General features: G+C 41.9%; 1 protein-coding gene across 2 annotated transcripts; it reads right to left on the bottom strand.

The window, feature by feature from the left end:
• Positions 1 to 15,038: 15,038 nt before the first annotated feature.
• CACUL1 (CDK2 associated cullin domain 1) lies at positions 15,039 to 67,736 on the bottom strand. Of its 2 annotated transcripts, XM_061364222.1 has the most exons (9): positions 67,272 to 67,717; positions 60,811 to 60,937; positions 56,309 to 56,411; positions 45,700 to 45,795; positions 39,118 to 39,220; positions 25,321 to 25,410; positions 22,331 to 22,469; positions 18,592 to 18,635; positions 15,039 to 18,031 (listed from the first exon to the last, which is right to left on the bottom strand). In XM_061364222.1, exons 1-9 carry the CDS (start codon positions 67,564 to 67,566, stop codon positions 17,991 to 17,993), a joined length of 1,038 nt encoding a protein of 345 aa, XP_061220206.1. In that variant the 5' UTR covers positions 67,567 to 67,717; the 3' UTR covers positions 15,039 to 17,990. The 2 variants fall into 2 exon arrangements, with proteins under 2 accessions (XP_061220206.1, XP_061220207.1); XM_061364223.1 differs by lacking the exon at positions 45,700 to 45,795 and having other exon boundaries at positions 67,272 to 67,736.
• Positions 67,737 to 72,089: the final 4,353 nt, after the last annotated feature.

Below are 72,089 nucleotides of genomic sequence, written 5' to 3'. Positions count from 1 at the left end.
GACACTGAATCAATCACCTCAGAGCACTTCCAGTGATAAATTAAGCCTCATGGCTTGTGTGCAAGACAGTGAAAATACTGTTTTCCACTTCAATAGATGCACAAAGAGGTGTGAAAGAACATGCCGTGCACATGCAGCAGATATATCTAAGGGCTCCCGTCTTGAATGAATGGCCCAAACAGCTCCCGGCCAGGAGGAAATGTGTTATGCCAACAGTTGCTGCAGTCAAATTGCTGGAAAACTGGAGGAGTTTAGGAATATTTACTTGGGTGGATTGTATCCCTGAACAGTGCAACATGCCAGACTGTAAACAGCCTTCTTTCAATCAGTAACTGTAGTCGTTTATGAACTTATAACTACACAAAGGTGTGATTTGCAGCAATTTACAAGGCAAATAGAAAGGGACATGACAAGCTCAGGAGTCTCCAGTTGAGTGCCTTACCTGGGACTCCACGTGTCTGTCTTTGCAGAGAAACACTTGCTAACAATAAAAACAAAGCCCACAGATTCTCTTGAATCATGTCCTGGACAGCAGGCACTTAAGCATGACTTTAAATGGTTTTACCTTGGCTGCAGCAACAAGCCCAAGCGCATGGATGGAGGTGGAGACCTGGAGGAAAGGAGTAAGTACAAAGGAGATGCATACAGCTCAAAATATAAGTAGGGGAGAGACAATGGAAACGACCCATCACAGATAGCCTAAAAGCAGAATTCCCTCCATCAAAAGGCATCCTTAATCTCTTAAAGCATTAAGGGATTCAGCAGTCCTTGCAAATGTCTAAGCATTTAAAGTTTCATTGCAACCAAGATCTTTCAATGAAGCTTTGCCAGAGAATAAAGGTTTCAGGAAACGAAACCACTGCAATTAAGTGACTGATATCACAGACTCCCACCTCCCGGAGCTTTGGACACTGTCTCTTCAGCTTTCCTTTGGGATTCAAAACAGTAAAAACAAATACATGTCTGTGAGGCCGAAGGCTTCAGAACCCAACAGATCATCTCTCCTGGCTCTGATTACTAAACCCAGAGCTATATTTGGAAGACTCTAGTCATTTCTTTAAAACTCTTGGATGAATAACAGCACCCCAGACACACATATTTGAATCTTCTTTCCTGTGGCTATTTTGTAAAGAGCTTTCCTTTCTCTCCTCTTGCAGGCTACCCAAGTCTCACAGTGAGCCATTCTCTACAGCTCAGTAACTCGCACGCAACAGAAAGCTGGCAGTGGGAAGGTCATTTGGAAATTAAATTCTAAGACAGACACTGCACATTTACAAACCTCCAGCCTTGGAAGGGCAGAACTGAGCTGTTTACTCAGGAGGAAGCACGTCTGGCTAATGTTGAGCTTGCGTTTAATTGGCACTGATGAACAATAAAGTTGCAAACTCCTTTCACTGGTGCATGAATGTGCAGAAAACAATCTGCCACAGAACATTATATAGGAAATATTGTCCTTCAGCACCATGCAGCCTTCTGCCATGTGAATCACAGCCCATTTAACAGTGACATTGATGCTGGGCTTCTCAGAGGAAGGAAAGGCAGCTCTGGCCATTACACACCAGCCAACATCATTAGGGTCAATTACCCTATTAGCACTGAAACAGGCCTTATATGTGAGCTTCAATGCGCCTCAAGTACCGCTTTCAACTAGAGATCAAAAATGGGCAAGTGAAAATATTCAGATACTTACAAGCAGCACTCAGCACCTGGCAGAATTGGGTCCCTAATTAGGATTTAATAAGCTGGTAATTGTAATGGCAATGGTCTCATTAGCCTGATGCCTCATTACTGTGAGCACAGATCAAGTTGAGAAAGCCAGTCAACCTTGCAAGCCTTTCCAAACAAGGAGACTAGAGCTGATTAAAGCAAGCACTTGCTTTTGTGGCGGTTCCTAATGAAAAGGGAATTCATAGCCAATGGGAAACCAACAGTAATTTGTGTCACTCTTTTTACGAACATCTTTAGTAAGAGGCATGGGACCAGGAAGTTTGTTAATACTAAATAAATAGCAAAAATAGAAGAGAAGAATTCACACTCAGCAGTACAAAATTAGGAACACTGGACTGGAACAATGTTTGCTCCAAAGACAGTTCATGGAAATTACTAATGACCGCTCGTTGTCAGATCTCTAATGCAGACCAACACGTTTCTGAATCATGGCCTTTGGTTACCCGCTCTGTTTATTTAAGCTGTCACTTCAGGTATACACTGGGGGACTGCTCAATAGCAGGTGAAATCATGCTGGATTTTCACTGCAGTGTTCAATTTGCCTTTGATCAAGCAAACATCTGTCCGGTGATTCTCATCTGCCCCTGTTTGCACAAGATCATAGCTAGAGGTCCAAGATGTAGCTGTGCATTTAGTAATAACAGAATTGCAATGTGTTTTTATGAATCTGATCTCTTTCCATTTCAGGAATTTCAAGAAATTGGAATGTCGATGCCATTTCATGGCGGGCAATTCCCTAGGTGCTAATGGATTAAGTATTTCTACAAGCAAATCCAGAAGGCAAGGCCTATAAACTCCAGTGCTCATCTTCTTTCAGTCAAGAACATTAAGGTTACAGAGACTAGGAGTTTGCACAAAGTCATTTGAAATCATCTTTTCACCATAAGGAGCAGAGGGCTGGCAAAATTAATCCAAAAGAATCGACTCATAAAGGATCAATATTGAAATAGCTTCAGCAAAATCAAATCCCTAACAAAAAGGACATCTCTGGGTATCCAGCTAGACTGCTCTAAAGTTACCAAGGCACAGACTGGTATGAAAAGTCTTGTACAGAAGGGAACTCAAACTGTTCAAGCTGGTTTGCTACAATGGATTAACCGTGTCTTTGTATGTGTGGTGAAAAGATCTCTGCAGAACAAACCTTTATATTGATTGTCTTTCTGTCAGAAAAGGCAATGACCTACCACAGAGAACAAACTTACCCTCATGAATCACTTCATGCTGGCACAGGATGTATTTACACCAAGGCCTTGGAGCAGCAGTCATCAATTACACACCACATGGACCGTCACCGAATCACTCAGCAGCTGTTAGGGGACTATTAAGAAGAGCAGTGATGCTCCTGGCCCCCCAGAATGGAGAAATCCCTCACGAGCCTGAAAATGGGATTCTTCGGCAGTTAAAGGGGTTATATTTATTAAGCTGACCTTAGCACTAGTGCTCCCAAGGGCCATTCTCCTCCATAGCTGTTGGGATCTACCCGATTCTGCAGGCAGGGTTTGCTGGGCTGTTTGTTTGTTGAGTTCCCTGAACCAGCCCAGCCTTGGGATCAAGCACAAGACAGAAATAAAAGCACCACCAATATCATCGCACTGAACGTCAGTCGTGTGCTTGCAGAGTGAATAAAAAGCACCACTTAGAGATGCTAATCCACATAGAGAGACCCTTAAAGATGGTCCAGGACCAGTACCAGAGACTAAACGGTAATTTCATACAGGGAGTTAATACAGAAGAGGAACAAAGAGCTGTGACGTGAAGAAGCCCTGCTGCCTGCTATTGCTTTCATACAGCAGGCAACCAGACATCCATCCATGAGAGGATTCAATGAGAAAGGCTTTGTGAAAGGCTCAGTCAGCCTTCAGGGAGTTTGCTTCATCCAAAGGTGCTGCAGCAACGCTGTGAGTTCAGGCTGATGAAAGAATTCCCACCATTAAGTCCCCATGGTGAGCTGCCCCATGCCTGTGCTGCCAGACCAGCTACAAGAGCAGTTCCCAACCACTGCAGGAAGGACACTGGGGTACCCATGCAGGTTTGTTCTTGAACCGCTTGCACTTTGTCTTGGGAAACCACTCGTTGTCTGGGATAGTCTCAGGAAAACACTCGTTGTCTGGGGTAACTGTGCTGGTCCAGGCTTTGGTGACCAGCTTCTGCTGGTGCCCGCATCTCAGAACATGGACATTCTGATCCTGCTTCAGCAGAAAAGAGCCCATCAGGGCAGGTAGGGGTGTATTGGGGTTGCTTCTTCCGCAGCAGCGCACTCCCAGGCCACCTTTGACAGTGAGACTCCGCTCCCAGCTCCTCATGGTAGAGAAATGCAAAGGTTACCCCATGTCTTTGTGGGGTGCAAAACTGTGGCTTTGTCTCCTTCAGCTTCCCCCCCCCAGCCAGGGCTATGGGGACTGCCACCTCCTCAGGCTGCCTCCGCTCCAGAGTGCTCAGATGAGGCACACGGACCAGGGAGGCTGCCAAGCCACCAGCAGCTGAACATCAAGGGATGGACACCTCGAGCAGAAACCCTTTCACTGTGTGCTGGAGGTCACTGCAAAGACCTGCCACGTTCCTCATACCAGGTGGGAAAGGAGCAGCTTTGTACACAGGGTTTTCCTCTGGTGACAGAACAAGGGCTGCACTGGTCTGGGCCATGAACTGGCAGGGAGTGGGCAATGTGCCCATCAGCCTCTCTGATACCCCTGTGCACACATAGAGTTTTACTAGTGGAAATGACACCAAATCCTCTTAATTTCCTGCACTGCACAGAGCAAGGAAGGGGCAGCTTGTATGGCTTTATACCTCCTCCTGCTCCCAGGTGAATGGTTTATATTGCATTGGTATGAAGCCCCCAGGCAGCAGTCAAATCAACTGGGCAGCACAGGAACAGCAAGAGGAACATCAGGGTTGGGACAGGATGTGTTCACCAGACAGCAGTTACCACATCCACATCCCTCCATGAGGCCAAAACACAGAGAAACATCATCTGAGAAAGGCAATGGCAGCAAATGAACCTGCTGTATGGGACATGGCCAACAGCATTACGTAGCTGTTCTTCTGAAGGAAACAGATACCAAAGATACTCATTACCAAAAGACACCGAGCAGCAGCAGCCACAGCTCTGTCTGCTGCAGTAATCAGAACCTGCTTCATCAAAGCCCTGCTGTGCACTGGGGAATGCACAGCCCAAACCAGATAATGTGATGGCCAGCAAGGCAGAGAGCATGCCAAAGTCTAACACAGGCTACCTCAAGCTTGTAAATTAGTTAATGAAGTAAGAAGAGCCTGCACTTGCAGCACCATCTATGGGGAAACAGCCAGTGGGGCTGGTAGGGAGGGAGACAGTCTGTGAACTATCCAAAACTGACAGGGAAAGCATCATGCCCTTTTCATGGGTGAGGAATGGAGGCTTCACATGAGTAGAAGTCACATATTAAAAGTTAAGTACCTCAATACATGGAAAAGCCTCTACAGTATCAGACAGAAGAGGGCTAAAGTGTATCTGACACTGGCTGCACTGATTTCAGCAGCATTTCTATACTCAGATGGTTTTCTTAGCAGCTCAAGTGAATACCAAAGGGACTGGATATGGCCGAGGTGCAGCAAGAAGTGAAACACAACTTTATAACACCACTGGCATCCCCCCTTACATACTGCAGGTTCTCTCTAAAACTCCCATCTCCACAGCCAGGGCAGATTCAGCAGCTGGGACATGCAGAGCTCTCACATCCCCAGGCTCCCCCAGCGGCCAAAGAGATGGAGAAGAGGCAGCAGAGAAAGAGCAAGCCGAAAGACTGGTATCACGATTAACAAGGATGGCACAGAAAAGCCACCCTGCAAATGAAACTGGGGGTAGCAAAGAGCTGCGCTAGGATTTACAGCCTTTGTGGGTTCAGGTATCAGACACAGCCCAGACTCTCACCCAGGAAACACAGTCCATGCAGATGTCCATGCACAGCAGCAGGGTCTGAGCCCACAGCCCCAGATCCATGCACTCCTCCTACCCTTTGAGCGCTGCTTGGCTTCACAGCAGGCAGGCAATCACAGCAAAACCAGGACTTCCCTACTAACAATACTGTGGAAGGATTTGGGGAACTGTTGTGCCAGGGCCTGTCAGACCAGAAATCTGTGTGAGGAAAAGCAGAGACGGTTTGGGGTTTTTTAACACAAATAATTCTGTCCTAAACATAAGCGCTGAATGCTTTTTTAAATTGCTCTTAAATTGCATTACTGTAATGTTGCCATTAATTTGGATGTTAGTGGATAATTGTACTTGGTGGAGTTTGATGAATTACACCAAGCAAAATCTGATTTTAAGCAAAGGAAAAGATCTTGAGACTGGAACAAAATGTCTCTTTATGCTTAAGCCATAAAGCCATTTATCAGAAGTCATCGGTGGTATTACCACCATTACATTGGTGGTATATACATTTCCTGACACAGAAGGTAACCACCAGCTTTTGACCTTGATGTGGTCACTGGGACTACGAGCAATCACTGTTGGTTAACTGCCAGTCAGTTTGCCCCCGAGAACAGCCAGCCAGCTGGAGCACAGCCCAGAGGAGCAGGCAGACATCCCGCAGAGCTGGAGCTGTGATTTGCAGAGGGAATCCAATGTCCTTTTGAGGGCCAGGGCATGATGGCAATTGAATTTATAACTGCATCTATTCAGGCTGAGAGAGATGGGCTGGGTCAGCCTGGGGAAGGCTCTGGGGAGACATTACAACAGTCTTCTAATACCTAAAGGGGGCCTACAGGAAACCTGGAGAGGGGCTTGGGACAAGGGCCTGTAGGGACAGGCCAAGGGGAATGGCTTGAACCTGCCAGAGGGGAGACTGAGCTGAGCTCTTAGGCAGAAGCTCTTCCCTGTGAGGGTGCTGAGGCGCTGGCACAGGGTGCCCAGAGAAGCTGTGGCTGCCCCATCCCTGGCAGTGTTCAAGGCCAGGTTGGACACAGGGGCTTGGAGCAAGCTGCTCTAGTGGAAGGGGTCCCTGCCTGTGGCAGGGGTTGGAACTGGGTGAGCTTTAAGGTCCCTTCCAACCCAAACCAGGCTGGGGTTCTACAATCCATTCTAGGTATCTTTGTACTTGAAGAGATCACTCAGGGGAAGACACCGATGATGATTATGTTCAAGAACACAGTCTTGTAACACCAACCAGAGTAACAACTGTGTTAAGGTCACTCTATGAAGCTTTTCCAAACAGCATTGGCCTCTTTCTCCAGGATCCATATACAAACATTAATATGGAACCAAATTTGACAGGAAGAGAGACAAGCAGGGTCAAAAATCTCCTTTCTGGCTGCCTGCTATTCAAACACTATAAGAAATGTAAGCAGCATTTCCCATTTTCCTCCATTCTCCCTCTCCGAAGCACAATGCACACTCAGTACATGTAGCAGGTCTGCACCCTGCTTCTGCTCACTAGAAAGAGAGCAGCAGTTTCCCATGCTGCACACCATTGGGGTTTTTGTTCTAAGAGCAGACAACAGCTGGGGCAGGTTAGAAGGCAGCACCCTATTGAAGTTAATGAGTGTGCCAGGAGGCCTTTCTCTCCCCAGCAATCCTTACACACACTCAGGTCGGGCATCACATGCCTGTCAGATCAGATGATCCTTCAACAACATCTTGTGCAATATGATGCTTCTCAAACCCACAGGTTTCCCTCTGCTTACCCAGAGGCCAGGCAGCTGTTACCTGGTGGAGATGTCTATCTATCCATTCACTTAAGCGGTCTAATAAGGTTGGCCTCTTCTGCCCAAAGCAATTGAGCATTTACCCCATTTGCTCCTCAGCAGCACTGTGTTTGCTGTCAGGGAATAAGCCCAAAACACACCTTGCAATCAGACATGCTTCTATTGCCACATAGTGCATTTTCTTCACCCTTTTCAGTACTGCCATCCCTCAAGAGCTGTAAGCAGAGCCATTTCTTCTGGGCAAACCTTCTGCCCCCCCATCACCAATGCCCGAACACCCTGCAAGCAAATGGGGCCTATTTCCTTTACCATTTCTTGGTAAAGGGAATGGCCTGCCATGAACTTTCCAAGGTCAAAGACCCCAGTAGACTCTGCTATATTGCCCAATTTCTTGTCTAACCAGTTTCTGTGTGCCTGGATCCTCCTTGCAAGGCACAGTTTAACACGACATCCCCATTTGGTTCATGCATAATATAAGGAACAGCTGAGAGACATTTCCTGCCTTGTGCAAGAGTGGATACAGCCACGTGCCTGAGCACTTTGCTGCACAAACACCTCTGGTCAAAACCACAGCTTTGGTATTCTGCAGGGAAATCCCTGCCAAGTTCAGCAGGTGCAGAACTCCAACCTGCCTCTAACATCAGCATCCTTCACTACGCATTGCGGACATCATTTCGTTTCACTGTTTTCCTTACAGCTGCTGCTTCATTTTGTGATGGGAGTTCTGTTTGCAGCTCTGTGATTCAAAGAAAATTACAGTATATTTACTAAATATGGTGTAATTCTGTAGAATTAAATAAAATACAGACAAGAAACAGACAAGAAAAATGTTGCTCTGTGATGAAACAAGCCACTGACATACCGGGGTAACAGCCAGCACTGCCTGATGGCCATATTCAGCCCATCTTCAAGGATACAGGCATCCCCAAGGAACCTTTTCTGTCAGTTATCTGCCTGATTACTGAAAGGTGGGCGTTTTTCATGACTCCAACTTCCAGGAATTTCCCATCAAGAAGGAATAAGCCTTTTTGACAGCTCTGGCTTAAAGTGAAAGGCAGAAGTGACAGGTTTGGAGCGCTTGAGAATAGGAGCAGAGAGAACACAGCCACAAATGGCATCAGGTTCATAGATATGGCAGTAGTCTACAAAAAAGAGTGACAGCAGAAGAAAACCCTGCATTGTAGGAAGCCAGAGACCAGCAGAACCTGACTGACAACACAGCAACACCGAGAGAATAACAGGCTAGAATTGCTGGTAGGAAATTTAAGCATATTTAAATTAATTCCCCCGTTCCTGACAAAGCAATTATGTTGACAGGGGATGTACTGAAGATTTCCATCTGTTTTGAAACATCAAGCTGCCAATATTTTCATCTTCTCTGCAATACAGCCATTAAGGGGAACTGAAGTGCAACATTACTAAATGATTGCCAGTATGTCATCCACATCAGAGAGAGGGAGTTAATGCCGCTGTGAAATCTGCAGCCTCACCCAGCTGCAGGAGAACATTGCCTATGATAAATGGACTACTCCCAAGCAGCACACAAGGACAGCAGCTCAGAAGGAAAAGGGTATAGATGGCCTTAACACAGTGTAAATGCTCTTTAGAGCACATTTGGACAGGCAGAAGCACAGACTGATGAGTGGTTAAAATAGGCAAGATGACTAAAGCAAGGGGAATTGAGGTCATGCTATTTCTCTCTACACAGGGACAAAGAAACCACCTACCTGCGTTGTCATCTTTCCTTAACTGAGTAGTCTTGTCCTGTCCCATCATTTCTCCTCACAGCATCTGCTTTTACAGATGCATAGAGTAGCCCAAGGACCATGCCCTAGGGCTAGGAAGGAAGATGGGGATGTAAAGGCATTCAGCATCTCCAAGTCAGAAGATGCTGCATAGCCAAGATAGAGACAATACTTGACAACCACATAGAAAAGTACAGATTTCAGACACAATTCATTGTGGCAATACATTGGAGAAGTTAAAGGTGTTGAAGTTGCACCTATGGAGGCACACAGAAGTTCTGCACCATCTTAGCATGCGATCAAAGACAAGCTTCTTCCAAGTGGAGAAGTGCTCCCTCCTTTCTGTTCATGAGTTGTCACGTTCAACATGACCTGGGAGCTCTTCATGATTCTGAAGGTTCTCAGAGATTTGCCTCTAGGGCTGAGCGGAGCCAGGTGTTCTGTGACATTTATCTAGTCAAGAGCAGGATTATTTCTTCTGTGTGGATATCACTCCTTTGCTTTAAATCCAGTTTATTACCCTTAATTGGGCTGATAAAAAAGTCACAGTAGCTCAATTAAAAGCAGCCAGATGTGTTGGGGGTTTTCTGTGCATATAAGAGCCACGTATGTATAGATGCATACATATGTAGCCTGTAGAAGAAATCAAGAGAATGATGCAACAATGGCCAAGACATTTGTTTGTATTCAACACAAGAGGAATTCACCAGGCTAAAGTAAGCTTGTACTCAGTCACTCTGCAGAAGCAGATCAACAGAAAGCTACGTTAGCTCCACTGGGAGCTAACTTCATATGCATTATTTTTCAGGATGCTTTTAAAAATCCATAAAGCTCTTGAAATACTTTAAACCCAGCCAACGACTGGCTGCAAAACAGCAAAAATCAGTTGAAGAATGGAGGTTTGTTTTCCCTTGGGAATTGCTAAATAGGAACACAAGCACCATTTAGGTGGCACAAGTAGCAACATCCTCCCCAGACCGGCACACACCTCCAGCCTGGGCATGATGGACAGCAGCTCTCCCACCATAAGCACCTACACACACACACTGGGGAATCCTGCTCTATTTTCACCATGTAGCTTTATGCTTTATGGCATATGGAAAAGTGCCTTCTCCAAGACCACTGCACAGTCATTGCTGCTCTGGCAGGAGGCTTGTGGTTTGCCCAGTGGGATTCAGCTTTCTACCCCAAAGGAGAGCTGTCCTTCCTGCTCACTTGTGCAGAGCAAATACAGAGCAAAGCACAATCTTTTGTTTCCCTGTGTATTAGGCAAACCATCTACCAACCCCAAAGGTAAGCCGTGAGCCACATGCAGACTCATTACATCTTTAATTAAAAGCTTCGCTGCAATGCTCACACCACATGCATGAGGAACTTGGGTACCACTGAGCAGGGGACCTTGGAGCACCCACATCAATGCCACCACAGGGCTGGGAAACTGAAAGCCACAGTTTTGATTCCTTACAAAAGAGCTCAGTGATGCTCATGCTTCAGGAGGGGCACGGTGGCTTCAGTAAATACACCTCAGAGGGGATTCCTGAAATCTGAAGATGACTGACTGTGGTTTAACACAACAACATAAGTGTGATGACAGGCAACTTCACTGAGGCATTAAAGCACCCTGTAGATGAAAGAGACCGTTCTGCAGCAACAGTTGCGGGTGTTAAACCTCAGCCAGAGCAGCTGAATTGCTCCTGGATGCTCTCCTCATTCTTGTTTGCACAGTTTGCATCTTCAGATGCAAGTAGATGGGTAGCTGCATTGGCAAGCAGACAAGAGGACTTGACAACTTCCAAGCTTGCTTTTTTGTCCTGTATCAGCAAATCATGGATGATAACCAGTCCATCTGAGTTGAGAGAATGTGCAGCAAAGAAGTTGCAGAAGCTCTTTCCTAAATAAAATCCTGTAAGTCTTTCTTGTTTCCTTTTACCCAATGAAATCACCTTGATGATTCCCAATTCCTCAGCAGGACCACAGCATGACATCACAAATTCCCATTTGAGCTCGTCATCTGTGATTGTCAGCATTTGGACACTTGAGTCCGCCCAGCAACACCCATGTGCTAAATGGTGAGCTATAAAATATGAGTGATGAGGGCCTGTTTCAGCATTTATAGCATTGATACATGGCTTCAAATGACAAGAAATGCAGCTGAGTTACAGTAGGGCAGATCTTTCATCAAGCACATGGTGAGATCCTTTGATACAGATTTCCATGGGGTGTTCAGTGAGCTCGCTCATCGAAAGCTCTTCACAAAGCTACCATGAGGTAACAGAGAAGCTTTTCCACATGTATAAATTATCACTGGAAAGCTACAGAGCAGGAACTGACAGCGCTCACAGCAGAGAGAGGTCACCAGCAGAAGACCCAAGTGCTGGGGTTACACGGGTTGCCGTGTTGAGAAGAAGCTGAGAACAATGAAAAACAGGGCTCATGTGCCATCATCCAAGGAGAGAATGAGGGGGATTGACTACAAAGAGCTACAGGACTGCATTTCACTGAGCGATGGGGTGAGAGATCCAGATTACAAATGTTTACATTGACTGACAAAATGATGCATTGGGAAAACACAACCCTAGTTTTGCTTTCACAAGGAGGAGTTACTATTACTCACAAATGACATCTTGGGATTGTAACACAACTCTTAAGAAGTGCTAGTTTGATATACCACGGTTATTAAGAAAAGGCAAATTCAACACTGGGAATTATTAGCAAAGAAAGAACATTATTAAGCCAAAACATAAATGAGGTGAAGGATTTTGTGTGCAGTTTTTCAATTCATGACATCCCTGGAGGGAAATTTAAAACAGAAGTATACACAGAGAATTGCATTTTACTCTGTTGGGTCTCTCTCTCTCCCATGGATCTGTACTCAGTAACTACAGCATTCTCTGAAGTAGAAGATTGGAACCATAACCAGCAAATGTATTATCTCTTGAGCACACATTCTGAAGTTGTAACTGAGGGAACAAACAGGCTAATGAGATTATTTTGATTTCAGGCAGATGTTCACCAGGTATGATGCATCTCTGTAATTTAAGGAAAATGGTTCTATAGCTCAGAAGAAATTCTGCCTGCGATTCATTGCAACAGACTAAAACATCAAAACTGCTCCTTGCACAACTCAGGCTATCCAAGCAACCGGGAACAGCAGGTGCCTGCTCAGTCAGGACTCCATACCGAAGTCATTAAGAACAGAACAGGCCTGTTTTCCTTCTGCTCTCGCACAGATAGAACAGGTCCTGTCTGGCAAGTTCTGCTTCCATCTCCTTTGATGAGTGGTTCAAGTACCAGCAGGCCATGGCTGGTAACAGAGACCCAAAAATGGAAGTCTTCAAGTATATCCACCTAGTGCTGTGCGATGCCTGATGAAGAAACCTTTTGCTTCATGTTGCCCATACAGGCAATTTAAGTTAGGCACCTTAACAAACAGGCAATTTCAAGACTTGACATGTTTCAAATGTGAGTCGTGTGTCACTGTTCAGCCATTCCTGCCATAGAAACAGATTACTGTGAAGACAAGACATGAATTTGCAGTCCACCAGCTAACCAACCCTACAGAATTGGCAGTGACTTTTGGGGCATACACACAGCAATTCACTTCAGCATGAACTCAACCAGATGGACCACCTCAGCTCTTTGGCTGTCTTGATACCTCTGCACATCTTGTACTTCAAACAGGGGCTCTTATCCAGACAATGCAACTCATCCAAAGGGTACCATCTACCAACCATCTTAAGATACTCGTTTATGAACTGTTCTCTGTACGAAGTCATTCAATTTGCCAATAGATGGCAAATGGCACTAACAAATAAATTACCTGCTGCCCTCTAATAGAAACCAGTGATGACCCAAGTCATCTCAGAAACCGTAGCAGTTTTTCTTAAGGAATGATTAGTTGAAAAACAATACTAAAGACACAGTAAGTGTTATTACTAAATCCATTCTCTTGTCATCTTTATGGGAGTCAACTTTCCTGTTCTATGCTAATCAGATCAGTTTGCAGAAGCTCAGAAAGAGGAACTTTAACCAAGTGTACCTGGAGCATCCCAGGGACAGAGAGAAACAGCCAGGAGGGACTTCTGAGCACTCATTGCCTGTGAAATTTTGAATCCCCTTAAACCAGTCATTCAGGTTAGGTCAAGATACATGGGCTTAATCCTTCCATTCCCTCTGGCAAAGTGCAAAGCACTTTGTCAAGGAGCTTTCAACTGAGGCCAAATCAGCAAGTTTGTCTTGTTCTGCTAACGCAGTAATGCTGATGATCTGCCAAAAGGTAAGGCTTCCTCTCACATGTGATCCTGCTTCCCATTCAAAGCCAATGTATTTTACTGCTGATAAAGATGAAATTTAGACTCTTCAACATTATTTTCCTAACAGGCATATGGGTATAAAACATCTTTTTGGGCCAGAATCACATCAATTTATGCTACAGAAAGTAACACCCTCTGAGACAAAATAACTTCCTCTGACCTGTTAATTACTATAATGCACCTGCAAGAGTAAGTCCACTCCTGACTCATGCCTTCAGTGATTACCAATACCTGAAGTTTGTAAGCTCACTGAAAATAGCATTGGTTACCATAGATTAAATCCAGAATTAAAGTCTCACCATGCTACAAGCATAGTGCACTTGCGACTGACTGACTTGCGCCACATTGTGCCCTGGAGACCAGCAGGCAAAAATCACACATAGATAACCCTTCTCCGTGGAGGAAAGATCCTTCTCCTCTAACAGCCATAGAAAGCTCCAGATTGAAAGACTGTACCTGCAGATTCTCCTCCATCTTATGTAGAAATAGGATGAACAGGACTGAGACCTACAATTTCATTTCATAGATCAGACTCGATGCTGAAAATGTGGATGATGCAAGGCATGTATCTGTTATCACAGACCCCTGGGTCAAAGAAAGGGGGACACACAAAGCCTGACCATTTATATTTTCCCTGCCTGGTGACAATGTCAGGAGCACAGTTTGCAGCTCAGTATGACACCATGCAAACATCTGCATAAAGATGCAGAGATCTTTAATGTGTATGTAAAGGGTTCTAGCGGAAGTGCTTTAAGTGAAGGAAATTCAGAGCAGAAAAGCAAACACCACTGATGCAAGCAAATACTATCATTAACAAACTTAGAGCATTCAGCTATGAATGCAGTTTAAAATCAGTTGTCAACAGAAGACATCCCTCAAAAAAAAAGGAATTTTCAACTAAAGTGGCATCAGCACAGTGCCTATCCCCATGCCACCACAGTCCCAGCAGATCAGAAAGGCGAGGACATTAACTCAAGCAATGACCATTCCTCCCTAGCTGGACCTTTTGGTTGTGATCAACTGATCCTAAGGGTCTGCACTGTGAGCTCAGCTAAGTACCCTCTGGCCACCTGATGCATGTCAAGGCACCAAAAAAAGGCATCTTTGTTTTCTCTCTATTAGAGCTGGGTTGAAGACAGTAGTCAAATTCAAGCAGCTGATTCTTATTTGTAGATCTATAGAATAGTCCTTTCGCTAGGGTCATAGTGTACATGAAAAGCATTTCTCAGTCACTCAGAACATGACCTTTGTAGGTCCTTCCTTTTTGCAAACCTGTAGAAAGTAAATAACCATTGTCAAGGAAAAATCAAAAGCGATACATCTGGCTGATCATATTTCTATCAAACAATAGGAATGAACACTTTTGCTTCAAAGTATTCATTCATAAACGCTTCCTCAACAACTACACAAAGACACCAAGGATATCTAAACGTGGAGGAATTGAATACTTACCTAGTTAAGACCCCTAAGCTTCATCATTTGTATCAAAGACCATCTTGACCAAATATTGACACTTGCCTACCATTACAGTAGGATGAATTTAAATATTTCAACTTCTCAAATCAAGAAATGAAATTAATCTACAAATATTTTAATGCAGCAAGTTTGGCTGTAGAACCAGTGCAACATGAAGACGACACCCACTGTATAACCAACTTTACTGCTTAATCTTAACAGAGTAAGCTACAAATGCAATGGATTTACCGCAAGTTATCTGGTTAAATTAAATACTGCAGTTAGGATCATGCTGTTGGTAATTGTGGCTTAACAGTACCAATGCTCAAGTCCGCTGAGTTAGTTTTACTGTAAGTAAAAGTTTACAGAGAAACAAAATGATTTAGTATCATAAGCTGTATTCTGTTCCATGCTCAGTCACAATGAGAACATCTTCAACAGATAAAACAGTATTTCAGCATTACGTTAATAATGCCAAAACATACAGGAATTTTAATGCCAAATTTACAACATAATACAGTGCTTAACAAACAGATTTCTCTGGTATGGTGGCCAAGTGAGAATGCTACAGAGGACTGAGGAATATGCAAGCACTACTCATGGCACACAAAGTGAACCACACCAACAGGAATGCTTTACCCTTTACTGTTCAAGAAGTTTGTGTCCCAAACATAATGCAATGTAAAATGAATGTTGAACCCTTGCCTCAGACAATGAAGCAAAAGTAAATGTTATTTACAAACCTCACCCAGTAAAACCACTTTAATAACAGAAAAAGACTGTAATCATTTGACAAAGACAACAGAGCTTGATTACTGTATTATATGAGCTAGAATGGTAATGAAGTTGTAAACAGACTTTAACCAAATCAGGTTAATGCATCTATTCTTTACTCAGGAATATCATGATCTCAGTAAACAGTGATTATTTTAAAGCTAAGGATGCTATCAGAGGTTTTATTTTTGTTTAAAGCCAAAACTGACAGAAAACCTGGAAGCTGGCAAATCATTTTGTTCCCTAAAGGCCTTCATTAATTTATCCACCGTGTATTTTCAAAACCCCTGTTTGTATCTAATTCTGCTTCAACTTAAGTACCTGATAGCAAAGTTGAAGCACTATCAACACTTGAAAAATCCCTACCGAGTGGTCTGGTTTTCCATTACTGGGGATGAAATTAGATTGCTGGCATTGTTCTACAGAGAAAACACCACACCAAACGTTCATTTGTCATTCTAAAAGAAAAGCTTCCTCAAAGTTAAATAGTCCTTGCAAATATGCAAAGAAACACACAGTTAAATCAGATTTGAATCTGTCAAACACAGCAGTGTCCTTCTCATTCTTCCTCCCTGCCACCCTCCAAACTAGCGGCATTGCTGAAGCGACTGATGTGAAATGGATTGAACTAAATTCATTTACATGACTCCTGGATACAAAACAAAAAGAAGCTTTGTCCCTGCCGCATCTATTTTTGTCTTTTTTCTGCACTTTGTAATGAACTCATGCAAGCACAAAGGGGGTTGGTGGGTGTCTGTGTGGTGCTGTTTTTAAACAGGCGTAAGAGTTGTGCAAGACAAAACTGAACAAAGTTTGTTTCACTTCAGAAAGATTTTATATGACCAACTCATTTCTCTTCAGAACTAAAGGTACTGAAAATAAATCCATAGTAACAACAAATAAACCCCCAAACAACAACAAACCCTGTAGTCAAACTGCTTTTTCAAGTATATATCTCCCCTCATGAAAGAACTGCATTAGCCATACCACTGATTAAAACCCAAGTCACAATCACTAGGATTTAGACCATCGGTCCAGATCTCCTGGAACTGGGCTCAGCTGGATCTCCAACTGAGCCTACACAAGACTGGAAGCAAGAGGCTGCATTACACCACTCCTCAACTCCCTGATTCTGACTACACCCACCATCATACCCCCTTCACCTTCCTAAAACAGGAGATGTGGCACAGAAGCCACAAAGTGATCTTGGACGGGTACCACTGTTCGCAGATCAACCAGGTGCACATCTAGTTTGTGCTGACAAAGATGCACACTGCAGACCTACTGGACTGGAGAATTTTGTCCACAATGTTGCTACATAGCACAACATAAAACGTATCTTAGTATTTCATTCAATCTGGAATTCACATCTCGATCTATTGCAATTATGGAAGCCAATGAAAAGTCAATGAGAGGGTTTCTACAAGAGTTGGTCCCAGCACTGAACACAAATATATATGAAAATTAAGAAGGGGACAAACTTTCAAGTCACTATTAGCAATGGTGACAGGTTCAACTTTTCTCCCTTCCTCATTAAATTCACCTCCCATTAATGCAAGAGAAAAGCGCAACTTTGCAGCATGTTTGTTCGCATCAAGTTTTGCCTCAAGAGCACATTTTGCAGTAAACAAAATATGGTCTCTGAAGTTGCAAAGTGCACAAGCTGAAGGCACAGAGTACGAACACACAGGAAAAGAGATTCAAAATACCAAGTAACAAAAACCAAAGAGGAAAGAAAAATCTGGAATCTTAAACTCCCTGACAGAAGATACATTTACATGGGACCAACTCTTCAAAGGTGACCATTTTTAAACTAACAAACAAATACTGTAAAATAACAAAACTTTATTCTTATTAAGTAAAAGCTCCAGAAAATACCTTGAAGTTTAAAAACTAATACACTGATGTGTTAACTAGTTTTAAGAATGTCCTTAATATTAAGAAAAGAGTGCAAAAAAGATTCTTCCATTCTAACGCTTTTGGAAGCTGCTGATTTCGCTGCCCGTTTCCACTTTGAAAGGATCATTTTTCAAGGTGCATTCCTCACAGAAAAAAATCACAGAACATGAACTTGTCGATAGGTTAGACCAAGGAAACATGTCTTTCAAAGTCATCCCAATTGTAGCAGCAACTGACATTTTATTATATAAAGAAGAAAGTCCAAAACTCTTCTTTGAGGCATAGCTCGTGTCAGAGCTCGAGTATCAGCAGTTGCCAAAGGAGGCTCCGGATATCACCTGCGCTCCTCCAGTGTCTGTTCTGGCTAGGATTAGAAGCTGATCCAGTATATTCACTATCTGTACCCCCTGGAGCTTGCACAAGTTGATGAGCCATCTGAAATTACATTAAAAGTTCAAGAAATTCTCTTGTATTAGAACTTCCACCTTATGTCCTTTACCCACCTTCCCCCAACAGCCCAAAACCCAGCACTGATTGCAAAACATCAACAGTGTAAACAGAAGCTGGTATAACATATGAATATCCATTCACTCATTTCAAGTTGTAATAATAGTTCATCATAAAACTGCATGACATTTTATGGTAAGAAATAAAGCAAATAGCTGAAGGCACAGGAGGAAACTTGGTGGAAAGAATGCAATAAAATGAACTGGCAATAACTAAAGTTATTAATCCCCAATCTCCAAGGCTATTTAATGACAATCAGGACCTTGTACTTCAATCCCAACCTGGAATACACAGGACTAGATTCTCCCCTGGACAACTATTTAGTCAGCACAAAAGATGGGGCTTTCACTACACCCAAATAGCTATATGTGGAGATGAAGTCCCTGATACCTCACCACCCCTGAGAAGCCAGAAGCCCACCACTACCTGTATGCCCAGCCTCTCAGGGACTGCAGCACACTGGAGGGCAGGGGTAGATGCATACTTACTGTAAGTTAACTCTTCTCCAGCTCTCTTGCGTGACTGGTCACCTCTAGGAAAGAAAGAGAAGAAAGGTATTTTCATGATGATGTGAACTAACTGAAGATGCTCCTGCCTGTAGGGGGATAAGACCTTTAATGGTTCCTACCAAACCAAACCATTCAATGATTTTTAAAACAGGAAATTAGTATGAAATACCTCAGCACAGCCATCAACTTTCAGACTTCAGAATCAAAATTCAAACACAGCAGCAATAACACATGACTACAGGATTCTCAATTCACTAGAACAGACGCATCAGCTATATTTTTTGGATTTCATTAGCTCATCCTTCCATTAAAGTGTGTTTGATTTTATAGGATAATTTTGTACAAAATTAAGATGAGGAAAATTGCTCATATGTAGGGTGGTCTGAAGTCATGCATAAAATTGTTTTCCTTGCTTCAAACTCCTTAACCGAATTTTATAGAGCTACGTGAAAAACTCTGCATCTATCACTAAAGAAAGGTACGATGTTGCTGAAAACCCAACAGACTCTAAGCAAGCCTGAGCTGAGAGCACTCCCTCTTCAAGGGGAAAATTCAAATAAGTAACTATAAAGTTGTATAAACACTGGTTGACATTATTGGGCCTGAAAACCCAAAGTCGAATTCCCATTGGAAAACATGGTTTCTTTTCTTTTATTCTTATGCACACAAACTTTTAGAAGCTGGAGAATACCTAACATCCTTGTGGTGATAGATATGCCATTGATGCTGTTAAAGAAGAGAGATTCTAATATATTTTCATCACAGTGGTTATAATGTCACATTTATCTGCTGTAAGTTGGCAGAAATTGGTTTTTTTTCCAACAATATGAAATGTTCTTCCCTGAAGAAACTCTTAAGATGACTGACCTGCTGTGCATGCCTTGATTAAGGTCCTTCACAAGAGAAATACTGCCAAGCAACTGGCCTATCCTGCAACAATAGTATTTAATAGTGTTTATAACCTGACTATTTCAACTGGAACCTGACATGCCGTTAATGCTGCCCAAGAGACCTCATTGTGTTGTGTTCCTCAAGGTTATTGCTTTACAGAGAAATGCAGCAGCAAAGACTTCACCATTTCTGGTGCAACTGGAGAAGAATAGATGACATTTCATACTAAGCTAGAAGAGAACAGACTTGGCACATTACTTGCTAAAAGAGAAAACCACCTTTTTAAAGTATAAATATATACATCTGTATGTGTAGGAATATAACCTCAGATTAATTTTGAGTTAGAAATAAGCTATATTTATTTACAACACAGGAAGAAATGTATTTCAAGATGTAATATGCAAACCAAAATGTGTTTCAAATGCCACTGCAAAATGCCATGTGGCAAATATATTATCTGTGTTTCAGTTTTCCTTTCCCTGTACTCTTTTAATGATGACAGACTCTAACACTTTATATGACCTCCATGTTTACCCGACTGCACTGACCCCCTGACAGTACAACCATATTAATATGCTCTGCAAAACACATTCACCAGAAACTAAATGGCATCAATCAGTTACTACACTGCAAAGGTTTAGTTTGCATTTTTATTTAATACACTGGAAGCAGTTATGTAGAAACAGCAGCTGCGCAAAAGCATGGGCTAGGGTAGGCCAATTGCCTAAACCTACAAGGTATACCAAAACTCTTCACATGTTCAATACCCAGAAGATGCCATACTGCATAAAGCCTGAAGGAAGAGAACTTGTAGAAATTAGGCTGTGCCAACAATATGTGACACTGAAACCTTAACTAATACTTGGTTCATCCTTGTATGAATATCATCAAGCCCTAATCTCTTCTCTGTCCCCACTTCACACACAGGACAGAAACAGTTTCCTATGGATCTGCAATAGATCCAGTGTTAGAGAATTACTTTTCTGCATAAACCAGGAGTTTCTAAAGTATGCCCTAACAAGAGAGCATCAAGGAGGTGTCTAGCCTTTGCAGTGGTCAGTATCCTTCCTAGCCTTTTATACAGCTTCTTCCTCACAGCACCCGCCAAAGAACTTCACAGCCAAGCTAACAAGCCTCTTTTATTTTCAGGTACCTAGGGATAAATGTTTTTGTCGCTATGGACTGTTACTACTTGAAACTTGATCTTTAATTCTCTATGAAGTGTGAAACTGGTGAAATGCAGTTGTAAGCAGAATATTAGAAGCCACTTACGGGATTAGTAATACTGAAAGACAAAACTAAAATGTTCCCTTTTTTGTTCTGTGTACTACATTCTTTTGTCAGCATTGTAGGCCAACTCAGTTTCCAAGTCTCAAAATTCTGTGTCTTGTGCCAGCTGCACTGCTCTTTTCAGCTCAAGCCCTTATGGCTTGTTTTCAGTGCCTTTACTCATATGTGTGTACTTGGCAAAAACATCTTTTCCTCACTAGAAAGCCTTACAAGGAGTGAACCTACAAAACCATTTGTATCTGAGTCAGCAGTAGAGTTTTGAAGCTCAATAATTTACCAAACTTTGAAGAGAGAGATCACCTTTGAGGAAACCTACATAGACTCATAGAATAGTTAGGGTTGCAAAGGACCTTAAGATCATCCAGTTCCAACCCCCTTGCCATGCACAGGGACACCTGACTCTAAACCATGTCACCCAAGGCGCTGTCCAACCTGGCCTTGAACACTATCAGGGATGGAGCATTCACAACCACCCTTAAGAATTTCCTCCTTATATCCAATCTAAACTTCCCCTGTTGAAGTTTTAACCCATTACCCCTTGTCCTATCACTACAGTCCCTAGTGAAAAGTCCATCCCCAGCATCCCTATAGGCCCCCTTCAGATACTGGAAGGCTGCTATGAGGTCTCCACACAGCCTTCGCCAGGCTGAACAGCCCCAACTTTCTCAGCCTGTCTCCATATGGGAGATGCTCCAGTCCCCTGATCATCCTCATGGCCCTCCTCTGGACTTGTTCATACTTGAAAGTGTGAAATCCAGGAGTACATCTTACACTAAATATACCACGTCTACTGGGCGTTCAAACTACAGGACCAGATTCTCAGCGTTGCACAGGTAACAAGAAAGATGAAGACTTATTCTCTTCATGCAGAAATGATTCTCTTGGGAACAGAACACAGTGGCTCCCCCAGATTGTTAACACTACTGCAAAAGTGGTACAACGCTGTGGCGAAAGCACTGTGCTTCTGTCTAGGCAGTTAAATAGAAGAGCACAAAGCAACAGGGACTGCCCAGAGGGCACAATACAGGCCAGGAACATTTTCTGCTGTCTCTTGCTGCTTTTTCTTTCTTGCCCTCCCTAATTCAATACTTAGATGAGAAAAAGACTATTTAAAATAAACACCTTAACTATATAAATAGCTCTGTAGGTGGAATAAAGAGAAAGTCATCAACCGGCATTTTCAGAAACATCATGAAAAGAAGTCAGTTTATAGAAAATAAAGAGGCAAAGTAAAGGCTGAACAAGGGCATAATCATACATTAGAAACAATCAAAACACAGGGAACTGTGTTTTGAATTTATGAACTATAAGCAATCTTTTTCATGAAAATATTTCAAGACTTCCAATCGTCTTTTTGGTATCATCTGCAGGGCTGGCAGTGCTCCAAAAGCACAGAAAATAAGGCCATTTTCAAATACTGAGCTGTGAATGTTATTTATTAACTCTTGAATTATTTCTTCAGTATTTTTAGGTGTACCCATTTTTACCATTTCAGCACTGTCCAGCAAAATTACTACTGAAGACTAATAATTATTACCTAGTAAATCCATTCTGCATAAGCTCTCTCTGAAGTTTCTGGTCTTGAGCAGCATATTCCTGAAGCTCAGATTCCACAGCAGGCGGCAGAATATTTGGGATGAACTTAGAAAACAAAGCTGGTGCCATCTGTACCCATTCTGTAAAAGGGGAAGCAACAACAAACCGTGGAAAAGATCTTTTGTAAAAATCTTATTCTTTGACAAACGTAACTTTGCTCTATTTTAAAAACATTTTAGGATCTTGAGTGTAAACAAACAAATATTGCACCCAAAAAAAACCCAAGCCATCCCCAAACTCCACAGAAACCAAGCCTTAAAGCAGAACAAATAATCAGATGTTTACATGTAGATAAAAGATTTACTGCTTGTCATCAACCTCATCAACAAACTGAAATCCAGTTCTTGCTGCATCTCACAGGTCCTGCTGAGTCTCTGCACTCACCTCAAAACCAAGTTTGATTATCAACTCACCTTGATAATCAGCTCATTTGTAACCCTTTACTCTGCAAGTGTATTCACAGTGCTGACACCTCTCTTCCTTGAGCCTTCCTTCTAGAAATCACACTAATGTCACCATACAACCCTGCTTCTCCGTCTCCCATTTCAAATGAATTAATACAATTCTCTTCCAGATCTTCCAAGGCGTAGATGAACACTTTTCTAATCTTCATTATGTAATATTAACTTCTACTAGTTCAGCTTTAGCACAGAAATGGGATTTAATTTCACTATACTGAACATTGCCTTATAGGAGCAAGATAGTTTACCTTAAAGTTGCTTCAAGGCTGATTATATGAAACACAGAATGAGTCACAGATGAAAATTGGGTTTCTAGCAACTGTTCTGAGAAAAAAAAATACTTCTTGAGTATTTCTGAAGCCAGCCTTCCCAGAGGTTATAGCAGTTACCTTACACTCCATCTTTACTTGGAAAAAAGGGATGCTTTTAAAAACATCCACTAAGGCATATGACAAGTTTTCACCCAATTCCCACATATATTTACTTGGTCAATGCCAAACTTCACTCTTCACTCTAACTGGCAAACTTAGAAAACCCTCGTTATTAGTGTACAGGGGGGTTAAACAAAAACCAATGCACTAAACTCCCTCATCACAGAATCATTTAGGTTGAGAAAGACCTTTAAAATCATCAAGTCCAACCATTAACCCAGAACTGCCAAGTACACCACTAAGCCATGTCCTTAAGTGCCACATCTACACATCATTTAAACATCTCCAGGGATGGTGACTCAACCACTTCCCTGGGCAGCCTGTTCCAGTGCTCCACATCTCTTTCAGTGAAGAAATTTTTCCTAAATACCCAGTCTTTGGGTTCAGCCATCCAGACAGTTTTACCCAGGGAAGTGCACCCATCCACACCATGAGGAGGCAGTTTCTGCAGGAGAATGCTGTGGGAAACAGTGTCAAAGGCTTTACTGACATCCAGGTAGACAACATCCACAGCCTTTCTCTCAACCACTAAGGGTCACCTTGTCACAGAAGATCAGGTTAGTCAAGCAGGACCTGCCTTTCATAACCCATGTGGACCAGGCCTGATCACCTGGTTATCCTGTATGTGCTGTGTGATGGCCCTTGAGATCATCTGCTCCATGACCTTCCCCAGCACTGAGGTCAGGCTGTCAGGCCTGTAGCTCCCCAGATAAAATGCAAAGCAAAACCAAATCAACAAAACCCCCAAATTCTACAGACATGAAACAGCATTCTTCATCTAATGAAATACAGGAAAAAGATACCATGTGGAATGTGTTACCTACTAAAGACCTAATGCCAGTGAATCATTTAGCCAAGCTATTAAACTGACATGGAATTCACAATATGAAATACTGTGGTAGAACATTTCATGCCACTGCCAGATCATCATGGGTGAGGTGAAAAGAGTATTTCAAGCTAAATCCAAGTGGGCCAACCGGCAGCCTGAGCACCTGCCCAGGCTCCTGTGTTTTCTGATGCAGGCACCACATGCTGGAGTTAGAATTAGAAGACAGTCTTTTCTGGCAACATTTGAAATCTAATAGCCTGTCAAGTACTTTGAGCCTGAAAAGAAAACAAGAGAAGAGAGAGCCCATCGCCACCAGCCACATCAGCATCACTTCTCCTTTTGCTCTTTACATTGCTTAAGCAGACACTTCCTAGTGCTGCTCTAATATCCCAGCACATCCCCCTGACGACATTTTTCTGCTTTACTTCTCCAGTTATCTGCTTGCCAGACCCATAATACATCCAATGGTGCAAGTCCCACAGAATAAGTAGAAAAGCATGGCCTCAGAGAAACGCTTGCCCCGACTGTTTCAGAATTCATCCTCAAGAACCAGCACCACCACAGAACAGCCTTTTACATCAAGAAGTCTATCCTGTGCTCTTTTGGTTGGAATGACATTAAAGTTCCTTATTTTCTCACAGGCTGAGAAGCTTGAGGAGCAGGTAACCAGAGAAAATGAGTATTGTTTAAACAACAGCTTCAAGTCAGCCACTTGGGTCTTCCTACCAGTTGTGCAAAGCAGGCAAATGGTAGGAACAATCTTTATACTTAAGTATCTTACAGACATAAGACAACTATTTAAAATCCGATTAGGTGCATGGTACCAACTCAAACCAGTATCTGTTGTGTTGTGAAGTAGACAACAGTGATCATCTGAAATGGAAAACTGGGAAATCACAAGTCCATCGCCTATAAGAAAACCACACTGATCTGCTTTCAAAAGAATTATATATACACTCTTCTTTTCTTTGGTACTGAACAGTTCACAAAAATGAAATCAGTATTGCCTTAAAAATGATGGTACGATGTTAATTTTGCTGTTGTAAAAATAATCCTTGCTTACTGAAAGAGCTTTATCCATGCAATTTGTAAATGGAGGGTCCACCCCATTCCTAGCTTGCACACAAGAACCAGAGCTTTCTGTAATGTTTTCCCATGCTCATTTCTATTTTTACATCAACTAAAGTATGAGAGAGCATCCCTTTTTTACCTGGTCGTAGTGTATACAGGCCTTTCACAATATTTGCCATGGTTGAAGGAGTTATTTGGAAGGGTGTTGACTGAGCTTCCAAAAGTAAAGCTGAAATAAAATTAAGACAATTAGCAGGGTTTCTAATAAACAAATATAGGCTCTTACATATACATTTTTATATCAAAGACAAACAGTAGTTGTGCTTTGTTATCTGATGTTCTCACAAAGGAAACAGGTATATGACTGATACTGCTCAAAAGTAATACAACGTCACCTTTAATAGACATATTCTGCTCAAATTATATGTGTTGAAAATGGGAAATAACTTGTTTTTCATCCGTTTTCAGACAGGCAGCAGGAGTCATGAGGAAAAACCAAGCAAGTGATGGCTCTAAGTATTCAGATGCAGAACTCAAGTAAACAATGTATTTTTAGAAGCACTCTCATACTGTGTGCCAAACACCTGGAGAGCCACAAATCCTTGCTTTACAGTACTTTGAATCTTGTACAGAAAATGAAGGATAGTTGGAAGTCTATAAATGAAGTACAAATAGTGTAAAAAAAATGTAACAATCAAATAAAGTGGTTCTTTTAAACACAAGTGAATATTTTTATTTCATTCTTGGTATCTTCTGTAGCATACATCACAATAATTGCATTTTCTTCTTGTGGAAAAACCTGGCAACAGCACATTCACCATTTCTATTATAATACACAGGCCTTTACCCTGCCTTGTAATTTATAAGGCTTGAAAGGTTTAAACTTATATCTGAATTATAAAAACACCCAGGAGAAAGAAAAGAAATAAGTAAGGTTTAAACCAACTGCTGCCTCTCAGCTCTTATTCCTCTACAAAGGAGTTAAGCAATAAATACACCTTTCCGTACCCATTAGATAGAGGAGAAATGACTCTTGTGACTCTACCTAAAGTGCGTATCTCTGTGCTTACATGGTACAGACTCTGCTTTTTAAGCTCCAGAGCATCTCCAGATCTAGCTGCAGCATCTGCCACTACAGTACCATGAAATGGAAAACAGTGTCAGAAAGAGAAGCACATGCTACTGAAGATTTAAGTGGCTCACATAATAGGGAAATTAAAAAACAAAGTACATTTTCTACTCTCCAAGCAACCAAAGTTGTTATATTTAACTGTTGCAGGTGAATTTATTTTACAAAGAACCATCTTACAAGCGCTTACTCATTTCAGCTGAAGCCTTGAGGGGGCAAGAACCTGTGATTTGTTTTGTAATGACTTATTTACAGCCTATTTCCTAGAGACATTTTTCAAACAGCCTCTTCGCAACCAAGAAAGTTGCAAATCACAGAATTAGAGAGGAGATAATGCTTTATAAGGAAGCTAGGCAACAGTAACAGACAATCCAAATAATGTGTGGGTATATATATATTTGACTGTAGCTACTTTAGCCTAAGCGTCACCAACAGATTTGCACTGTCCAGAGAACTGCAAATTTGTTCTTCAGATACAGACATCAAATTATATCCCTAAAATACGTATAATCAATTACTTAAACCAAAATTAGCCTAGGAATTAACAATGACATAGAAAGCACAAAGTCCAGAGATAGAAGTACCTGAACTTTTAGTAAGAAAATTAAAGTAGCATAGCTTCTTGAATTTAATCCTCACAAACAAAAAACTGTGCTCTCACTAGTGCCCAAGTTATAACTACAAGAGCAATCAAAAACTATTTCAGAAGCTACTTTATGTAACTTTATAAATAAAGGATATATTGTGGGAGAAAATGATGCTGCTGAGAGTTTTCTTCCCTTCCAGGTAATGGAAACCCCCACTAGTGGTCCCTTAACATGATCAAGGTGTTGACCAACTGCATTACCTGTAGAAGCAATAGCTTAAGAGGATAGTCCACGTCTTGAGTACAGTTTACCATTACAAACATGCACTATTACTTGTCACTTTTGTTAAGGTAATATTCACTAATGAAGCTCATTTCAATTGTGAACCTTCGAGGTCATGTGAACAGATATATCTGCAATATAAAGCATGCATAATAAGCAGCCACTTGTTTCTGTTCTAGATTATTGGTCACACTACCTGTCATTAGAAAGCGATTTCATGATTAAAATCCGTGGAAGAATACACCTGGAGATCACCACACGCTACAACGCAAATTGAAGTCGCTCCCTGATTACAGCCAAACACAAGCACGATGGCATTATATTCAACAACAATACAACAAAGTAATGGCATACATTTCCTGTTTCTCAATAAAGAAAAGTGAAAGAATATACTATTCATTAAATCATAATCCAGCCTTCACTTTCTCCAAAGTTAGATATCAATGCTGTTGATAAATAAATAGCACTTCTGCAGGATATGTCTTTTCGGAATGATTTCCACAACAACGAGCAAGACTCCTCTCTTTGGAAAGATCCAAAAAAAATCTCAGTTCAGGTTTACAGACAAAGATGTAAATAGACGGAAGACGTAAAACTTCGCCTTCAGTTTTGCAATGAAACCTACCTAAAGGTTCACCAATCCTGGATAACTTCTCAAGTGAAGGTCACTTAAACAACTGTGCCAGACATGCTGAAGTTATCCCTGTTGTTATTTTACAGTCTCACAAAAGACCTCCACATATTAAGGCTTTGGCTCTTGTTTTATTAGAATAATTAAGACAAAACAGAAGTTGCACTGACTCCTCCCTACTCTCAGAAGCTCCAATAAAACTAAACCTCAGATGACTGATAGCTGTACCGACGCTATGATACTATCTGACCACCTCCCCAGTGCTTGTGAACTAATACTGCATTTTACAGACTAAGTAACCAATATGCTAAGAAGTTAATTAAGCTGAAAACAGTCTTGAAAACAACCCATGGCAGAATCAAAGAAAAGCGTGGGTTCCCAAGATGAAATGCTTTAATTCAGAAACACACAAGATGCTTTGAAATACTGTTGAACCAAGGTAAGACACAATACCTAGAACAACCTCAGGACTTTTTTTGAGTTACGGGGGATGAACTATGTTGGAGTAAGGGAGGTATGAACCTGCAGCACTTCAGGTACTCCACAGTAACTGAGTTACTCCATTATTACACAGTAACACTGGAGAAGCTTGGCCCTCAATGAAGGTTTAAACTACTTCCTAATTACAGTGGGGTACATGGGGCAAGATCTGTGATCCCAGTAATTCCAGAAGTAGCAGATGACATCTCAAGTTCAAAACCACTAGTTCATAACTCAAGGTTCACTTGAAGAAATTAAGAGTTAACTACCCTAAAAAACCTTTTCTGTCCTTCCACATTCCTTTAAAATAGATTTATTTTGCTTGGCAGACAACTGAAACTTTCGCATGTTAGCACACAAGATTTTTTCCTCCCTTTCCAGTAATTTAATAGAATTTAAAAACAAGATACTTTAACAAATTATACATAAGTATGGCTTAGGCAGATGTGTTCAAAGTTGTAATTATTCAGGGATGCACTTAAAGGGTATTCCCATTAAAAGCACCTCCAACAGCTTCCACAACTAAGGCATTAGTCAGCTGCTGCTCTCCAGTCTTCAGCTGAAGCAGAACTTACTGCTTAATGAAGCTGCAAAATAGAATGAATGTATTCTGGAGATCTTTATCCCATTGCACAAGCTGTGCTCTTCAGTACTTAATTCCAGTATGCAATACTTACATTATTTTGCAGAACAACAGCTTTAACATTTCCACAGGATTTAAATCCTTACACAACCTGAGTAAGATATATCTGAGCTTTCCAGTACCTAAAGGGGCCAACAAGAAAGCTGGAAAGGGATGCTTTACAAGGGCAGGTAGGGACACGACAAGGGGGAATGGCTTTAACCTGTCAGAAGGGAGACTTGGATTAGGTATTAGGAAGAAATTCTTCCCTGTGAAGGTGCTGAGGTGCTGGCACAGGGTGCCCAGAGAAGCTGTGGCTGCCCCATCCCTGGCAGTGTTCAAGCTCAGGTTGGGACACAGGGGCTTGGAGCAACCTGCTCTAGTGGAAGGTGTCCTTGTCCATGGCAGGGGTTGGAACTGGATGAACTGTAAAGTCCCTTCCACCCAAACATTTCTATCATTCTATGACATACAGGGATACGCAGTAGTAATGATGAAACTGTCCCCAGTGCACAGCCAATACAAACCCAAACAGCCCAGGTTCACCTGGCACTTCTGCCCTTTAGGAATATCATCAGATCACACACACTCAAACCTATAGTTTAATAAATAACCTTTCTCTTAACCAAACTGCACCTGACCACACCTTGAACATGGTTCCTGTATCCCAGCCTTTACTCCCAGATCCAGCCTGTGCCAAGCACTTGATTAAAAGCCACATGCCAACAGCTAATAGGAAGGGAACCACCATGGTTGGCATCCAAAATGCGACTGTAGTTTTATGTTACTGTTCTGGGTTGAGGTTTTAGGGAAGGCTGGCTGGGTTTGTTCTGGGCTTTTTTTTTTTTGGGGGGGGGTCATTCTTTGGAGTTTTGGATTTGTTGTTTTATTATTTATCTGCTGCCTATTTTATTATTAGAAGGACTGATCACTTTTCACTACTTTAACGGAGATACAATTTGTACATGTTAACTTCAACAGCCTTTTACATGAATGCCAAACTTTCCTCCGGCTTAATCCTCACATTTGCAGTAGCAAACTGCTCAAGATTATGCATTTTTCTTTTCCTTTAAATAGAACTAAAAATAGATTTTTAGCAAATAAAGTTCTTCAAAAGTTTGCAATGAATTAAAATGTAGATTAGAAAAAAAAAAAAAAAAAAGACCTAAATGTTGTATTTATTACTAAGCATTTGCCAGTAGGAATTTCACAGAGCCACAGATTATGTTTAAAATATTCATTGCATAGCCCAAAAGCTTTAAGTATCTAATGAAAATGCTACAAAACAAAAAATTCCAAAGTTTTCATCACATGGAAAATATCCAGTGTTGTTAGAAGAATAAATATGAAAAGCAAAGCTATAAATGCAGACATACATACTTTGGGGTTTCTATAATTGGAAAATAAGGTGATATCTTTCCATTTGAAATGTTATGTTAAGGCTTATTGAAATGGGAACATTATTCCTAGTTTTTTTACCAAGGAACTAGATTAAACATGACAGTCATTACTTCAGACTGTATTTTCCAATGAGAAAATGCCTTTACTTCAAAGGTGCTGCAAATTAATCAACATGAAACAAGGAAAAAATAAGAGATGCAACTTCGGCTTTTTAAAATAGTCCAGTTCTTGGGTGAAAGTTTAGTTCAATGATAAAATTGTGTGTAGATTATCATAGAATCATAGAGTGGTTTGGGTTGGAAAGGACCTTAAGATCATCCAGTTCCAACCCCCCTGCCATGGGCAGGGACACCTCACACTAAACCACGTCACCCAGGGCTCTGTCCAACGGGGCTTGAACACTGCCAGGGATGGAGCATTCACTACTTCCTTGAGCAAGTGTTATTTAAAGAATTTGGGCATCTTCTATTATACTTAGTAACAATACATACCGTTTCCAATTTGGTTACAATACAGTTATTTAGTGCTTAGCTGACAAATTACAACCAGCACTTCAGTATTAGTGATATCATCCTGGTCAGCTTGTCATTCTTGATTACTCCATCAGGTCTGCTGAGCACAGATGATTTAAGAAAGATGAATAGCTACACAAGGTATATCCCACATACCCCTTGAGAGTGTGGGGGGAACTGCTGAGGTCTAAGAATAGACTGACATTAATGTGACAACTCAGTCTTTCAAAGGAAGAGGAATGGTCAATGCAGCATCCCAGCTGAGTTCCCATATGCTGTGAAAGGACTGGAACATGCTGCACTTGCTTTTCACTATTACTTACCTGTGTCTACCAATATTTGGAAGGAAGATAGGAAGGAAGGAAAGGAAGAAAAAAATTTTTTAGGGTTAAAACTGGGAACCTGAAGTGGAGGCAGTAACATTAACCTATTTGCCTACATAGAATAAGCCACAAATTAAACACAATCCTGTAGATACATAAAAATCTTTTATATGTAATTTTAACAAAGAGCTCTACAATAAATGCATCCCTTCCCTACATCTAAAAAAGAACCCTTTATGCTACAAAACCCCCTTTCTCCCCTTCCCCAAACATTTAATGTCTCAAGCTGGTATTTCAATAGCTTTATGGATGTGGAAAAAGAGTAAAATAGCTTTTTGTTGTAGAGAAATTCTAACAGAAGTCACCCCCGTTTAGTCTGGTACAAATACACTGGAATCAATCAGAATTTCCTAGTGCTCTGCTACCTTGCTTCATTTCTAAGGCCCTCAGGAAGCAATCTTCTAATATCATTTTACCTATCCAGACACACAGGCTGATTCTAAAGATAGAGAGCAAGGCACTGCACGTGAGAGACAGCAAGTAATCCTGCCTTTTAAGCTATTTTAAAAGAGATCGATGGTTTTCTTTTTCTGTATCATTCTTAGAAGCAAGAAACACCTTTATAAAGTAAGGTTATGCAGATTTTTTTCCTCATACTGATTCTGCACACTTGAAGGAAGAAAAAGCAAGCAAAGCAGTGTCTAGGGGCTGAGTAACACCCCATGTATTACAGAACGAAAGAGCCTCAGCAATCAAATGGGACTTTTTGATTAACAACATACTGCTTCTGCCATCACAGCAGTCACTCTGCGTCTCAAAGAAAAAAGGAATGGTGATTTCAAATGCTTAAGGGCAGATTCTCTATTAATGCTTTAGTTCAGATTCAAAATGTGCTTTTGAAGCAACTTCACTGATCATCCCCATTTACAGCTCCTTGGTTTCTATGACAGAGCTGCCTTGGAGCATATTAACTTCATTCCTTTTGGGCAAGATTAAACCAGATGTGCTCAAACTCCTAAATGGCATTCTGTCCACAGGACCAGACATTAGCAAGTATGAAATAAAACTCTCCCAAACACATGTAAAGGTGAATACTAGGTCCTCAACAACACACAGGTGTTTTGTCCTGTGTTCCCTTTACAGCACAACACTTATTAATGTAGATATAGCCTAAACCATGCAAGGAAAAATTCAGCTCTTCCTACAGGACAAATACCTTCCAAGATACAAACCCGTGGTCACCAAACTTCAGCTGCACCAAAGCTATAATAATGCTCTATGCATTTTTGTCAAGACCAAGGGACAGGGATACACTGACTTTGGATCCAACACAGTACAGCTATTAAAGAAGAAGTTCATTTATGAAGCTAACTGCTATTTCCTCATGAAACATAAGCACTGGATTGATAAGGTAGTAAGAAGCACAAAGAACAACTTCTTGAATGTAAATCCAGAAGAGCAGCATACAGAAAGGGTAAGGGCAATGCCTTCTTTAAGCAGCTGAAAAAGAATGTGTTTTCTGCCTTGGCAGGGGGTTTTCTCTGCCATTTGTGCATCAGGGCAGTAACAGGTTACTTCTCACACACAGATTATTTGAGACAGATGTCAAAATAGAGGGGAGGAAAAAAAAGCACCAGCTCAAGCAGGCAAAAAGTCAGTCCAATTCATCCTTTTCTTGGCTATCTCTGCGAAAGGGTGAGGCACAGCAAGTGAATAAAAAAACCCAACACATCAAAAGAAACCCTGTGTTCCTTATTGCAGCTGCACAACCAGGCCATGAACTTGGCATCAATCACAGCCTTTTGCACTGCTGCTCTTCTGGGGTAGTCACGAGAGCTAGATAAGGAATTTATTAACAATAGGCACTATGTCATAGCAGTACAGAGCCAAAGTGATGAGGGTCCCTTGCTCCACTGACATCAACTGGTTTCTGGAGGTCAACACAGCAAAACACATCAGCTAAATACATAGCTCTCCTGCTTACCCACTGCACAAGCAACAGGAAACATGCTGCCTGGTATATTTATCAACTCTAACAACTATAAGTAGATTCATTCTCTATAATTTTGCATTAGATTTGTACCTGCTGCAAGCAACAAGGACAGCTGGACGTTTTCATCCTTAGGAAGCTGTTAGCAGCCTTTTCCAGCTTTAAAGTTAACTTTTCTGGTTCTTTTCAGAAAGCACTGATACAGTGGAAATTCCTCTCCTGACATCTGTCTTACACAAGAATCTTCAGAGAAAAGTTTTTCCTAGTAAGCTATTAGAAACTGCTTATGTAAGGAAATAGGCTGTGAAACCTCCTTCTCCTCCAGGCTTTTTACATGAAATTTTTCTTGGAAAACCATAAGAATTGGTATTTTTGGTGAATATAACAGGAAGGGATTCTATAGGTACACTGTGAACAAAAGACAGACTAGGCACAAAGAGGGCCCTTCTCCAGAAGCTATCAGGAGAACTGGCTACCCTGGATTCGGAGAAGGCTGAGGTTCTGCATGACTTCTTTGCCTCAGTCTTCACTGGCAAGGGCTCTGACCACACCACCCAAGTCTTGGAAGGCAGACACAGGGACTGTGAGAACGAAGACCTTGGACCCACTGTAGGAGAGGAACTGGTTCAAGACCATCTTAAGAACCTGAATGTGCACAAGTCCATGGGTCCTGATGAAATCCATCCGTGGGTCCTGAAGGAGCTGGCAAATAAAGTCGCTAAGCCACTGGCCACCATATTTGAGAAATCATGGCAGTCAGGTGAAGTTCCCGGTGACTGGAAAAAGGGAAATATAACCCCCATTTTCAAGAAGGGGAAAATGGATGACCTGGGGAATTACAGACCAGTCAGTCTCACCTCTGTGCCTGGCAAAATCTTGGAGCAGATTCTCCTGGAAGGCATGCTAAGGCACATGAAAAACAACAAGGTGCTTGGTGACAGCCAGCATGGCTTCACCAAGGGGAAATCCTGCCTGACCAATTTGGTGGCCTTCTGCGATGGGGTTACAGAACTGATGGATGGGGTAGAGCAGCTGACGTCATCTACCTGGACTTGTGTAAAGCTTTCAACACTGTCCCACATGACATTCTTGTCTCTAAATTGGAGAGACATCAATTTGATGAATGGACCACTCGGTGGATAAAGAACTGGCTGGATGGCCGCACACAAAGAGTTGTGGTCAATGGCTCAATGTCCGGCTGGAGACCAGTAACGAGTGGTGTCCCTCAGGGATCGGTGTTGGGACCGGTCTTGTTTAACATCTTCCTCGCTGACATGGACAGTGGGATTGAGTGCGCCCTCAGCAAGTTTGCCGATGACACCAAGCTGTGTGGTTCGGTTGATACGCTGGAGGGAAGGAATGCCATCCAGAGGGACCTTGACACGCTTGTGAGGTGGGCTGATGCCAACCTCATGAAGTTTAACCATGCCAAGTGCAAGGTCCTACACCTGGGTCGGAGCAATCCCAGGCACAGCTACAGGCTGGGCAGAGAAGAGATTCAGAGCAGCCCAAGGAGAAGGACTTGGGGGTGCTGGTCGATGAGAAAATGAACATGAGCCGGCTTCAGTGTGCGCTTGCAGCCCAGAAAGCAACCGTATCCTGGGCTGCATCAAAAGGAGTGTGACCAGCAGGTCGAAGGAGGTGATCCTGCTCCTCTACTCTGCTCTCGTGAGACCTCACTTGGAGTATTGTGTACAGTTCTGGTGTCCTCAACATAAGAAGGACATGGATCTGCTGGAACAAGTATAGAGAAGGGCCACGAGAATGATCAGGGGACTGGAGCACCTCCTGTATGAAGATAGGCTGAGAAAGTTGAGGCTGTTCAGCCTGGAGAAGAGAAGGCTGCGTGGAGACCTCATAGCATCCTTCCAGTACCTGAAGGGGGCCTATAGGGATGCTGGGGAGGGACTCTTCATTAGGGACTGTAGTGGTAGGACAAGGGGTAATGGGTTAAAACTTAAACAGGGGAAGTTTAGATTGGATGTAAGGAGGAAATTCTTTCCTGTTAGGGTGGTGAGGCACTGGAATGGGTTGCCCAGGGAGGTTTTGAATGCTCCATCCTGGCAGTGTTCAAGGCCAGGTTGGACGAGGCCTTGGGTGATATGGTTTAGAGCAAGGTGTCCCTGCCCATGGCAGGGGGGCTGGAACTGGATGATCTTAAGGTCCTTTCCATCCCTAACTATTCTATGATTCTATGAATGTAAAGAATACATTTTTATGCTGGGTTTTAGCTCTGAACTCACACAAGCACTGATACAGAAAACTATGAGCAACAGTTGCCTACATTCTATTAAGAATCCACAGACAGATAATCAACCACTCCGTATGTTCAGGTTTCAGTAGCTGATTCTGTACTTATCTTGATATACATCATAAAAAAAAAATCTGAGACATTCAGAAGCTGAAACCTAATGCTTTAATCCTCAATGGTCATTCTGCCTACACTTCATATTTTCAAGCCCATTCTCTAGTTCTGAATCAGTATGTTTCAGGGAATTCCCTCATTCACAGGCCATATTCCCACCATGGATCCTGATAACAATGTTCAGACTCATGAAGTCTTGGTCCCTCTTTATTGCAAAGAACCATGGCCCAAAAGATTTCCTTTCCTCTAGGGAAAAAGGACCTGTTTTATGATCTCTTCCTGACACACAGCAGATCAAAGATGGGAACACAGGAAAGTCAGGTCTAACCTACCAGAAAAGACAGTGGCTGCATAAGAAGAAATAAACCCCATGTATCTCTGAATTTTCCTACTTATAAACCATCTCATGCAGGACTCCAGCAGGAACAAAGATAACATTCTCCAACACCCCCCTTCCCTAGTGACAAGGGCATATTATCTGCACCTTCCCCCCATCCCATATCTGAACCTTCTTGTAAATAAGATGCTGTATCTTTCCTTCTTACATTCAGTTAAGTAATTCTGCACATAGCAACTTCTCCCAAGCCATTTAATACCGCAGCCTTATCTGCAAGAGCCAGCTTTGGCTTTGTAAGGAAAATAACCAGGTTATATTCACTTAGTTCAAATGTGTCCACTTTAATTTGAAGAGCACTGACTCAATAAGTATGTGTGAATGTAAAAGTGTTTCACAAACACAACTGTGTATATGGATCTGTGTATTATTTCTTTTTATGTATTAACTGCTCATAAGTGCTCTAGATAAAAGAGCATTGTGGAGGTTTTTTAATAAACATTTCCTCTATCAAACAAATGGAACCAAATTGGTGTTTATGCAGGCAAAATTTGTTCACGTAAAGCTCACTTAAGCGGTATTTCTTCTGTAGGTAATGAATTCGCACCTCACTCACTCTATTTCTGCAGCTAAGTGCTCAGATAAGTGCTCCCACCACAGAGACCATTTTACCAGGAGTTCATTTTGCATCTTCCTGCCTTCAACCACACAGCATGGGGACTTGGGCCGCCTCAACGAGTGGGAGTTTGAGCAAGATCAAACACTAAGGAAGAGATCTGTGCTGCACTGCTACTCTGACTGAATTTATCCCCATCTTTTGAAGTAGAGCAGGAACCTTTTCTTTGGGCAAAACAACCTGAAATGTACTTACAGTCCTTCTTGAACGCAACTTCAAATACAAATGCCAGCTTGCAGGCTCTGACAGAAAGACAAGATACTACAAACAAACCTTCCTTTGTACAAAAAACATAGCAACAAATTTCAAGAGCAAAAGCAGATGCTATTCTTGTCCTCTTGAGTCTAGCCCACAAACAGATTAATCCTATTTTGTTGTTTGCTTTTCAAAACAGAGGCAAGGCATGCCGCTTCTCACTCAAGTGGCAGCTGCGCCAAACAGCCCCTGGATTCCATTTCTTTCTATAGATCACAATGTCAACGACTTTCATTTCCTAAGCATATCCACTCTAAACCTTATTCCCTCCCCATAATACAAAAATCTCTTTTCTGTTGAACTAAATCTATGTAAAATGTCAGGAAACAGCACCACACACTGACAACGTGGCAGTAATTAACAAACACTGACTTACATGCCATTTTCACATACCCCTTACACTTCCAAAGATTAAGGTAATATTCTTTTCTATTATGGCCTGAATTACAGCAAGCTAGAAAGAACAGCCAAGAATGGCAGAAAATAATACAAGTTTTTCAGCACTTTTATAGGACAATAATAATAGAGAGGGACCATGTGCTCCGTGTCCTTAATAATTTCCCAGGGAACTGATAGCAAGCTTAGAATTGTCTTTATGCATACTTTAACTCAATTTAAAAACCCCATTATCCAAGACTTAAGCAAGTCAGGTCACGGTAAGGAGTTTACACATACCCATATACATCATGTTACTTAGGAGTAAGATAAAAACCTAAATAACTTAGTTTTAATAAGCTGATGGTAAGACTGAAATGAAACCCAAGGAAATTGCTCATTAAATAACAGACCCCATGCACAGCAACCCCACTAATGAGAGCTTACTTTAATTTTCCAATTATTTTACTTCTGCAACTACAACAGAGCTGGAGAGAAGGATTTCAGATTTCATGCACACACAACCACAGGTATTTCCTTTCAATAGTTCCACCTATAATTACTATGTGATTCTCATACTTAGGTTCTAAAGATGTGACCAGCATGAGCTTTCCTTTGTCACTGAAAAGACCCAAATCACACTGTTTTCATTGCCTGAAAAATGCATATACTTAGAATTAAATGTACTTAATGTTAAGGCAGTATCAGCTGAGTTTTCCATGATCTTGTTGCAGCAATAATATTCCTAGATTTCATGGTACTCTTTGTCACACAATAAAACATCAGGCCCATGGGTGGGCATTCCTCATTGTCCTGCTACTTCCAAAGTAATCTGATCTGCTACATGGCTAACAGCTTTTCTTAGAGAGTTTTTTCCAAATAGGAACAACAAGATGGCATCAGAGCTGATCATCTCACATAATTCTAGGCTACCAGGTTCCTTGAACTGAGGGTAGGCACCACCCTTCTCCAAAAAGGCCAAAACACAGTGACCCTAAGAAGCTTAACAAAGCTCCTCTCCCCCGGCTCTTCATTGGAGAGAGAAGGGCATCGATACCCAAGTAAAGACAAGGAATATACTTCACTAATCTCCCACCCTTTGGTGTCCATTTAGAATACAGATAACTGCTTCAGAGCAATGAGGAGGGGATCAGCTACATGAAAACAGAGACACTGTAGCAGGGGTGGGTTACAAAGGGGAGTACACTGGGCTAGGTACTGAACTCAGTCCAGGACACAGGAATGATCCAGCTGCACAAAGCATCTACAATTGCAATTCTCTCAGCCCTGGTGGTCAGCTGCTCACCACTTTCTGAACTCCATGTGGGATTATCTCCACCTTTGCCAACCGCCCTTTCAAGGGACTAACCAGGCCACTACCTAGGCACCTAAGCTCACACAACCACATACTGATGGTAGAGCAGGTTGTAAGCTAACCCAGCAGTTCACCATAGGGGTTACCCACAGGAGCACTTAACGGGAAGTTTTATCACTTGAAACATATTGTATTTGCATTAACCCATTAGCTTCACAGAGAAAGTGCTGCCAGCAGTATGCACTTCACTAACTAGCAGGGAGTACTCGAGTACATCATGACAGTAACGCCAGTGGTGTCACAATTCTCTGACCACATCACATTCTTAATGATACCTGTCAATATTTTGACGCTGAAATTAAAGAGTAACAGCATAAGCAACAGCACAATAAAACATCTGTTGTCATCATCAGAAATCCTAAGGGAAAATGCACATTTGTTCCCCCAGATACCCAACAAAACCCTGACTTCATACAAGGTCATATTCTCTGAAAAAGCAGGCCACATTTTTTCCCATGGATGACTTAAAATCGAATTTGTATTTAAGTTCACTAACCATTTGCCATTTTCTTCCTATTTACTGTAGATTTCTGCAATATCTGAAAGCACTGTGGTTTTCCAGACTCCCATTGTAAGGAAAATTCAATAGGTTTACTTACGCATTAGGTTGTAAATGTGCTTTTCTGCAACATGTTCCGTAAACAGCTTTATAAGGTCATCTTTTAAGTCTCTGTTAAGCTTGGTTTCTATGTAAAATTTATTCTGGAAAATAAGACAGAAGTTTCCAAGTTTGTTTTTCATAACAGCAAACAAAATACACTTACTTATCCAGAAATAAAAATAGAATTTAAAGCTGCAGAATATTTGACCTGTAAAGCGCTTCCTCAGTGACTGTATTCATACTAAATAGAACATACCTGTACAATAAAAACACCCCCAGGTATTTAAAATTAAGAATGCAGCTGGTACTACTGGTAACAAACCTACTTACAGACAGGGATGCTTCTGCCCCCCCGCCCCATATCTACACATGTATCTCCATACTGATCCAGACTGGGGAGTTTGTAGGAAAAAACACTTCATTTTAGAACTTCAGAAATGCTCTAACTCCAAAATAGGGTTGGACATAATGTTTGCAACAAAACAAAGCATTTTTACCAGTGTCTAAAGGCAACTAAGCCATTAAAATAGGTATGTTACAATTAACAAATCACCACTTCTGTCTGGTTCATTGCTAATCCCAGCGGAAAGCTGGTCAGAATTAATCAGCTGTGGCAATAAGTGATATATACAAAACTGTGCAAAACTGAACTACACTGGCATTTTTAGGATTCAATTATCTCAACCCACTCAGCATTAATAATAAATTCACCTTTTCAACCTTCAAAGGAAATCGTATTCTTGAGTTCCTTGAGGACCTCTATACCTAATGTACTATTTAGTGTTATTCCTCAGTTCCCAGCCTGCAATTAATAGTAAGATTTCTTTGTTACTTTATTCATAGGTGGGTTTGAAATGCTGGGAAAAATGTTTCAGGATAAATCTCCTATCGTCACAACATTAGCATGGAAGTAGAACAACTGAATTCATCTGGACACCACGTGTAAAAGAGTTCAATAGATACTGTAATGGAAAATCAACTTAATAAAAAATAATGTACTGAAGCACTTAACAGATTTACTAGAGGAAGGGATCTCTTAAGGGAGCAAGGTTTTTCCACACTTTAAATCAAGTTGTTCTCCACGAACGCATTTAGCATAACTGGAACAAGCCCTCGGAACACTATTAGAGCAATCCTGAAATTTCTGTTTCTGAAACCCATTTTCTTGGCCATTACAAACTGTACACATAACATAACAAACTGACCGTGCAGAAACCACTTACATTTTCAAGGCAAGTACTCAGCAGCATTTACCTTTAATGAAAACCGAGCCTACTGGAACAAAAGCAATGTGAGGGCTGAATACCTGCCCCTATTGAAGTTCAGGTTTGTTGCAGTAATGGGTAACAATATTCTTAAGCTATTTTTAAAGATATAGTAGCTTCCTACTGACAGTTCCCTCCCTACCAGCAGAGGGGTATTACTCAAAGGCTATTACTCAGTTGTTTTCCCCTCACCTTGACCTGTTCTTTGAGCAGAGGTTGAGAGAAAGACTGTAGTATTTTTGGTCAATGGTGAATTGCCATTGCAAGAGAAATTCACAGCAACTGAAGATACACATCATAGAACCATAGAATAGTTAGGGTTGGAAAGCACCTTCAGATCATCCAGTTCCAACCCTCTGCCACAGGCAGGGATGCCTCACACCAGACCATGTCACCCAAGGCTCTGTCCAACCTGGCCTTCATCTCAGAAACATTAAGCTACACACTATGCTACAGTCTTTCATCAAACCTAGCTTCCTAAACTGTTTCCACCTTGAGCTTCCTGACCACATGCTACCATGTACCTACTGGTGCCAGACACAGGAGTGACCAGAGCATCTCAGCACAGGTCTACTGAGATGAACCAAACCTGACAATACCAAACTACTGATTTTCATGAGCAGTTAGATTAAGGAAAGAGCTTACTCTGGTCCCTTCCCGGACTAGTGACTTTTTTACATGACAAGCAGCTGGCAACAAGTGCAAACTGCGATGCTTCTTTTTGTTCAATTGAAAAACCTATGCCTTAAGTCTCATAACTATAAAAGCAACAAAAATCCCCAGCAGCTTCAAGCAGAAGAGCTACAACAGAGTACTTAACATGGAACAACCACAAAATATTCTTCACGCTTGCTCACTTGGAAGAACCTTTCCAAAAAGACGTTACATTTGCATGATCGAAACATCATCTAACCTAAGTACTTCGCTTCCAATCCACAGGGCTGAAAGGAGATAGCAGAAGAGTTGTCACCTTCCGTTCTTGTTAGTGGAGATGTCACTACATAGACTGTACCAGTATTTAAGTGTGTTAAGTCACCTACAGGTCTAACTGACAGAAGAAGGTAAGCAGGTATCAGTAACCAAGAAAGTCAGAGATGATATAAGCCTTTCTTCCACAAAACACCATATCATGTAAGGCAGATGTTAAAAAACACAGCTGTGTTAATATTAAGAGATCAATAAACACTTGAAAGAGAAAAAACAATATATAAGAACACTCATCCACATGTATATAGTGGTATGGTATATATACACACACACTCACATATATTCGTGTATAAAGACACACATGAAATGCCCTCTAAATAATAAGCAACAAAGTGATAGCACCCAGTAAGAACAGTAGTATTTTAAAGGCAATGAAAACATTCTTAACTATTCTAAAACCACAGTGCTCACAAACATTGGGCTCATTTAAAACCACAAGATCACAGGTTTTCAGCTACATCTCCAAGTATAATTAACAACTGAGAACCTATTAGAAAAATAAGTACATCAGCTAAATGCTGATTTTAATTTTTCCTGAAGTGGAAATATGATTTTTATTCATTCATGTGTGCAGCATGCTGTGATACGCACAATCTGTGAGCATGCAGAATAACCTCATTTAGATTTGCAAAGCAAACACGTAACCACTAGGAATCATTCTTAGGAATAAAGCCCCATGTACTAAACTGCTTCTAGTTTAATTTGCTTTATTTGCAGTTATACCCTGGAGCTTCTGAAGGACCCAGAGCATTCTGAAGGGACAAAAGTGCTCTGGGTCTCCATGCTTTCTTGAGAAGTCCACTGTGTTCAGCCTGGAGAAGAGAAGGCTGCGTGGAGACCTCATAGCAGCCTTCCAGTATCTGAAGGGGGCCTATAGGGATGCTGGGGAGGGACTCTTCATTAGGGACTGTAGTGATAGGACAAGGGGTAATGGGTTAAAACTTAAACAGGGGAAGTTTAAATTGGATATAAGAAAGAAGTTCTTTACTGTTAGGGTGGTGAGGCACTAGAATGGGTTGCCCAGGGAGGTTGTGAATGCTCCATCCCTGGCAGTGTTCAAGGCCAGGTTGGACAGAGCCTTGGGTGATATGGTTTAGTGTGAGGCATCCCTGCCCATGGCAGGGGGGTTGGAGCTTGATGATCTTAAGGTCCTTTCCAAACCTAACTATTCTACGATTCTGGTGTCCTCAACATAAGACCAGAAAAATCCATCACCACATAAAAACATACACCCACTAGTGTGACTAGCAAAAGAAGGAAACAGAAAACTCCCTCAACTGCAAAGTCAGCCCTCCCAACCATCACTCAGGATTTGAAGCACACCTTGGTCACCATATACAACCAGGTTAAGAAAACACCTTTCCTGTATTCCCACCATTCACACACATGAATATGGTTTGGTACCCATCAGGGAAGAAGAACAGTGCACATGTTGACATCAAAACACAGAAATAAGCCTAAGGAAAAATTCTGTGTCTTTTTTGGCCACCAAGGGACAAAAACCATGTTTCAGTTGTACAAAAAAAACCACTTTAGCTTTTCCTCAGCTTCATTCATTTTAAATATTTAAATGCATATTAAAAGTTTTCCTAAGCAGCAGCAGAATGATCCTTTCAGAACTAAGTTTGTCAGTGCAACTCAACAGCCTTGCAAACTCCTAATTACACCAATCACACATCAGTACTGAGAAAGGAAATCCCTGCATCTCTGATAAAGAGCTTAACAACTTAGTCCTCTTCACTTAAAAAGACACTGAAAATAACTATTAAATAACTGCAAAGCTGCAATTTGTACTGTAGGATAATCAGACTTTTACGTCTTGCAATTGTTTTTTAATTATATTTTCCTGTCTGAATAAAGGAAACTGCTGAAAAAAAAACTTGATTAGACCCTAAAATATAAAATTGCAAGAGTAGCTGTACATAAAAGTACTTCCAAACACATACAGAAAAAAAATCTGAACACTTTTCATCCTGACTTATCCAAGTATATTTTCCATATCATGCACAGCACTGATTAATAAATTATTTGAGAGAACAAGTAGGACACTTAATTTGACATCAGCCTTCAAAATCAGCTATATATCTGAGCCAGCTCAGTACTGTATTTGGCAGCAAAAGGGACTAATATGTAAGTCACCAACTTTACTTCAAAGGGGCTTTTAAGAAAGATGGGGACAGGCACTTCAGCAGTGCCTGCTATGATAGGACATGGGGTAATGGTTTTAAGCTGAAAAAGGGTAGTGTTAAACTAGATAAGGAAAATATTCTTTACAATGAGACACTGGCACAGCTGCCCAGAGAAGCAGCAGATGCCCCATCCCTGAAAACATCCGAGGCCCGCCTGGACAGGACTCTGAGCAGCCTGATCGTTGAAGATGTGTCTCCTCATTGCAGGGGAAGTTGGACTAGAGGACCTTTACAGGTCCTTTCCCACCAAAACCAATTATGATAGCTCTCAGGCCTAACTTGAATTAAGTCAGGCCAGGTTGGACAGGGCTTGGAGCAACCTGCTCTAGTGGAAGGTATTCCTGCCCATGGCAGGGGGTTGGAACTGGATGAGCTTTAAGGTCTCTTCCAACCCAAACCATTCACTGATTGTACGAAATGGAAAAGTGTTTGCAGCAACAGAATTTTACTGCTTGAATAAATCACCAGTCATGCTTTAAAGAAGCTTCTCCTTTAAGTCAAGAGAGTACTTTCTCTCTTCTTCATTCTGAAATAAAATATAAAATCCCTATTCATTTTACAGGTCTGTTTATTACTCATTAACTATTTTTACAACTTTTAGATATCAGTTACACTAAAAACGAAAGGATGAGATACAGAGAGTCTTCATTTGAAGATATAAACACCACATCACAACTGTGCACGAAGAAGGGTATAGAAATCCATTCAGCAATTATACCTTGCCTGGTCATGTAAATACAGCTTATAATGATAAAACCTGTCTGATTATGTGTATCATGAACACTGTCTAGATGATTGTTATGCAGTTTTAATTGTTAAAGATAGATTTTGACCTCTGTGATGGAATTGAGTATTCAATAAACGTACACACCTGAACAGCTTATCTCCATTTGTAAATGGATATTAAATTATGAGACCTCTTAAACACCAGCCTGCAATAAACAAGTTAAGCACACATGGGTGAATAAATGGCTAGCATATAAAAATATCTGAATGCAACAAGGGGAAACAGTCTCTTCCTAGTTTTTCTCCAGGACTTTACAACAGGAGCAAGGGGAAAAATACAAAATCAGCACCAGGAACACAGCTCTCTGCTTAGAAGTAAAGCTGTGGCAACTGGATTTCATTCTGTATTAATGAGAGAAAAGAGCAATTAGAAGACATTCAGGTCAAGACAACCAAATTCCCCTTTTAATGCAAGAAACCTGCATGGCTGCACAATGCTGAAAGACTATAGCAAGTTACCCGGTTTCAGACACTTTGTCTGAAACAGGATATCCTTCTAACAGATACTGTTTCCCAAACTCTGGGAAGCTGCCAATGAGAATAATTTTGACAAGTTTGAGATTTATTTTATCTAAATCAGTTTAAATACTTCCTTTTCTTTTAAAAAAAGTTTCTTTCCCAACAAATATTTCCTTTCTTTTTCTTACTCCTAAGTGTTGCCAATGTAAGGACGGTTTCCAGGAGAAGACAAAACTCAAGCTTAAGTTATTCACTACATTAAAAAAAGGCAACAAAAGTCTTGGCACTTTGGCAAAAATTATGCAAACCATAAAGCTCTTGAGATGCGTAGAAGACACTGAATTACAAAATCAGCATGACAAACATAGCCAATGGTTTCTGAACCTCTGTGAGTATGCCTGACAGTGCTGTGAACTTAAGTTTGTCTTCCTCCAGTCAACACTCTAAATTGCTTTATCAAGTGACACACATTTCCAAGAGACATTTCTTTCCGTTTTGTCTGAATCTGTGCAATTTAAAAGCAAGAAACAATCATCTTTGTAACCTGCCCAAAGTACCAAGCCAACATAGAAATGAGCCACTAAACTATCTCTAATAAATAATGACCTAACTACTTGGGACAGCTTTTTTTCCAAACAAAATAAAAACCATTCCCCCCACTCCTAGGAAGGAAATATTAGGGCAGAAACCAACTGCAAAATACTACATTTAAAAGCACAGCTCCCCTTCCTTCTCCCCACAATCGGTACTGTTATGCAGGCAGCAAAAGCAGGCATGAATCATAAATGCTACTACAAGTTACAAATCATTACAGCTGCATTTTATTCTTTTCACTTTCAGTCAATATCTTGTGTATGGATATACTTTATTTGAAAAGAATTTTCTAAAACTTACCATATATATGAAAAGAGGCACAATGCTCTGCAATGCTCCCATATACTGTCCAAGAGCTACGTTAAATCTTTCAATATAGAGATCTGGAGGGCTGGCCTGCAAGAAACCGTAAAAGTCAGGTTGTAATTTGAACAAGAGAAAGATCTGGAACAGCATGGGCTATGCTTTCATAGCAAACTCAAAACACTACGAAGTATTTGATACACTAAGTCCACACAAAGCAAGCCACACATCATTCCAGAGTTTCTGCTAGAACTCCCTCCAGCAAAACAGGTTTCTTCAGTAACTGATTTTTGCCTAGGACTATATGTCAGTGCCCAGCAAAAGGTCCATGCTATAGGAAATACAGTATTCCTGTAACAAACTAGCAGTTAGCATATTCAAATAAAAGCACTTATTAAAGACCAGACCTTTGTTTTGAAAGATCTATCACTCCTAGAACCCATAACCAATATTCAACAAGTGCTACAGTGTGTGTTCCAACCCCCCTGGAGTCTTCTACCCCAAGAGCAGGGTGGCATAAAGCTGCTGCTTTGCACCTGTAGTGGCAAGTGGCACATCCTCCAGCTCCAGGGAACACTGTTCCTCATAGAAAACATATGGGTTTTGGCTGGGTCACTTAAGGCAAGGCAAGTATTCAGGGAGCTGACCTGGAGGGACTATGAAGCAATGTCTTCAGATAGAGCTCTGCAACTGGCATCCTGCACTCCAGATGAGGCTCACTAACATCTACTGCAGCCCTGCAAAACACAGCATTATCCTGTGGCCCCAAGCAAAACTCTGCTACACAAAACCTGAACGTGCTAACTTTATGATAGCGTTTGTAGAGACCACAGTGACAGCACTGCTATTTTCTGTGTACAATACCATCTTTCCCAAAGGAAGAGCTAAGGAAGCTAAAAGGATCTGTTCTGCAGCAAACTGAGTTGAAGTGAGAAGGGAACCAGACAAATGGGAAACACGAGCTACTGTTTCTTTTATAAATACTTATTTGGAGGGATGCAGGTTGCTGTGTTAAGAGCATTCAGGAGCACATGTACATACCCAGGGATGGGAGCAGAGATGGGGTAACATGGTCCTCACATCGTGCTCTGCCTCTGGCCCAACTCCTGCTTTCACTGTTACAGTCTTTTCAGAGGAGCATAGGCAGCTGCCTACATTTCTACTGTTCATACACATACACACACCTACACACTCCCAAGTACAAAGCATTGCTTGCTAATGACAAATAAAACTTCTCTTCCCTCACACCACTTTCCTCTCTGACAGTGCCAAGCCAGAGGAGGATGGAGAAAGCAGCAGTGACTGAGATCTCACTATGCAACAAAACAAGCTCAAGATTTTCTCAAGCCAAAGCATCTGTGGTGTGAGAAACACCCAAGGCTAGCTGCACCTCCAACACCTTATAGGAATTTAAAGCTCTTATCTCTATGAAGCTGATTTTTCATCCTTCACATCGACATTCACCAGGGCTCCAAAAGAACAGGTAAAATTAATGCTGACCTTCTGCTAACTGTTCTAAATTGATCAAAGGTTTCTTCACTTTAAACTAGCTTCTTTTGCCTCCCTCCTTAATATGCTTAATGAACACGTGGGTAATTTTTCACAGCAAACGCTGATACAGTGCAAACATTTCAGAAAGGAAAGCAAAACTGGCAAAGGAATAAAGAGTGTTATTCCATATGCAGTTGCTAAAGGTTATATATGGCTATTCCTCATTTTGATCAGACGTTTTTAATCTTACTGCAGAAGCAGTTCTCAGGGGTGGGCAAACAAATTTTGGTTCAAAATGCCAACAACGTATAAAAGTGGCTATGAACTCCAAGGACTCCCTTTAATATACAGTTACATATATAATTTGTTGCAAATAACATGCAGTGAAATATGCATTTCTAAGCAGTATGTATTCCTGCTTCACTCCTTTTTAACCTCAACTTTAAATATGGTTAAACCCTCTGGTTTGTAAAGACTTGGTATACAGCTTCTAAGATCAAAGAAAAAGGTAAATTCTGCTTCAAGGAACAAAGCAAAGAGACAAAAGGAGACCATAGCCTGACATAGGGCATCACTCTTCTCACTGACATTTTGCACTTTTTGTTAACAAAATAGAGAGACAGAAGTTGTCTGGATGCTGCATGACTTAATCCCATGAACTGATTCTAGGCAATGATACAGAGTCAGGCTGCCATTCTTTTTACAGAGGACATTAAGGATTGATACCTTTTTCTTCCACTGAAGATGAAACATCTGCTAGCTCACCTCACAAAGCCTATGTCACACTGAGAGACACTTTAACAGGCATAACAACTGCACACCTTGCCATTTCCTCAAAACAACCTTTAACAGAGGATATCTAGAAGCCCTTCACCACCACCACATTGCAACCAATGCTCTAGATAAAGACAAAAAAATTCTAAGTCCTCGCAGCTTCAGGGTAAGCACTGGTGTCAGGCAAGTATCAGGCCCTGGTCATAACCTCTGGAATGCAAACTCATGGTATTAACTGCTTTATCAGCATGAGATGAAACCTTTCAGTTGAAGTCTCCTGGTAACGTTTCATGTCAAGCCTCTACAGCCAAGACATTAACAGCAAAGCATGCACTCTAACTCTGCTTAATTCAAAAAGAAGCTTGACAATCAAACTCTCTTTAGCTATCACTTGGCTTGTAAACTAACAAAAACCCCAAGCCAATGAGAAATCAATACTAGTGTTTCCACAGCTCTCCTATGAATGATCATGGTCTCTTTTCTGTTCATTACGGTGTTACTGTATGGCTGCTCAAACTGCCAGACCAAAATCAATTACTTGTTTGAGCATAGGAACTTTCTCCACATCTTTACATTCACATTAATAAGACAGTAACTGCAGTGGGAGTAGCTTTACATAAGCTACTGAATTTTGAATTATGAATTATGAATTTTATAAGCCAAAATGCAGTGCCTGGCACCAAATTTATGAGTAAATAGATGTTGCTAAGATTTTTTTCTATTAATTGGCTATCATTAGAGTAGATCTTGACTTTACAAACTGTATTTATTCTGCTACAGCTATTAAAAAAAAAAAGAAACTGCTTAGGCTGACATTTTTCACTCTTGGTCTGAGTCCAGAAAACAGAACACACACATTCAGCTGTTTTAATTACAGGGGTGGGATAGGAAGAATTAAGCATGACATTTAAGTCTTGTAACCCTCCAGGAAATATTACATCTTTAAATCCACTCCTATCTTACCTAAGGGATATAATACAGAAGGTATTCAAAGAAAGAAACATACACTGCTAGTCTAAGGTTTTCCAGGAAGGAAGAGGCCTCCTGGTTCCTTCACTCCCACCCTGAATCCTATTAAACTGTCAATTCAGTTGTTTTGGGTTTTTTTAAGACACTCTATACAGGCAGAGAGCTTAAATCCACTCCTACATCTGCTCTCACCTACCACTCATAGGCTTAAGAATAGTTTTCTAGTAGCAACTATACAGTGTGTCTGTCCATGGGAGCACTGAACATTTGGTCAACTGTGATGCAGTTGCATTTACTTAACACCTTTGCCTGGTTTTGAGTCAACTGCTTCTTAGCGTAAAATACTATGGCTGCTATTAAAAGCTGATGTAAAAGACATCATTTAAAGTCATGTTAAAGACATCCTTACACACCACAGAAGACATCTCAGCACCAAGAGAAATGAGAAGTAACAAGAAAACACATTTGAGAAAGGGTAACATGCAAGACAGACATCTTCAAACAGAACAAGCAATTAGAGAGCCAGTATACTAAATTACCCTTCCCTTACTTGAAATCTAGCATCTAGGCATTTCAATGAACTTGTGGGCAACAAGCTGTATACATGAAAAAGACATGGGTTTTTCAGTTTGAATATCATTAGCTGAACATACAAATGAAACCAGAAGACATGGTGCTGGCTCAAGACAACTCAGGAATGGCTCACAAGAAAGAAACAGTGACGACAGTTCTTTGCTTGAGGAACACAAAGTTAATCTGTTCATGAATAGTTGTCTGGCACAGTCAGCAATATATTCAGCAAAGCTTACATTCCTACGCTCAATGGGCAGCTCCGTTTTCCTGGGAACATGCTCACTGCCAAGATGCCAGCACGCATGCTGCAGCATCTCTCCCACGCCTGCCAAGGGAAAAGGGAGAATGACTCCACGAATTTACCTGCTATCCATGTAAGCAGTCTGAATCTTTTAAACCGCTTTCTGTTCTTTCCCAGGAACATGTAATTTGTTCACTTTGCCTTGCAGACAATTTACGTGATGCTCACATTTACCTCACAAGACGAGGGGACTATCCAAACTTTTTACAAAGACCAGAAATAAAGCCAAAGTACAAGCCATTCAGAGACAGGCTGTGTCTTCCAATCCACATCTGCACTAAAAGCTGTTCAAAGCTCTACAGCATCACGACACATTCTGGGGTAATCGTCTTCAAGTAGAGGGGGCAGATATAGGGCATGCTTCTGTTTCCATTCTATATAAAACAAAAAACCACTGTATCTAAGGACCATCAAAACTCTTGTTTAGTATCAAGAAAACTTCAGAAGCTTTGCTACCTAGTAAATACATACTAGTTTGTGCTATTTTTACTTGTATCTTTCTGTATCAGGGTCTGCAGGACCCAGTGTAGTGTGTCAAGGAATTCAAAATGACTTCAGCAATATAAGCCTCTTCAAAAAGCAGCAGGCAAGGAGGCTCTTCTCAGATTAGCTTGCTCATGACAACGTCATTTTTAATAGCAAGTCTGGCAATAGAGTGACCTCTACCTCAAGTCAAAAACCATCTTTTTGATGTCCACACATGAACAAGCACACATTTCTGACACTTCTGGCTTTTACAGTCCAAGTTTTAATACGGATCATTCATTTGATCTGATTCAATTCAGTGTGATTCACAGAAGTAAAGGCTTGTTTCACACACGATTAAGCAATCTTCCCCCAGCAAAACAGATGGATAAATGCCTACAGCAATTGATGTTTGATGGGGCTTTTTTTTCCTTTTAAATATTATGGACTCCAAAAAAGGCCAGTCTGAGTCACCTCTTTAAAAAAAGGACTGTCGATACTAACAGATCATAAAGTTGACCCCACTGGACTTTTAAGAAACGCTAGTGATTTAACATATTTAGTAAGAAAAGAGATAGGAAATGCACGTACTCAATGTTCCTTTTCCACCTCTATTTCTGATCTTTTCTATAGGCAGAACATAGGGAGGGCAGTTTTGTTTTCTATATAATTGCTTTGAGAAACTATTGCACCTATGGAAATTATTTCAGGAAACCAACTAAATTCAAATTAAGGTGAATTTGAGTGTCATTTCTATGCTATAAGAGAGGAAACATAAATCCTGAAGAAGATTCAGTAGTCCTCATTTATCTAGCAAGTCAGGTGATGCCCATACAAACACTGTAGTATAAGAATAGGCTTCTTCACGTGGATGGAGTATATCACCTGGCCCCCATAAGTAGATTACTAAAGTCTAATCATAACTTCATTAGCAATCTGATTTATTAAGATCACACAAAAACCAGCCACAGATGATGTTGTCAAAAGTTCCACCTTACAGACTGGCTTAACTGTTCCATTACAATACAGCACTGTGTAAAGGTACTGTAATCAGTGTACCTTGGAAGGAAAGCGAAATATATCTAACAACACAATCTGGGGTAAATTTACCTTAAAATATAAATACCAAAAACTGCTATGAGATGGTACCCAGTAGCTAACTGCCCATAGCCAGAAGTTCAGTTTTACATTCCCTCAAAGCAATATTTCGAAGCACTTTTATACCACCCTGATGACATGCAAAGCTCTCGAGGTAAATGTGACAAGCGACTTAAGCTTCATGCTTTCACTCCTGTAATCAGGAGAAATACTGGAAGTTACACAACTGTTTCTAAAAGACGAGTAAGAAAGTTCAGAACCTCATCTGAAGTTTGGAGTAAGGCCTTTGTATTTATCACATTAGTGTTTCAGAAAGAGTTGGGGCAGGAAATAAGACTCCTCATCACTGGATGGCAAAACTCCATATAATCACAGGGAACAAATGAAAGGAAATGTGAGACAGAAAAGGAGAAAAAGGCAAGGAAGGAACAGATTGTCTACAACAGATAATGCTGACACTCTTTAAGAAGAGATGGCAGCAGTGATGTGATACAAGGCATCAGTTCCCAGAGATTTGGCAGATGCCAAAACATGGCTTTTACAGGAACCTGACACCAAGGCATATTCTCCCAAGGAAATAATAGATGAGAAGATATTTTCATGCCCTGCAATGACTGCTCTGAGAGCTGATGAGACAGAAAGCTGAGAAGTTTAGTATGAGGCAGAAAAGATTTCTGGCACTGCACAGCGAAGACCCTAACCCTACAGGTCCTTGAGGTCACACAGCAGCTATGCAAATTATCTACCAACACAAGGGACTGCTCAGTTCAGTCATGTTCATTATAAAAAAAAAATGTATTATTCATACCAAAAAGACCCTTCAAAACCACATAAATAGCAAACAACAGATTGCTTTTTCCTCTTTCCTCTAAATAAAAGCAGGGTACAACATGACTTTGCAGCTCTCAGTTCTTTCCTAAAGGAATTACTGTGATTATTCTAACTAAAATGAAAATATTCACTGCACTTGCACAAAAAAGCTCCTTCTGTCACAGGCATTCTCACTGTCAATGCTTAAAGTACCTTCCAGTGTCTTTTGCTGAGGAGATATGTAATGAGAAAGTACTTGATTTTACATGACTTTTATCAGAGTGCATAAGTTTAACTGGAAACACAAGTGCCTAACACAAATACAGTTTTATTCATTTTAAAGAGAGATCTATGTAATTCAAAAGCATACGTGCCTGTGTATCCACCCTACCTCATACATCTCAATGACTCAGCACTTAGCCACAAAACCAGCTGTCATTATTTTAAACCACAACATAATGGGCTATGGCCATTACCAATAAAACGTTTCCAAATAAAGTATGTTGGACAAATCATCTGTATGCAACAGGCTTCACAGGCCTCAAGACAACAGGAAACATTCGTGCATTTGTGTTTTCTGCAGCCACCTTTCTTTTTAAGCACACAAACCCCAAAATTCTGATCAACTCAAAAACCAGTGACATTTCATTCTCAGTTACTGGAATCTCCACATGACAAAACTCAGTCTAATACAGAGAAGCTCATCCAGACATTAAGTGCAAGAAAGGAAAGCGATCCTGGGTCAGCTCCTACAGAACTGAAACACCCTGAAGACAGGATCATTTGCTTACACACACAGTAAGGAGGGAGCTAGGAATATCTTGGGATATAGGAGGCCCCGTATCAAAGAGCTGATGGTCTGATGACAAGCAATCTCTATTCCTCAGCAGGCAATGCTCACTGCTTTTCAACCCATGTCTAATACGCAGGGAATACATGAGCCCATCCACATTTTCATAATGCCCCTGCCACCACCGAAAAGTACATTTTTTGAAGGTGGAAATCTACGAAGCAGACCCTGAGGAATGCAGGTGGCAACAAACACCATATATAGGGAGCTTCTGCAATGAATGCCTCACAGAAAGATTAACTTCAGAAAGGCTGGAACCCTGCAAGAGCAAGTCGGACCAGTCCTCTGAGATGCTCTCACTTTTACTATTTGGTATCTGACAGGTTTATTGCTTTTGCTGCTGACGAGTGGTTCTTGGAGGATACAGCTTGCTCTGGCACGTTGGTTACATGCAGATATTCTTCCATCCACCCGCCATTAAACTGTGGCACCTCTATGCAAAGAAGTTGCTTGGCTTGTTCAGAATAAGACACCGCATTTGCCTGCCACTTCATTTTTCATGATTGTCTGCTTTCTCACGCAAACCAACACTCCTGCTTATAATGGGCTACATTTGCATCTCTGCATGTAAAACAAAATGAAAAATAAAAGTTATCTTGCATCAAATCACACCTTGCCAATTAAACAGAACTCTCCATTAGACTGAACATTGCTGGCAGGTGGAACGAGTCTGTGTCAGAGAAAGCAAAGCACCACATATTGTGCATTAAAAGGATTCACTTAACTGGGGGGGGTTTCTTTGTCTGCCTGTGTAAACCAAAAACTTTTAGGGGACAAGCATTCACAGAGTCATTTGTTGTTGTTGCTAAAGATCTTGTACTGCATTTTCAACCTGAAACCCAAGTGACTGTCACCAAAAGGTATTGAGATCAAAGAAGTATCAGGATACTAAAATATATTGTAGTCATTTCTTAAGAGTAAATTTCACAACTCTTGCTAAAACAGTTTCTTTATAGGACCATTTTCTAAGCCACAGGAGTTTGACTTCAAGCAGCTCAAAAAGATGGATTTACCCTCCAAAACCAAAGTCATGTTCTCGTCAGACAGAACTGATGTAACACACTCAAAGATGGTATCATGTTATATATCACAGTCTTCTTGCCACCTGCTACAAGGTGTGTCTAACCTACGTAAAGGAACTTTTGCAAGACAAAGATTGCATTCGACGGTTCTCAATTATTCTTTCAGAGGCTGACGTTCAGAAGGCAGCCTTGGTTTTAGGCATGGACTGGATGGGAACCGAGCTGAGGGTTGATTCCCTCTCATGACTGAGAGACCTAACAAAGCATGTTTTTATCAAAGTGTATTGGTAGAGTATACATGTTTATGTTCATTGTGACTGTTTGTCCAAAGAGGAAGGAAAAATGAGGGTGAAGCTGTTCTATGACCTTTATACTTGGCTGCATGAGGGCCAATGCTCCTGGTGTGGACAACAGCAAGATCATAAGAAATTGCACAGCCCCATGAGTAAACAGTTACAGATATGGCAAGAAGCCGATTGTTCTTCTAAGGGTATAAAGGCAGGACCCTCTTGTGGCCAAATCCAGAGCCTCACCTATGGGTGGATGCACCATGGAGGAACTTTCCCAGCTGAGACTCCCAGCATTGGCTGCAACAGGGCTTCCCAGCTTGAAGTGTGGGCCTGGATGATGCTTCAGTGGTATTTGGTGATGTGTTTCTTCTCAATCTCTGTTCTCTCTATGCTGTAACGATCTGATGCATTGCTAACTTTCCTTTATACTTTACTCTCAGTATGTATCTCTCCGAGTTGCTTCCTTGTACTTATTTACTGTATATATAGAGATACATACCAAATTTGCATTAGTGTGCTTGTTTAATAAACTGTGCATACAATACAGCTAGTGTGTGGTCATTTTGTGGCATACCCTGCCTGTCAGCAGAACAAGGCAGAAGCATTTAGTGCATATATGTGTTAAATCAAACACTAAAAGCAGCTGCCTCAGTCAGCTTTGGAACCTCAGAGGAAACAATCAAGGACTACCACAGAGCAAAGCCATGGGATGTATCAGAAGAACTGGCCAAACCTGTACAGCTGCAATGATTTGTAGTTCTCACAAGCTGAAGAAAAATGTACAGACTGCACCAGCTCAGCAGAAGCAAGGGAAGGCTTTGTTTTAAATACAACATCCATCTACTCTGACCATTTTTTACAGAACAGTGAGGCTGTCATTCCACAAGGAGAAAAGGAATTCTAAAAGAGAACAGCAACAAAGAACCTAGTTCATGATGACCTACATAATTCATAGTCAAAGACTGCTCCCAAAGTTGCCCATTGAACGCAAGGAGGTTAGTTTCCTTTATAAGAAAAGCAACGAGAAGAAAAGAGTGAAATGCAAAGTAAATCAGAGTAATCACAGTGCTGTATATTTTCATGGGAATGCATTTTTAGCCAGAGGTACCTGAAGCAGTTAAAAGTAGTAAGACTGCTTCTGACTAACAGATGTTAGTTATCAGTTCTCAGAATCACTGAAGGAGCTGCTGCAGTTTAGGGTTCCTTTAAACATGCATCTCGATGCACTGCAAGTCAGTTGTGGAAGTGCCAAGAGCTGTAGGGTAATAAAACAGCACTGGTGCTACAGCAGTGACAATTTCAAGAATACATTTGGAGATTCTAGCCCAAAAGGAATTCTCAACAAAGAACACACATGAAAACAAACATGGATGCACAAATAAGATGCAGAGAAGGATAGGAATATACAAACTGTATTAGGACTGCTGTAAACCACTGACATCTAGAGATAGGCAAGAAAAATGCAGAATAAACTCTAGGACAAAACTTTCATATGCAATAATTCCTAATTCATGCTTCACAATTCGTATCTAATTCGCTTCATTTTTTCTCCTTTGGATTTTCCCTTTTGTGCTGCTTGTGATGCACAAGGACCATAAACAGTTTAGACAGATTAACACAGCAATGGCAGACATCATGTCATGTGTTCGGATCATGTTTGACTGAAGCACCTTAGATGATAATGTACATTTCCCATTCCCTAACCTTTGATTCTGTATGATATATTCATGTTCGGCCACTGCTCTCCTCACGGTTCAGATCTCTAAGGCTAGTCAGTGCCATGCAATTGGATCTAACAGCTGGTATTCTGTCTGACAGCCAGTTAGTGAATGAAGCAGCCCACAATTTAGTAAGCTAGTGTAAATCAGTCTTAATGGCAATCCCCTCCATGGGCCATCTCCATGCTGCTTGGATATAATCACAGATCCCAGGAAAGACATAATTAGATTGTGCAGCTTCTTACCTGCAGCTCCTTTGAGACTCTCTCTAAGTGGTTAGTTATCTTTTTTATTAGGTCACTATACATCTGTTCCGAATGCTGCTGGCATACACACTTATACACACAACTGCAGAAACAAATATAGGAACAAACAATGAACTTACAACAGTTTGCAATGAAGGGTAACAGACTTCAAAATATTTTGTTCAAGTCCCAATTTAGAGGATAATAAAGTTAACTGAAGGAATGGTGAACAACCCTCAGCTTGGAACGAGCTCCAGCAGACTCTTAAGTCTGACCTGGAGGCCCCAGTGCGTCCACCCCATTCCCTCTCCCCGACCTCACTTTAACTTACAGTGAGATCTCTTAACAGTGCACTTCAAAACAGACAGGATAATTCTATCAACAGCAGACTCCTAATTCTGGCTTTTGTCTCTCCTATGTGAATGAAGTCTCCATTAAAATAAGCAGGTTTAATGATTATATGCATATCTTAGGGTGAAACCCTTATTAAAAGAAGGGCAACACTGACAAACAGTCAATGAATGCACCAAAACCGTGCTAGTGGTTTAAAAACAAAAAGTTCTAAAATTACAGACCCAAGCATGTTACTCTATCCTTTGATACTTAAATTCTAAGAAAACCCCACATTTTCATAATAAACAAAGATGTACACAGAGCAACAAAACTTGAATTCTACATTCCAGCTTGGCTGGGTTAACTCCACTCTTCAGTGTCACCTTTGTTTTTTAAGGACATTTTATTGCTTTCATACTTCAATATGACATCTACAAAATAAGGCTATGTATTGAAAGCATATTTACAGCAGCTGTAAAACAAATGCATATATTGCTTTTGGCAAGAAGTTACATTAAGGTAGTCATCATCATCATCATCAGGGCTAACACCATCATCATCTATCTATACTAAGCAGCTTTTACTTCTCTTGAGTGATTTCATTCTTTGAAGTCAGCATTCTGGAAGCTAGCTGCCAAAATTCAAGAGGCACAAGGAAGACTTGACCTGGTGTCTTAGGCAAAGCGAATCACCTCCCCATGCCTCTGTCCTGTTCCCCTCTCCCTTCATCCCTTTGTATGGAGTAGAGTGACAGTGAGCAATTTAAACCAGAGACTGCTCCTCAAGACATGCACAAAGTATTGACGGCAAGGTCCAGATCCCAGACTTGAATTCTGCAGGTTCTGAACAGCACTAAAAGCATAAAGCTGTGGTACAGCCACACTGTGTCTCTGTAGGGGAATAATAACATTCCAATTCTCTACCAAGAATGACAATGACAAACAAAGTGTAAGGATGGGATTAAAACAACTATAGGCTGTTGGAGTTTTCCCATGCAAGTGAGAGATTAGGCACCAAGTCCAAGCCTTCAGGGGCCAAGAAAGCACTCTCATTCATAAGTGCCACTCTCAAAAGTCTTCCAAAGGAAGGTTTTAACAAGTGAATTATCAGTAACTCTTAGAAATGTGTATTTATTCCCTCTGACAACTTCAAAAGGCCCCCAAAACACAGCAAAGTCTGCTTATTTGGCAAACCATGCTATTTCTTAAAGAACAAAAGACACCTCCCACCTCTCCTACTAGTATACATTAAAAATAATTGAATAGCTATAGTTTGATGTTACTTAAATAACGAAGTTGTCCTGCTTCTTTCAGATGAAGTCTACCAACAGCAGATCCTAGTTTGGAACAAGCAAGTACAAGACATTTGGATATGATGTAGTAACAGCAAAAATATCAATTTCATCTGGATCAAAGAGAGACACTGATAAGAAAAGCCAGACTGATTTTCTGTGATAACTTACAAACCAGACAGCTAAGTAACAACAGCAAATGGCTGTATGTTTGCTGCATAAGTGACCAGTATATATATATATAGCCACTTCCACAATTGACTGTATGTCTGCTTAGTGTTACATACACTACTGCTATATCTACTTCTGCAATGCATTCTGTAGTCAAGCATCAGTCTTCATATGAGCGTGCAGAATGTGTTTACATTTTACTTGAACACTTCTATTTAGAGGTTCCTTCCCCATTTTAAGATCCTGTTTTCAGTTCCTGATCGTGGGCTGATTCCGTGAATCATCCTTGCCCTCCTATTGCCCAAAAGAAGTCACCAGCTTGTGACATTAAAAGGTAAATATTTAAAGAGAGGGATGAAGATCTGAGATCTGCAAGTTGTCTTGAAGAACACAGATCTAACTGCATTGTACCTGGGAGGTAGTAACTGTTGCCAGAACTACAACTTAGCTGTTTACATCTTCCTCACCTCAAAGTTTCCTTCCCATCTCTCTGTCAATATATTTACCCCTTCTAATAGGAAGTGACTGCACAGGCAAGCTTTGGACTTAAAGATAAAAGCAGTCACTAATCACACTTTGCTACCTTAGGGGTAAACTGATCCATAGTAAATATCTGCATACACACCTTTGAAGTTATCACTTAGCTTTACACTGCTGTGGAGTACATACCTACAGTCATCACTGATTATAGCAAATACAGTAGTTTGGGTATCTAATAATGTATTTTGAGTCTGCATTGATTCCTTTAGCCAGTACAAGAATGATCAGAAAAAGCACTGTATTTTCAGCTCAGTATCACTGTAAAAAAAATATGAGAGATGTAACTGTTTGAATCACTTCAGAAACACCCCATTTTCCAGACTAAATAACTAGCCTAGGGAAACAGAGAGGATCAAAACACCGAGTGTGCAACAGACTCTCTATAATACTCCAAGCAAGCACTCTCATTAAATTCAATAAAAATCAGTTTTCCTTCTCTTTGCAATCTATCTTGTCTAGATTGTCAGTCAAGCAAAGGAAATGTCTAAAAATAATGAAAAAACCAAAATAATCAATCTCCTGATTGGAAGAGGCTGTGTCAGGGTAATTACAACCACAGACGTCATTTGTAATAGAAAACTGACACAGTAGCTTTATCAATAACACTAAAATGCAGAATATCTTTTGGTTTGGTAAATTACATGCAACAGACATCTGTGCATCATTACAATACTGCATCAAGTGTTACCCTGATGTAAAAGGGTTATCTAGGAGAAACGGAAAACCCACTATTCCTTCAACACATAAAACTTCTGAGGAGCAAAAAGGTGAGAAAGATGAACTCCAGTTATCTTAAACCATAACCGGGTACAGATCTACTCCAGGTATTAAAACCATTAATTCTGTACACCTACTCTATCAGAGATGACTGTCAAGATGGCTTATTTCTAACTGATGACTGTTTGCACATTGGGGATTTTAAGACAGGGAAAGGATTTCGATTACTTACACTAAAGCTGCAAAATGTCTCTCAAATCAAATGACCATCTCAATTATTTATACACATAAATGCCTGAGTCCTGATAACAGCAGTTCCAAAAGTTTGGAGAGGAAAGAGGAAGTTTTAAACTGGAATTAAGATGGAAGACTGAATACCTGCCATTCTTACATCTAGTTCCCTAATCCAAAGTTTCAACCTGGAGAGCCAAAGTGGCTAAGAGCAAGGGGGCAGGAAATGACAGAGCTGAAAGCCTCTAAACCCAGCAATCAGCGACTGAGCTGCTGTTATTTCATAGAGTGTAACACTGGATTAAAGAAAATCAAAGACAGCTATCAGTCCTGCTGCTGGCAAGGGCCAGTAATTTTAAGGGCATCTTGGCCAGTAAATGCAGCAGTAGCTACCCAGTTCACACTCTATTTACCAACACGCCAGATACCAGTCACCTACAGAACAAAAACCTCTATTTTAGTCCATCTCAAATAAACACCAAGTCTCTAAAGCATCTAGCAGCTTCGTTTGGAGCAGTAGTGTGGTTTTGAAGCAAATCTCCTACCATCCCCATTACTTGCACATTAGCTTAGTCTGCAGGCCAGCTCTAGTGTGTGACTAGATCCTTTTTAAAGCAAACTGCAGCTCCAGGCCAGGTACAACTCAAACAGGCTCCAAACAAGAATTGAGATATAAAGGACTGAATCTTGTGTCAGTCCTTCAGACAGCCTCCCACTGCACATGCAGCCAGATGGCTGGGCAAGGAAAAAATGAGACTAAAGCTACCTGGTGCAACACATACAGATGACAGTTAAGGTGGATGGGCCTTGATACCAGTAGCTTCTATTTACCTCTGGTACACCAAATCAGTTATCATTAAACATGGCAAAGAAGCCTGTTGAAACATGAAGCCAAACCCCTACTATGCCAGTCTCTTCTTCCCCTTTGAGGAACGGGATGTTGAGACTTTAATATATTACACTAAGCAACTGTGGTGGAGACTGATATTAATGTTTTTAGCACTTATGCACTGTAATTGTTTAGCATTTATTCCTATTAACATTGGATGTTGAGGTATGCATCTTTTATTCACTCATTCCAACCATTTATATGATGTGCTTCACAAAACCTTTCAACTTCCCTCCTCATAAATACAAATATGACATATGTGCAGGCTGCAAAATAAACCAAACACTTAATCTTAAATTAAAGAGCAACAAAGCACTTAGATTTCCTTACCTGTATATTTGTTCATAGGAGATAGGGATGTAGTCACCAGGACTCTGAGTTAGAAGCTGATCTATGGCACTGTCCAACTTTGGCCAATATGTGCTCTTATAGTCTTCAATTGTTATAACATTCATTACTACAAGAAAAAGACAAAATTACATTTAGTAACTCCAGCTAAAAGCAGCAAGTAAATGCTCTGCAATTTCAGATCATACCAATAAGTTGGCCAGATAAACTGGGAACCACTGACTTCCACTAAGATAACCTCATCTAAAACTAAAGCCCCAACTTGAAGCTGTATGTTTTTATTTAGAGAGAATGAAGTAAAATTAGACAATCTGCCAATTCAGTGCTTGGCTATTTCTTAAGGGCTCAAACAGCAGGGAAAAAGAAACTCCTTGGGAGCTCAAGCATGACAAATATAGTAGTACAGAAAACCAGCTCAGTAGTTAGTTCAAACTAATAAACTCTGCAACTTTGTAGGAGTCCAGAATCAACAATTAGCACTGGATCCTCACATGCAAGAGAACAAACTTGGGCCAAGTCTGGCAGTTTTTGGAATACTCCTTCCCAGCAGATGTATGCATTTTACAAGTCTCAGGTGGGACCAGCAGCTTCCTTCGCCTAAAAGCTGATGCAATTTCCTCTGCCTTCAATTGCAGTTAGGCTCCTGGGCAAATTTTTTGGATCTGTATTGCAGTTCTCCCTCTGGCAGGCACAATTACACCCCTTTTTCGGATCAGAATCAACACAGTGAAGAATAGGAGGCATTCAAATTAGCATCCCCATCCCTCCCCGATTCTCCTCCTCAGCTTCTCAACTGCACCCTCTTGCCAAGCCACCCCATGTGCCTTCACAGTCAGGGAAGAGTTTCAACCTGTTTCTTTTGGGGGAGGATTTCTGAACTAACCACACACAGCTCAGTTCCAAAGGCAGCCATGGTAGAAGGGTTAACACCTTCCCTGCAGAGACTACCTGCAGGACTATCTTGCTGGCTTGAGACAGCACCATAGCTTCACACCACCCACCCAAAGCAGAGCCCTCCATAACTAAGAGCACAGGGTAACCTTCATATCAGAGCTATCAGAGCTATCCAAGCCAGGGAACCTGAAGTCATTTCTTCACTGGAACTCCACACATGGGTTTGGGCTACATGGAACAGAGAATAAAGACAGTTCCTATCCCAAACAATCCAGTTTAGACACCACACTGAAAAATATTTTAACAGATTTGCATTTAAAATACATGTGTAGATGTAGAATCACTGCACAGTTTGAGGAGCAAGATTTCTGAGCTTTTGTTTTCACAAGGGGCTGAAAGGAGCTGAGTGAGTCACTTTTAGTGGCATTATGAAGAACAATTCTACAGAAATACAGGCAAAAGTATGAGAAAAAGAAGAATATAAAAAAAAAGTGGAATAAAGATAGGTATGAGACAAGGAATTGTACGAATGCTACCTGTAAGAACAGGTATTACATATTCCTGGTGTGGCTTTTTAGGGTATTTCATCCAGAAACCTTGCTTAGTGAAGAATGTTAGGGCAGCACTCCTAGTCCCCTCTTCACCCAACTAGCCACTGGTTCACTCTTGCTTCACACCCGTTCCAGAAACAGCTCTAGTTAACCTAAGTGTCTGAGCAGTGAACTGGTTTCCACTACCAAGTCCTGCAGGATTCTGTCCCAGCACTCCAGCCTGCAATTTGAAAGTGCAGTCCCATTTCTTAACAACCTGACAAAGGTTACAGGTGTGTGTACACAACCACCAGGACGTAAGTTAACATGTGCAGCAAGTCAGCTCCACAATGTAAAAGCATCCATGCGGGCAGAACAGCACAGCACCTGCCTGACAGTGAATTCACTCCTTATTCATCTATTTCACAATGCCTTGCTTGAGTTCTTGTCCTTTACAGAGCTCAGGCTCCAAGCAGCTTCACATAAGGCTATAGCTTTACTATTCACGCCTAGACTCAGCAGCAAATCTGAAACGGTGGGTTTCCACAGAAGTGCTCTGTTTCACAGAAAACATTGAAGTCAGCATACACATTAGACCAAGTCTTGGTTTAAGATTTTAATGTATAATCACACCCACATCTGGCTTAACATATGAAATGAGCTCTATTCATTTGAAAGAAAGTAGTCAAGTAAGAATTGAGAACAGGCAAAACAATTTTTAACAGGCTGTTGAGACAGCAATGTGGTTTTTTACAGTATGGAAAACAAAAGCAGCAGCAGAAAGGAACGTCTGCCCATTTCAAGTGCTGCGCAGGTACAGAACAAAATGCTTTCACAAACAGCCCCAGGAGACTTGAATAGGAACCACTGATGAGTTCAAAGTAATATTCTAGAAAAGCTTTATTTTTATTCTGAAGGCTCTCACAAGCAGCATTTCCACACTTCAGTTATGAAACTAAGCCAACCATAATATTTATACAGTTAAGCATCCAAGGCTATATACTGAACAATCACTATCTGGCTCTGGGCAATCCCAAGGACAAACACAGGCTGCGGAAGAACGTACTGAGAGCAGCCCTGAGGAGAAGGAACTGTGGGTGTTGGCTGACGAGAAGCTCACCATGATCTGTCAGTGCATGCTTGCAGCCCAGAACTCCCCCGTGTGCTGGGCTGCACTCCCAGAGCGTGAGCAGCAGTCGAGGGAGGGGATCCTGCCCCTCTGCTGCACTTTGGGGAGACCCCCCCTTGCAGTCCTGACCCAGCTCTGGGGCAGCAGCACAAGAGAGATGTGGAGCTGTTGGAGTGAGGCCAGAGGAGGCCATGGAGATGCTGTGAGGGCTGGAGCAGCTCTGCTCTGGAGCCAGGCTGAGAGAGCTGGGCTGGGGCAGCCTGGAGAAGAGAAGGCTCCTGAAGGGGAGACCTGAGAGCAGCTCCAGTGCCTAAAGGGGCTGCAGAAAAGCTGGAGAGGGGCTTGGGACAAGGGCCTGTAGGGACAGGCCAAGGGGAATGGCTTGAACCTGCCCGAGGGGAGACTGAGCTGAGCTCTTAGGCAGAAGCTCTTCCCTGTGAGGGTGCTGAGGCGCTGGCACAGGGTGCCCAGAGAAGCTGTGGCTGCCCCATCCCTGGCAGTGTTCAAGGCCAGGTTGGACACAGGGGCTTGGAGCAAGCTGCTCTAGTGGAAGGGGTCTCTGCCCGTGGCAGGGGTTGGAGCAGGATGAGCTTTAAGGTCACTTCCAGCACAAACCAGTCTGGGTTTCTATGATCCACAGATGCATCAGGCAATGAAAAATTAGGAAGCAGGACCACTCAGCAGGACAGTCTCACGTACTTAGTCAGCACTTTTGTGCTTACACACACAAAGTGAAGGATGACTTAAAGCAGAGCCTCCAATTGCAAGCACTGCAAGAACCTCAAGAGTAGGAAGAAATCACACAAATCCTCACAAAGAAAAGACAGATTGCCCTTCTAGGAACTGACTTGATTTTCTACTTTTCTATCTTTTTAGGATGTCATTCTTCAATGCTTATCCCTTCATTAGGTATTCAAGACTTGGAAGGATTGGTCCAATAGCTTCTTTCCAGATCTCAAGGAAAGGGTGATATTAAAGGGTGACTTTCATGTCATTGAGATTTAACATGTTTCTGGGAAGTGACACAGACATTTTGCAACAAAGCATGCTAGAATGCATGATTTTATCCAACTACAGCAAGTTTGGGGTGGGGCTGGGAGAGAAATCAATCTGAGCCAAGGGAAAGCCACTGTTTTCCAGGAAATTATAACAGACTTCACAAGTGAAGCTTGAGAAGCAACTGCTGCTTCTCCATATACAGGGAAGTTCAAAAGAAAAACTGCTTAAATCAAATGCAGCAGTGAAAACATTTAAGTGAAAAAGAATATGCATGAGCTTCATATCATAACCTAGATATTTCAGTATCATAGCTATAATGGAAACACAGCCCGCTGTAAGCTACCAAATTCTTTGATATCAACTTCAACCAGGAGAACAGCAAAACCCACTTACATCTTATAAAAAACAACACCAGAAGGTCCAAGAATAGGTATAGAGCCCCCTTGAAATTAATGAGGAAAAAGCTTACAAACATACACAGATGCTGGAACAGCAATAGGCACAGGACACAAATAAAACCAAAAATCACTTGATACTGTTGGTTTTGTTATTTAGATGAGAAAGCTGTCTGAAAACCCACTCAAACCCCCTACTTACACACAAAATACATCTTCCTTTTAAAACCAGGATTTTAACAGGTTTCCACCTAACCTTCTGCCTCCAAGACTCTGCCAGCTAAATCAGACTAAAAAAGGCCCACCAGATGCTTTAGTCTGCAACTGTGAACATGAACAAAACTAACATGCTGCAGGTAACTACATGCTGGAACACAAGCATTGTTGGAGTAAAGAATCAGGCTGAGAGGCGTATCTGAATATCAGAGGGGCTCCAACTCACCGTAAGACTGCTGGAAATCACACACCACCCCCATTTTTGAAGGTCACCTGTAGGATAACTTAAGACTAAGCCTCTGCATCCTGAAGCAAGGAAGACACAAGTACTTGCTCATTTAACTGCAAGACGTTCGTCATGCAGCAGAGGACAGACAACTTCCCTACAAAGCTCAAGACTGACAATCAGCTTCTCTATGCATGTTCTGTCATTGCCAAGACAGAGCAGGCAGAAGGGATCTCGAACACGCCTGTCTCCATTTTCACTGTATAGTTACAACAAAAGTAATCTTCCTCCTTTTTTCTATTCTTAAAAAAATAAGGAGAGCAGATTAAGGGATGCTCTGTCAGAGGCAGGATTAGAAGAGTCAGGATGCCCCATTCCTGGCAGTGTTCAAGGCCAGGTTGGACGGGGCTTGAAGCAACCTGCTCTAGTGGAAGGTGTCCTTGTCCATGGCAAGGGGCTGGAACTGGGTAAGCTTAAAGGACCCTTCCAACCCAAACCAGTCTGGGATTCTATGCTGATCCCAACTCAGCTCCTGTACATTCTCAGACCAGACTACTTCACTGGACTTGTTCTGTTCATATACATATTCTATCAAAACTATCCATAACACAAGGGTGTAAAAGTTCTAATGGACTTCACTCAGTTTTCCATTTTATGAGAATTTTAATTTCCTTTAAAACAACACTTAACCTCAGTAAGACAGATATTGTGTTGGGATATGAATGATGGAGAAGTGAAAACAAGAACTCAAACCCCACACCCTAAGCAAAGTCACACACAGCCACTTCTGCTCCAACATAAAACTGCAGATCAACTGGAAAGTCACCTTCCCATTTGGCGACGATCCAGCTTGAAAACATTCTTACCCTGAAAGAGAAGGAAAAACTAAGACTCTCAGTTTCTGGATTGGGAATTCAAGAGCTTAGTTCAGCAAGGCCAAACCATTTCAACTGTCTCAATTGTTTATGAGCCACCCCAAGGTACCTGGAGCCCTGACAACACAGGCAGAGAGCCAGAGAGCTCATGGAGTCTGGGAGCCTCCACTTCAAAGTAGTCAGCCTTGGCAACGTGGCTAGAGCCAGGAAATCCAAGCTACCAGAGAAGCAGGGACCCAGAGGCCTGAACTTTGAGCTTCTGATCAAGCAATGAAGCTGAGCTGCTGGACAGACGAGCTGGCACTTGGGAAAGAGGGGTGAAACAAGGTGAAAAGGAAAACAAGGTGTTTCCCATCCAAATTTCATCATGGCAGTTACACGGTTACACTTCCAGGAATACTGTGAACTAACCAAATCCAAGTTTCCAACAGCCATTAGAGGAAAGGGCATATTTTGCCCAGAGGGGTGACTTCTGGAAATGAAAGTCAAATTGAAATAGACAGCAAAAAAGCTTCTCTTCCCTCAACCTCAGCAAAACAACAGGGGGGAAAAAAGCCATTTTTATGAAAAGCTACATACAAAAGATGCTTTGGAACTATTTCTTAGGGAGGTAAATTCATCTCCAAGCTGCTCACACAAGGCTTTTGCAGACATAGGTACCCTCCACAGGCCAGCACACCCCCATCCTGGGGCTCTGCACACATTGCCATCTGCTGTCAGCAACCACAAACAGGTTCCAAACCCACCTTTGGGGTTTTTCAGGTGGAAAAAAAAGTCCTTAGGAAAACAGGACACGAACCAAGAGCTTCAGGAAAAGCAAGCGTGCCTCTGTAAAGGTGAACACCTGCCTACACTCGCTCTCCCAGTTCTACCGCCAGCCCTACCACGTCACCTGGCCATGACAGCAAAGAACTTGGGGTGTGTGTGCGAGAAAGGTTATTTTCTCCTTCCAAGGCGCCTCAACCCATCCGATTTCACTTCGAGAAGCCTCTGGGGCCAAGACCCACGCCAGGACCCGCCGCAGGACAGACCTGAGCAGAGCCACATGCGCGGTAGAAGGGAGCAGGGGCCAGCGGGGCCAGCGCAGGCCGGGAGCGGGCGAAGCGCACGGAGCCGCCCGGGCCGAGGCCCCACCGTGCGCCCCAGAGCACCGGGGAGATGGGCAGGGCGGTCACTCACGGAACTTGGAGGTCGAGGCGTTGATGTTGATGGCAGCGGCGATGGCTCCGGCTTCCCCCTTGCATGAGGCGCCCTCCGGCTCGCAACCCTGCAGCATGCCGTTGGCCTCAGAGAGCTCGGTCCCGGCCGGGGTCCCGGCAGCGGCCTCGCGTAGGAAGCGGTTACCGACCTGCCCTGCGGCGGAGCCCAGCAGGTGCCGCCCGTAGCCGCCGGCGCCCCAGTTGTTGTGGTTCTGGTCGTCCATCATGGGCTCTCCGCCGCCGCCACCCTCCTCCTCCATGCTCTCCTCCTCCATGGCGCTACCGGCGCGGCGGGAGCGGGGCGGGGAAGGGCGGGGATCACCGCCTGCCGCCCATGGGGCCGCGCTCCGCCCGGTGGGGCTCACCGCGGCACGGCTCCGGGCACGGCCCGCGGCCCACACAGCAACCTCCGGCGGCGCTGTGCGACACTTTGCGGCAAACGGAACACGGCAGGAGGAGAGCGAGGTCTCGCCGCGGGCGATGCTGGGGAGTGTAGTCCGGAGGTGGTGAGCCCCGATTGGCTGGAGCGCGGGAGGAGGCGGTGCCGCGCGCGGTGCATTGTGGAAAGGCTCGGAGGAGCCGTGGGGCTGAGGTAGTGGGAGCTCCCTGGAGTACGAACGGGGATGGGACTAGGAATGGGACTGGGATGGGGCTCCTCTTTCTAGGTTCTACCAAACCCCATGATTATACTTAACTGCAAACGGGGTGCTCCGGCAGCTTCCGCCTTTGCGTTCCCTTTGGCGGTACGGGGACCGCCCCTGTATTTGCTGCAGGCCCTGGGCTGCATCCCCCTCTAGCGGGGAGCGCTGCACGGGCTGCGGGCGGTGAAAGAGCCGGTGCCACGGCAAAAACCGCGTTAGAAAAACACCTAAACACGGGCCTGGATGTTCCACCAGCCTTCCTGGTCTTGCTCTGTCATCTCTTACTGTGCGGGTGCTGAGGCACAGGGTGCCCAGAGAAGCTGTGGCTGCCCCATCCCTGGCAGTGTTCAAGGCCAGGTTGGACACAGCTGCTTAGACCAACCTGCTCTAGTGAAAGGTGATCCTGCCCGTGGCAGGGATTGGAACTGAATGAGCTTTAAGTAATTTCCAACCCAAACCAATCTAAGAGTCTGTGATCTGTAAAGTGCCTGCACAATGCTGCTGTTTGCTCCCTTTTGTTAGCAGAGAAAAAGCCTGCACAAACAATACAGAAAGTCATTTAACTTGTCAGTGAACAATGTAACAGTTGCAAGCAATAGTACTGTCTAGTTGCCTTCAAGTACTTCGTGTTTACTTTCATTTGCAATTGGCTATTGTGATGGAAGAACAGAAATGAGGATTTTACTGAAATTGCCACTGTTTGGGGTTTTGCTCTTCTTGCCAAACACCCCGAAAATGCAGATAAAAACAGAGGTGCCGAGCCTGCTTTCCAAAGCATCTCATGGAAAGCAAGAAACATGCCATTTGTTTTCCAGATATAAGCATCAGTTTCTATTTTAGCATGAGGCAAAGTTGTCCTATGTTATAAAAGCAGAAGGCAACACTGGTCTCACTGCACTGTGGAACAGCTCGACCATGAGGTGCTTTGATAAAAGCGAGCTGTGGAGAGAATTTGTCCCTATTGTGGTTTTCTCTTAGATATTTGTACTAACATTGGTTTTCCCAGCTGCAAAAAGATCACACTGTGAACACCCATGGTCTGTTCAAACTGATAGCCAGCCCTCTTCATTTTCTCTGTTGGTGAACACCAGGAGAGACCAAAAGCTGGCACATCATGCATAGACCTGAGATCGTGGACTCAGCCCATTCACACACCTGCTTTGGCTGCTGATTTATTTCTGTCTACACCTTAAGCATGGCTGGGAATGGGACAGAAAGGACCTTTTTGCTCACTTGTGCTGCATCTCTGCATTGACTGAATATACAATATAATACAATGCAAATATCCGTAGAGACATAATGGATATTAAACATGGAAAGCTAAAGCAGCAAACCACTTTTAGCTTAGGGAAGTGTTGCAATTTTCTGGTAATCACAAAGAAAGCTAAATGCGTATCTTCATAAGTGTACCTTCACTACTTCAAGAAAGGCATGTTTGTGTTCTCAACCTGCAGAGCAACTCCCTCATACCCTCCTACTCAGCCACTTCCACTGATCCCAGGAATGGGTCTTGTGTTCTTTGCCAGTATTTAAAAACACTATGACCTGAGGAGAAATCAGGAACTTACCCTTATCAGCAGAGCTTTCTCTTGGTCTTATTGATTTAGAAAATGCTTATGTTAACGTCTGAGAGCAGTGGAGAAGGAAGACAAACCCAGTATTTTTCAGTGCTAGGATTTCCCAGTCTCTGTTTCATACTCTTGCTTCACACACCTATTCTTGTTGCCATCTCTGTAGCTTACAGACCAGCTGGAGTTTTGTTTGGGGTTGGTTTTTTTTACCCTGATCTTTAAAGGGTTTCTTTCCAATCACTTATACAATGGTCCTTGCACTGTGGCTGCACTTACTGCACTTCCTTGTGGCAGGAATCCAGAAAAGCTTAGGAAATACTTCACTGTGGAGTTCTCTACAGAGCCTCCTCTGTTGCCTTGTGCAACAAGCTAGCTCATCTTACAAATCAAACAAGAAGCTCTTTCTTGACTCCCATAAGGCAAATGACAAGCAGCAACAGTCATCTATGGCTCATGCTATTTGAACACATGACTGCATGCTGATAAAGGCGCTATCAAATGCCTCATCATTAAAGCAGCACTTGTTTTTGCATGCACTTCAGAGTCTTCCCCGCACCGTTTCCTTTTTTCCTCGTCAGCATGTGAAAATTTGATTCAGGCTTCAAACACCATCTTGACAAAATCCCATTTTGCAATACCACAGCTGTAATTAGTTTCAATATTAGTTGAGAATACCACATACAAATGCAATTCTGACAAGACCTGAGTATCCACACGTCTCCATAAAATCCCTGGAGACGAGAGACTTCTTTACTGTGACCAGCTCATCAGTAAGCTCTCATACGTTCACCAAGATAGAATGCATATGTCACATTTTCATTGCAGACTCCTGCATCCATATCTGATAACCAAACAAGTATTAGGAGCGTTCATTGCTCATTACATCTTCATAATATTTACCCTTTCTTTTGGCTCAGCACTTTTGATAACCAGGTCACAGCCACAAGCTTTGCTCCAAATTAAAAGGGAAGATCAAGGCTTTCTAATAGTACCCACGGAAACTGTGAACCAACAAAGAAGTATTTTCTACACAGAAATGGGGCAACAAAGGAACTTTTCCTTCCAGGCTCTCCAAAGCAGGCTGTGTCACTTGCTTCTGCTGGATGTTTTCCTCTTGTCTTAAGCTTCATTTTATATCAACATTTGTATCAATCAGAAAAGGGGTATTTTCTTTTTCCTCAGCTGTTTGTGTTTCTAAAGCAGAATGATTGGGTACTCCACCACCGCTGTTGCTGTGCTCTGTGCCACAGCTGGGTGTTATGTACGGAGCAGTTAAATGATAGATGAGACCTGTTGGGAAAAGACGTGCATAATATGTTATGGTTTATTTCCTGCTATTGGTAATAAACATTATGACATGAATACAATTCTTCTTATTTTAAAACAGACCATTTTTCCTTATTTCCCAAGTGCCCGGTCTACTGAAGTCAATAGGAAAGCTTCCATTGATTTCAATGGGATTTTAATCAAGCCCTAACACAGCATGTAAAAAGCGTCCCAGATTTATAGCTCTGGTTCTAAAAGCCAAATGAAAACAGAAATAATTCTGACAAGAAAGAAATATGAATGCTAAGCAGAGCCTTAAACAGCAGTCTGTCAGGAGGAGCAGGAAACATCGCTCTTTCAATGGCAAATAAGACAGCCCCTTGCAGAATAGTGCTGGGGAGCAGATAAACTGAAAGGGAGGTTCAAGTACTTGTTATTTTTGAGACATGTTTTGACAGTCTCTGAGAGATGGCTTGCTTGAGCTCAGGGAGCCAATAGCCCCTCTGCCATCTGGCAATCTGTGGCATACCCCATATTCCTTCCAACAGCAGCTATCGCTTAGGGCAAGAGGATTAGTGTCAAGTTTTCATGAAAATGTGCCAGTTATGTTATGGAGAGACCACCCTTAGTGTTTCTCCACTATGTCTGTGAACACAGGCTCTGTACACGCTGTCTTATTATATTACGATCTCTTAGTTGGTCTCTCCATGGAAAGCAAAAACCACAAAACCCAGTTTATGTGCTAAGTCCTTGGTTACTAGAGGCTGTTGACACGTTTTGTCAGCAGTATGGATTTCTGACTTCAGAAGAAGGAAGCACAGCACAAGCAGAAATCAGCTGCCTGAAGAGGAGCAGTCCCTGCCAACTTCCTTCTCAGGGTGGTGAGACACAGGGTGCCCAGAGAAGCTGTGGAATTCAAGGGTGCCCCCCTTGAATATCTCCAATGTGGGAGACTCCACAACCCCCTGGGCAACCTGTTCCAGTGCTGTCACTCTCACAGTAAAGAAGTTTTTCCTGATGTTCACATGGAACCTCCTATGCTCCAGTTTACATCCATTGCCCCTTTTCCTAGCACTGGACATCACTGAAAAAAACCTAGCTCCATCATCCTGACACCCACCCATTACATATTTGTAACCATTGATGAGTTCACCCCTCAGTCTCCTCCAAACTAAAGAGACCCAGCTCCCTCAGCCTCTCCTCATAAGGGAGGTGTTCCACTCCCTTAATCATCTTTGTGGCTCTGTGCTGGACTCTTTCAAGCAGTTCCCTGTCCTTCTTGAACTGAGGGGCCCAGAACTGGACACAGTATTCCAGATG

This window comes from Neopsephotus bourkii, unplaced genomic scaffold (genome assembly GCF_033783945.1).
Source record: "Neopsephotus bourkii isolate Nb327-2 ecotype Australia unplaced genomic scaffold, CSIRO-AGI_Nbou_v1 NB_1189, whole genome shotgun sequence".
Taxonomy (NCBI): domain Eukaryota; kingdom Metazoa; phylum Chordata; class Aves; order Psittaciformes; family Psittacidae; genus Neopsephotus; species Neopsephotus bourkii.
The sequence above is the reverse complement of the archived record's forward strand: the minus strand, read 5'-3'. Positions and strand labels throughout refer to the sequence as shown.

Coding starts and splice junctions, on each gene's coding strand:
- CACUL1 (XM_061364222.1), bottom strand. CDS start 67,566: ATGGAGGAGGAGAGCATGGAGGAGGAGGGTGGCGGCGGCGGAGAGCCC. Junction 60,938..67,271: donor CGCCTCGACCTCCAAGTTCC/GTGAGTGACCGC, acceptor TTTTTCTTGTAG/TAATGAATGTTATAACAATT. Junction 39,221..45,699: donor TGCCTCTTTTCATATATATG/GTAAGTTTTAGA, acceptor CTTATTTTCCAG/AATAAATTTTACATAGAAAC.